This window comes from Brienomyrus brachyistius, chromosome 11 (genome assembly GCF_023856365.1).
Source record: "Brienomyrus brachyistius isolate T26 chromosome 11, BBRACH_0.4, whole genome shotgun sequence".
Lineage (NCBI taxonomy): Eukaryota > Metazoa > Chordata > Actinopteri > Osteoglossiformes > Mormyridae > Brienomyrus > Brienomyrus brachyistius.
This window is the reverse complement of record NC_064543.1, coordinates 1,226,499-1,287,194: the sequence shown is the minus strand read 5'-3', so window position 1 is coordinate 1,287,194 and position 60,696 is coordinate 1,226,499. Positions and strand designations below refer to the sequence as shown.

The 60,696-nt window shown below is 46.4% G+C and overlaps 1 protein-coding gene across 2 annotated transcripts; it reads left to right on the top strand.

The window, feature by feature from the left end:
* Positions 1 to 1,519: 1,519 nt before the first annotated feature.
* On the top strand, positions 1,520 to 57,547 carry LOC125751859 (A disintegrin and metalloproteinase with thrombospondin motifs 7). Of its 2 annotated transcripts, none has more exons than XM_049031246.1 (24): positions 1,520 to 1,917; positions 4,255 to 4,622; positions 6,253 to 6,430; positions 8,179 to 8,372; positions 10,758 to 10,841; positions 11,781 to 11,905; positions 12,894 to 13,043; positions 15,613 to 15,756; positions 19,490 to 19,634; positions 23,110 to 23,202; positions 23,390 to 23,535; positions 26,145 to 26,314; positions 26,437 to 26,570; positions 27,399 to 27,519; positions 27,774 to 28,018; positions 31,606 to 31,750; positions 41,053 to 41,179; positions 41,473 to 41,686; positions 42,192 to 44,012; positions 44,543 to 44,695; positions 44,951 to 45,124; positions 45,215 to 45,361; positions 45,881 to 46,070; positions 55,136 to 57,547. In XM_049031246.1, the coding sequence occupies exons 1-24, from the start codon at positions 1,788 to 1,790 to the stop codon at positions 55,282 to 55,284; spliced, it is 5,547 nt and encodes a 1,848-aa protein (XP_048887203.1). In that variant the 5' UTR covers positions 1,520 to 1,787; the 3' UTR covers positions 55,285 to 57,547. The 2 variants fall into 2 exon arrangements, with proteins under 2 accessions (XP_048887203.1, XP_048887204.1); XM_049031247.1 differs by having other exon boundaries at positions 55,141 to 55,286.
* Positions 57,548 to 60,696: the final 3,149 nt, after the last annotated feature.

The following is a 60,696-nucleotide window of genomic DNA, read 5'->3' as shown; positions in this document are numbered from 1 at the left end:
ACGTGAAGGTCACTGCTGTCGGAGAAACGACAATATATTTAAACATCTTTAATATGATACCTTGACTTGTTACAGTTAATACACTGTATATACAGCTGGTTATCCAGCGAGTTTGTAGATATTTATTGCTGTTGCTGGTGCTGAAATGAGAGCTCTCGTAAACGGTGAATCGAGCAACACCTGCCCTTTGTGTATTAAAAATATGGCAAAACATTCGACTGATCTTTACTGAGTGTTTCCTTTTTTAAACATATTTATTCTCTTGCCAAAGTAGCCGATAATGATTAACCATTTCCGCCAGCAGTGCCTGCAGAGGTACACAGAGACTCCTTGGTTTTCGCATTTCCCTCCCCGCTCTCCATGACACACATACAGATGAGAGCCAAGTCTGCGCTCCGCCGCTCATCTAGCGCTCCTGGATCGTTTTGGGTGGGGTCATGGTTCTGCTCAGGTGCCCAGCAATTATATAATCAGCCCCCCCAAAAGCGTGTTACTCTATTATCTCAAAGGCAGTAGCAACATTCACTGAATTCTTTGCTGAAACAGTCATGTTTTTGATTTTAGAGCATTAGAGTTTTTATTCATATAAGTCTTCACGATCCTGCGCCTCAGCGCCCTGCTGCGTGCCGCCGTATTAAGCGTGGAGTGCAGCGGTTGCATTATTAGATTGCACCAGTCCTGCATTTCACTGATATTCCGCGAGAGGGCGCTGACGCCAAACAAATGGCTTTTGATTGCTAAAAATCAATCGTGTATTAAGCATGCTTTTCCTCCTAGGGGCTAAATTGCAATTAATAGCATATAAAATCATTTAAAACTTACTGACATTTAATAAAGTTTAACACTGTAATACTTAACTCATGATCAGAAAACAAGAGATGAAATGTTCGTTGGTGATAAACGCTGCCACAGTTGTTTTCTAGCTGCACAGCTAGCGATAGAGAACAATGTTTTCTGGGCATCACTTTTAGCTGCAAACAGTGATACTATGTAGCACACCGGCTTCAAACAGTCTTATTTATTTATTTCTGTACATGTGGTTTCGACAGCAGAAGAGGCGGTTCCGTAAGAATTCATAAGTATTTCTACGGCTGGTCATTGGTAACCCAACTTGCGGATTTGCTGCAGAGCAGCGGCAATGTCCAGGTAACTAAAGGTATAATGAAAGGACACTAGACGTCCTAGGACTATCAGCGTCTAGTAAAGTCTAAGTTTGTCCCCGCATACAGCTTCATGAATCTTGCAGAGTGTTTATATGATCATATCCGGCATTGTTTGCTATACAATCCATGTAGTTCGGCGGCATCCAGGATATACATATAATTTAACATTAATTTAAGCTAATATACTTCGCAGCTAATGTTCGTGTCTTTCGCTTTATTAGCTGTAGAGTTTAATTAGAGGAATCTTTGCGTTGAAATCCTCCCACATCAGCTAACAAAGTAAGAGAGGAGGGTGTGTCTCTGAAGTTTTGCATCGAAAGAAAAACTTGAGAACTAGCCGGATTGCGTAGGGGGTGTAGGACGGACTGGGAGGGGGGGCCTTCAGCAAACATCAATACAAACAAGTGGAGAAACCCGGCAAGGGAGCCCCTCTTCCCTACTGCAGAACGGGGGGGTTCTACCATTAGCTAAGCTTTGTCAAGAAGATTTTTTTATTAGAATGTTGTAGCGTTGTGGGACGTTTGTAAAAACATTTTAAGTTAATAAGGATTTCTTTGAAGAACCTTCCGTATGCATGAAATGTCATTCAGTTCTTCCAAGAGAAGGATTTAGTGCGTCAGGAACATGTTGATTCACGGAACATGCAGATGGCACGTTTGCAGTAAAACTTTGTCTCTTACTCGTTTACTAGTAGCGGCAGGGATTTTCGCTATGCTGGAAAACGACAAAACCTTTGGACTTGCACATACACAAGGTGAGTTTAATCACGATGTGGGTGATGAAAATACTTCGTTGACTAAGCAGTGAATGAAGTGCTTAGCATGAAGCTGCTAAGCTGGAGCCTGAGGTCCGATGTCGGTCCCCCTGCTTACAGCCGGTTTCTTTCAAAACTACTTTGCTTAGCGGCAACAGATTTCTTTTAGTAAGTGGAGCGGACTGAAAATCGGGTCTAATTCACAATTTAATGATGAAAAATACTTCTTCGATCTCGTTGCCGATTCTCTGAGATAAAGGTGCTTAGTGTACGTTATCTCTAATCACTGCATTTGTTTAGATTTCCTTTGACATTTTGTATAGCTTGTGGAAACGTGCTGCAGGTTAGCGATGCAGCGTCTTTTTCTTTGCAGCCAGGTTTAAGGAAACGGTACCCTGTTCACATAACTGGAAATCGGGCAACGAAATAATGACAAATGGGGTTTCCTCAGCTTTTCCTGTCACCGACCACAGATGGCTTCCAGTTCACTAACTTAGCAACAAAAACAACGTACATTATGACATTATTGAGTGTTTCATTGCTAACCTTTTCCCCAGATTCCCAACACTTTGCCTTGTAAAATTTCTCTTAATCAGTTTTGATAGTTAAGGTCTCCTTTCAGCCCATTGCTTTCTGGCCGCGTGTCTCGTTGCTTTTAGTGGTGTTGTCTTTGCTCCTTTTGTATATTTTTGCAGTTGTGCAAGTGCTGTTGCTCTCCAAATTTAGGCCACTATCTTTCCAATCCCCTTTTAACCTGATTTTGTCGTCTTGGAAGGCTTCTGCTGGTCCTGTACAGCGGGAAATAGCAATGAAATAATGTCAAGTGGACTTCCCTGACTTTTTCCTGTCACTGGCCACTGATGGCTTCCAGTTCACTAGGCTTAGCAACACTGCACACCACTTATTCACATTTGGAGCTCAAGTTGGAGTGTGTGTGTAAATAGTGTTTCTAAAAGCAAATGATGGCATGCTGCATAGCTGACTTCATCCCCAGATTGTCAGTGCTGCAGCTTGTCACATTCACTTAGTATCATAGAAATTGTCACTGGATTTCCTTAAAAACAGAACAATCTCCTTGACACAATAATTAGAGTAATAAAAAATGGCACTAATTACATGTATAATAATTAGTAATTGGTAGTAGTAAGTAATTGTTATTAATTAGCAATTAGAAGATTAATTTTCTGTGGGTGGCGTAGTCGGTAGTCCCCTTGCCTTGCTCCTCCAGAGCTGGAAATTCAAATCCTTCCAATCTTCCTACAGTTCAAAGACGCGGGCTTACAGTAGGCTGACTGGCATCTCTGAATTGGCAATAGTGTGTGTGTGTGTGTGGTCCAGGTATACCTTACCTTGTGGAGATGTCCCCACAACGCGATATTTTTACCTTATGGGGACCAAGCGGAAAAGACACATGACAAGCTAAAATGAATTAACACAAGACAGCCATTTGTATATTAGCGGGTAGGTTTGCAGAGTAACTTGGAGATACATCATCCTTAGCATTATCAATTAGCATTAACATTGGGAGCGTGGAAATGCTGGTCCACCTGCAAGTATGTTTATTTGCAAATCGCTCAATGTCTGTAGCTCTGAGGGGTGTATGAGCTCTTGTGGTTTTGGGTATCAAAGAGGTTCATGGGCCTTCCTTCGTGTATGTGCAGTATCGTGTCCAGGTCAATTTTGACTTAATAAAGGGTTGAATCTTCAGCTTTGAAGAGGGTGGATAACAGCATATTAAGAGAGGAAGGTAAACCCAGAGCGACTGCTAAGTGTAGCTACCTGGGACAGTCTGTGCCAAGTTTAGCACGTCCATAGCTAATGGGCCTTGCAGGTGATCGACGGTCGGTGGGGGAGACTTACGACGCAGCCGCAGCTCGGGCTTGATCATCAGCGTTAATCGTTTGCCAGCACCCCCTGTCCCTTCGCTCGGGGTCATGGTTCACTGCCGTGGGGATGCGGTGGCCTGGCCGCAAACAGACACACTCCCCAAGGTGGTAAATTACATCTTTTGAGCGTGAATCTGGCTAAACACAGCGGTAGCAGCAGCGATAGTGGCTGGTCAGTCACTGTTAGATATGGACACTGGGTTACTTGCATTGATCACAGATAATATTTCCAGCTCCTATTAGCTGGTATGACTTGCATTCTTGTGATTTCTGTTGTGGCAACTTCAGATACACTCATCACCTCATAATATCCCTGTGTGTTTATACTGTGTGGCCCTTAGAATGAGGCGTGAGACCTTTTTGTCTCCTTCCTGGCATCTTGCTGGTGTTTTGTCTGCAGTAAATCTTAGTAAGAGGTGTAATGACGACTGGCCTTTTGTCTCTTTTTCAGAGGATATTCTCCAAGGGTTGCTCGAATATGAGGTTGTTCACCCCACAAGAGTGGATCTTGCAGGTCGCTTTGTGTCGAATTTTGTGTCTCACCGCGTGGCCCGGGTTCAGCGGCGGGACACCTCCAGGACCACTGGGGCTCCCGAGCAGGTCTTCTACCATCTGCAGTATGGGGACCAAGACCTAAATCTCAACTTAACCCTTAACCCTCACCTGCTGGCTCCTGGCTTCCTCACAGAGAGGCGGTACGGTGGCCTGCAAGGGACCAAAATCCACACTCACAGCCACTCCCTCTGCTACTTCATTGGGGAGGTGTGGGGTGCCTCCTCTGGGAGGGGCCATGCGGCCATCAGCACGTGTGATGGGCTGGTGAGTGCTCCGCGTCTACAGCCGGCCAGACAGCGCGTGGCACAGAGTCGCATGCATACAAAGTATGTGTGTATATGTGTGTGTATATGTGTGTGTATATGTGTGTGTATATATGTGTGTGTGTGATTTTCTCATGTGTGTGGTAAGGATGTCAAAGAAAAACTAAATTAAACGAATGAAACAGAAATTAAGATTCTTTCAAATGTGTTGCATATATTTGGAGGAATCTTAATTTCTGTTAAATTCTTTTCATCTTTTTGTTTCAGCATACCGGTTAAGTACTGATGAATGTGACTCTTTAACTCTTTATCTTTAACTGTTTGGTTGAATTAATATGTTGGTCTGGATTTGTACTGTCTGAACCTGAACTTTGCACCTTTGTGCAAACCTGTCCTCTTAAGCACAAGTACCATTCATTGATGACCTTAAAATGCACTTTATAATGCATCTTATTGTGCATGTATGCGCTATATAGATCAGCTTCTCTCTGCAAGAATATTATGTCTTGTTGTTTTTTTTTCCAACAGTTCCCATAAAAAATGTTGTAGTTTCCTTTTGGCAGATGTGGGACAGTGTTCTGAACTGAACCCTTCAGACAGTCTTACAGTGCAGAGACTCTCCCCAGGCAGCTTGCTACTGGAAGCCTCCTGGTCACAGCTCCTCTCTTGGATTCCTGGAGAATAGAAGTCGACCTGTGAAACAGTTCCGCGGCGGTGGTGCGCGTCGTGGCTTTAGTGTGCATATCCCACAATCCTTTGCATTTGTCAGCATGCTGCTTCCGCCGTTGTGTTCTAACTGGATGGCAGGAGCAGTTAGGCTAAACAGTGCCGATCATTAATGAATTTAAAGATGGATAAAACAGGAGTCAGTCATTCATTAATGATTATCCTCAAAGACAGCAGACTAGATGACAGTGCGGAGCAGCAGCATGTAGAATTGGCAGCATTGGGCGTGTAGAAACCGGCAAGTAATTCCTGAAAAATGTAACTTGAAATTATATGTTTTTCCACTTTAGAATTTATGAAACTCTTTGCAATGAAATTAAGATTTTGCTCCAGAATTGTGCCAGAAACCCGGAGTTGCCACGGGCAACCTCATTGTCACAGTTCCAATAATGAAGGAAAGTTAATTCATTATTGTTGCAGACTCTTTCGCAAAATTGCCTCTGTGTTGGGTGTGTTCATATCGGCCAAAATAAGCACAGCCTCTGGCCGGGTGGTATGTTCCCAAGACCTGGAGTCACACGCTCCATTTGCGGGGTGGTGCGATCATTGTGATGCAGACCCCAGTTTGACAGCAGGCAGGGAGGTCTGGCATGAGCCCGCCTGCTAACGGCAGGGTGTGAAGTGTCAGGGCCACTGTGAAGATGAACTTGCATGATCTTGGAGTTCTGACAACAATTAGCACTCGTGTGAGGATCTGGAGGGAAGGGGGGGGCTCTTTGTAAAACTCATAAGATTTATTCAGTTTTAGGTATGTGTTTTTTCTGGGGTGAAATATGCGTATTTGGAATTTTGGATAGAACACACCTTACATTTTGCTGGAACAAAACCTTTTGCAAGCTGCGTTTGGAGGAGATGGACTGGTTTTCCTTTGCTGTGGAGTTACTGGCCTCTTGCCCTCTCTACAGACGGGTCTGTTCAAGTTGTCTGAGGAGGAGTTTTTCATCAGGCCTCTGGAGCAGACGCACAAGGAGGGGCTTCCCCAGGCTCATGTGGTTTACAGACGACATGCTGCCCAGCCGTGGAAGGTGTCAGCCCACCCTCTGCCCTCAGGAGGCCTGCTCAATGGAACATGTGGCCTAAAAGGTACGTGTGCAAGCCTGTGATGGCAGTCAGGCAGCATCGCAGGCAGCCATTGGCGGAACACAAAGCTGTAAACCCTTCTGATTGGTTCTATAACCAGTGGAAACAGAGCTGACTGGTTGGCAAATATGTTGCAAAACATGAGTTTCTCAACTGGTATAGAGTTTAACTGAAATGCTACTAAACTTTAGAATTTTAGAAACATGCAGTTTTAAGTTCTGATAAATATACTAGCTTCCCCACTTTTCAACAAAACAATGCAATGTCAGCGATTATAATGAATATATATAGGAGCAGTGCGGCACGGTGGTACAGTGGTTAGCAGTGCGACGCGGTGGTGCAGTGGTTAGCACTGTCGCCTCACATTTTTGGGACGAGGGTTTAAGTCTCTGCCGGGATTCCATGTGTGTGGACTTTGCATGTTCAACCCGTGTCATCTTTAGGTTTCCTCTGGGTTCTCCGGTTTCCCCCCACAGGCCAAAAACATGCTGAGGCAACCAAAATAGCCAGTGTGCGTGTGCGTGTGCTTGAGTGTGAGTGTGAGTGTGCGTGTGCGTGTGCTTGAGTGTGTGTGTGTGTGTGTGTGTGTGTGTGTGTGCGTGTGCGCCCTGCGATGGGTTGGTGCCCCTTGCTGGGTTGTGCCCTGGCTGGTGCCTACAGGCTCCGGACCCCCACAACCCTGCACAAGCTATTTCAGAAAATGGATGGATAGACGTTTAGGGCCCAGCAAGCCAAGTGACAGCTTTTCTGCTAAGATGACAACTGATTTCAACTACAACTGATACTGTATATATTTAAAACCCTATTTAGTTATTTATTCCATATGCATATAGCACTACAGAACTTTTGCACTGTTTGTTTGTCCTGTGGACATGTTTACACTGAAGGTGCTGCTCTTAATCTCATTATACACGTGTATAGTAACAATAAAAGGCACCCATTCATTCATTGTTATTCAGCTCTGTAATCCTGGTTATTTTCCTGTTGAAGAGAAAAAGCTTTTTTAGATGAATACAGAGGTACTTTGGAACACAGACTTAATTTGTTCCAGAAGGCTGGTTGAGTTGCAATTTCCCCATAAGAAATAATGTAAATAAATTTAATCCGTTTCTGTTTGCCTGTTTAAACTTGTATACCTACCTAATTAGTGATAAAAAGCATTATGGGGATCGGTGTTCTGGTGGGTCCCCTTGTCTTTGCATCAGCCCATCAGTGACGCCTCTTGATCTGTGCGAGTTTCAGCAGGTCTTTGTTTTATTTTCCCATGTTTTTCTCGACCTGACCCGTTCGAGGTCCGAATTGGTCGAGGTGAACCTGTCTCAACCCCTAAAAGTTTTCGCAGGAATGGTCAAGTTCCCTAGATTTCGGAAGAGGTACAGGTCGAAAAAAATTCGAGAGATGCCTTCGATGTCCGAGTTGGTCGGGTTTAGAGGCGTCCGAGTCCCAGGGTTCTACTGTAACAGGTTGAGAAACCCCTTTTCAACACAGACACAAATATTAACAATTCCTGTAGCAAGGAAGAAAATGCATATTTTGTTAAAATATTCATAAAATTCATGACACAATTTTCTGACAATTCATTTGACTGAAATCATTATTTGAACTCTGGTTATTCTTCCATCCCCCAGGGTGTCCTCTGCAGTGTTTATACCCTTCACAAACACACGTAAACATTGGGGCCTGTATGATATTTTGTTTAGTGTGTAAATGTCTCCGGTGCCTCGTGATTGGCTGATCCTGGCCGTCCACAGATGTTGCCAGGGCCACAGAGCGGGCGGAGCAGCAGCGCGAGCGGTGGGAGAGGCGTCAGCGGCGGCGCAAGATCCGGACACGCTCCGTCAGCAGGGAGAAATGGGTGGAGACGCTAGTGGTGGCCGACCCCAAGATGGTGGAGTACCACGGCAGCCAGAACGTAGAGAGCTACGTGCTGGCCGTCATGAATATCGTGAGTGCTCGGCCTTCTTTCCGTCGCGGTTGTAACATTTAGGAAACGCTGAGAGCTCTGCGATACAGACCTCCATCCCTGGTGGCACCTAGCACTCAAGTGATTTTTTAAATTTATTTTTTGGCACTACATTGTTGATGTTATCAGGAAACATCTGGAAAGGTGGAATGAAGACTCAGAGATGTGCATGTAAAAGAGAAGACAAAGGGTCTGTCCCCTAGTGTGTTCCCACACAGCCTTTGCCACGTAATCCTTTGTTTCTGCAATCACTTTTTCTTCTTGAGGACAGATATTTGTCTGTAACCTTTCTTACTCTCTTTTTCCTAACAACAGCAACTTCCTGTGAAGTTACTCTTGTAAGATTTAGTCCTGCTGGAGGAGATCCCAGGCAGGCAGACTGTCCCTCCTGAGAGTTATTTCCATTTCTGCTCCAGATGGCAATCAAAGGAAGTGGTTTCTTTGAAATCGGTTTGGGCACAGAGAGCTTTGGTCTGTCTGGGGGTTGTGAGATGTGACCTTACAGCAGAGGTGGTGGTTCTCAGTAACCTCTGGCTCTTGATCTGCTTGTTTGTTCTCTGTCATGGTTTACAGCTCATGAAAAGTAGAGTCTCCCTCTACCAGTACTATGGCTGACTGGAAGAACCTTATAGAGCTGGTCTTCCTGCAAGTAAATCTGTTGTCTCTGGAAGCTGGGAACGTGGATAAAACCTGTGATCACAATTCATGGCGTGCTTTTCTTCTAAGTTAAGTGAGAGTCATTGAGGGGCTTGGGAGATGTTACAGGCTGGGGTAAACAGCCTGGTGGACATTAGTTAACCGCGACGTCCATTTCTGGCCACTGTGTCGTAGTGTTGTTAAATTCTGCCCAAGATGATGGCAGATAATTCAGAGACCATCGGAGATCAACTTGTTTTCCTCTGAAGAACGATAATCCTGCACATGAAAAATTGCAGTGACTTCATCAGTTAACTCTTCACTCCTGTGCTGTGAAAGACTGTAGCCATCATAATTATTGGGCCCCAGCATGAGCATACAGGAGTGAAGCACGGAGACTGGGGGTGCGACAGATATACCGTCCCAAGGTTTGCTGAGCTGGGTGTGGTTTGAAATCTGAAAGGGGAGCACATCTGGTACAGCTTACAATCACAGTAGTAAATCCAGATGCTTTCTGTTATTGTAATAAGGCATATAAAGCTGTATTTGATCTCTGTGTCTCAAATCAAATCAGTACCACATTCCTAAATACACAGTAAGTCAGGACACAGAGGGGTCACCACAGCAGTTTTTTTTAGTTTTTTTTGATGATTTTATTTATTATTGAGGGTGGTGTTTCAATGTGACACACACATAGTATGCGAGTGGTGTATCTGGGTCAGGGTTTGATGCTGCCATCTGCCCCCGTGATGGAGCTGAGCTCCCTGAAGCCCCAGATTATGGGACAGTTGACCCTGTTACTGTGGGGTAAAAGTGCCCAGGGGCTCCTGGACAGTTGGGAGGGGAGACAAATATGAGCGTCGGCAGACCATTTAGGGTCTGATGGCAGACTGGCATGTGGTCAATAACCGCACATCCAGCAACTAGCTACAGACGTGTGTCCGGCCTGGATGGTGCCCCCCCCCCGAGGAGAGAAGCTGCTGAGCTTGAGATTCATTTCCAATAGAAGCCAGCTGTTCCATGCAGATTACTGATAATGATTTCCTTGCTGGACTTTAGCGGCCTGCTGTGTCAAGTTGGCTCTCTGTTTCTGCTGTTCTGTGGAAAACCTCTCAGTCCCATCAAGCAGCTTTATTCTGCTTTCCTGGGTTTTTGTTCTAAAATGTGTTTTGGTAACACTTTGCTTTAGGGGGACAAATAATGTAGCAAGACACTGTTGCTTAATGCATTAATTAACCAGAAACTGTTCCCATGTCCATCATTAATCAATCATCTATCTCCTAAAACACATATCGCCCCCTTTGTCTCGTCTTGTCTAGTCCCCCCCCCCCCGTGTGTCCCCCCCCCTGTGTGTCCCCCCCCCCCTGTGTCCCCCCCCCCCGTGTCCCCCCCCCCGTGTCCCCCCCCCCCGTGTCCCCCCCCCCCGTGTCCCCCCCCCTGTGTGTCCCCCCCCCGTGTGTCCCCCCCCCCCTTGAGTGTCCCCCCCCGTGTGTCTCCCTCCTGTGTGCCCCCCCTCCCCCCCCCCCGTGTGTCTCCCCTCCCGTGTGTCCCCCCCCCCCGTGTGTCTCCCCCCTCGTGTGTCTCCCCCCCCTCTGAGTGTCCCCCCCCCCCCCGTGTGTCCCCCCCCCCCCGTGTGTCTCCCCTGAAGCGGGATCTCCTGGCCCTGCTGTGTCACATCTACCGTCTAGCACAGTGACGGAGGTGATGGCCGGATCACTGTCTGTCTCTCAGGTGGCAGGACTGTACAGAGATGCCAGCATTGGGAACTCGATCAACATTGTGGTGGTTCGGCTCATCCTGCTGGAGAAGGACGAGGTAAAAACGGTGTGATGCCGACACGCTCCTGCCACCCTGCGAAACAACGTTCACACCTCAGCAGGGAATGGGCTTCAAACATGAGGCAGTAAACCTTTCTCTTATGCTGACGTGACATATATCCTCCCAATCCTACGCTCATATTCATCCAGAATTTCAGGCCTCTGTGGGGTTTAACGCAATTTCTTTTTGAGAATGAGACAGGGATTATTTTCTTGCCAAAGTATTTTATTCAAGGAAAGGTATCTAGAATAAAACAGAAAAGTGTCAGCATTCAGAATGTAAACCCTAACCCTGACTTCAGAGCTTGTACACAAGTAGAAAAGTTGTAGCTTGTAACCTGAGAGAGTCATGAGTTTGAATCTAGAGCTGGTTTGTGGGCACGGCAGTTAGACCTCTGTGTCTGTCTTCAGAAGGTTGCCACTTCAAATCCCACGCTCAGCTGGTAATTACAAAAGAATAATTTTATTAAATCTAACGCTAACTTAGATTCTGAATCTAATCATTCGCTTGTATTGGCTGTAAGATGAAAAATCCATGTCCTGATGGAGACGCTCGGCTTCCTGTTCAAATGAGTAATACAGTCATTTAAATACGGAACTTCCCAGTACTGTTATACCCAACCCTGTCAATACTGATGCCTCTGTAACATCGACTCTTTACATGGTAATATTTAGAATAGTAAAAAACTATATTTTTCCGCTCACTGCCAATAGAGCCTTGATTTTTTTTGAGTATTTGTATTGGAAGTATTTGTTGCTGAGGTACCGCAGATGCTTAACATGCAGCTGATTTTGTTCACAGTTTGTCTTAATCTGCGGAACTGTGTTTTTATGAGGCAAATTCAGAGGCCAGAATACATCCAAAGCATTTCCGTTTTTTATGAGGCAGATGAGCGAGACTCTCTGAGACTCTAACCCCCCTGTCTCTGGTTGCTAGGAGGACCTGAAGATCTCTCACCACGCAGACAACAGTCTAAGTAGCTTCTGCAAGTGGCAGAAACGTCTCAACACGAGGGGGGACCAGCACCCAGCTCACCACGATGTGGCCGTCCTCCTTACTAGGTGCCCTTGTCCGCTTCGCTGTCCTGCTAACGCCCACGGCGCCTGTTTACCAGCCACACAGCCTGCTTCAGTTGTGCCTCATTTCATCTGGATTGAAGTGAACTGAAGAGTTTGTTTGTGAGCGGTTTGTGTTTTGGGATAAATGGCCTGGAAAGAGGATACAGAAGAGTACAGTATAGCCGGGGTGATTTACTTACCAGTGTTATTGTTAAATCATCTTCACTGTTACCATAATTTTGAGCAGCGCCTGGTCCGACTGTTCGTCAGGTGGTTGTTCGTTTGTTATTGCGAAGTACTTTGGTCACTATCTGACCTTCTGAGCAGCCCTGTGGTGATGTGGTGATGTAAGAGGCCTTACTCTGGTATCCTCAGCCGTCGTCTATCTGGACCTTCTCAGATAAAATATCTGGTTGTCGGGTGAAAGAACCGGCAGATAAATGCGAGAGAATAACATATGGACGTCCAGCATATTACTGGAGGATGGGATTGTCAGTCACACGTGAAGAGCGTCCCGTTTATTATGCAGTATATACATATAAAATATGTCCATCATGAACTATCAGCTTTTTATGAAAATCTGCAGGGAGCCCAGAAAGGCTGCATGACTGAAGGGAATTACTGAGACAGGGATGTGAGCAGGGATGGAACTGGCAGATTCTCAGCTGTATCCTAACACCCCCCCCCCCCCCCCGCCAAACCCAGCACTGAAGCACGAGTGAAATTGAAATGTGATCTGAAAGACACCGTACACACAGGAAGGGGGGAGAGGACAGGAGCCGTCTTGCGAAGGCCTCTTGGAGGAGTGGAGGAGTGGATGTCATGGGTGACTGGCTGCCAGCGGGAGCATTTGGCATTATTTCTTCAGGCGTGGGAAAGGAGCAGCCCCGCATGCTTATCTGTGGGGGGGTCTTCTCGGACGGCTGGGTGGGGGGTGGAGGAGCGGCAGGCTGCTCGGAGCGTGACGCCTCCCTGTCTGTGCGTCCCTCAGGAAGGACATCTGCGCGGCCATCAACAAGCCGTGCGAGACGCTGGGCCTGTCCCACATATCGGGCATGTGCCAGGCCCAGCGCAGCTGCAGCATCAGCGAGGACACAGGGCTGCCGCTCGCCTTCACCGTGGCTCATGAGCTCGGCCACAAGTGAGTCTGCCTGCTGTCCCTTCACACCGCTGCCCCGCAGCAGGGCGCACCACCCCAACCCACCAGTAGGCGGGGTAGCCGTTGGAGATACGGACCTACAGCCCAAAAGCTGCTGGTTCAAGTCCCAGGCGAGATAAATGTTGCTTTGGATTAAAGTTTCAGTGAAACGTGGGAAAAAAATATCTTTACTTACATTTAACATTTACCTGCCTTTTCTATTGACAGTGTATCTCTGTATATTTTGAATAATTGAGGCATTCAGTCAATAGTATAATATATATATCGCCAACCAGTTTAATATATGTACAAGGCCCTCTACTGACTTGAAAGATTTCCTAGAATATTAAAATGATGAGACTGACACAGTTTGTACTTGTAGCGAATCAGTTTAACATGAAGCATGGTTATTATTCGTGTTTGTCCATAAGCTTTGCATTCTCTTCGGAAAAATGTGCATGTCTGTCCCGTCTATGTGTACTGTGTATGTTATGTGTGTCCTCTGCATATACATGTATGAATGTTCACATGTGAGCGTGAGAGTGCTTGATCCCCAGCTATACATCCTTAAAATCATCTCATTCTCATTTGTTCTGTCTTTATAAATCAGGCAGAACCCCTAGGCGGTGGGAGTAGGGCAGAATTTCCTTTATTCAGGGATTTAGACCGTTTCATTTGAGGATCAGTGGTCACTTCTGTGTCATTGCATATATCATGTTTCTGGGTCTGATGCACGGTTCTGGGTTCTGGGTCTGATGCACGGTTCTGGGTTCTGGGTCTGATGCACACTCCGGCCTCCCGGCTGAGTTTTCTGCCAGAGCAAAGTACTTAAATTACTATGGGACCAAAAATAAAGGCTTAATTACCTTTTGTTTCAGTGAGGCAGGGCTTGAGGTGCTGATAGAGCGTTTAAGCACCTCTTCTGTTGAAACTCAAAACACCCCCCCCCCCCACAATTTAGCTGACACGTACCCCCCCCCCCCCCCCACAATCCTCTCAGGAGCTCCCATGTCCGTCTTTATTCTTACAGCGCCCTGGCTTGTATTCCAGCTTATTTGCTTAAATGCTGTGTATTTGCTCAGCTCTCCATCCCCACAATGCCTGTGCAGGAAGTTAAAACCAACAAGGGACTGAATTTGTCCTGTTTTGTTCCCCAGCCACCTGCACTAACTTATTTGGAAAATATGCTCTCCGAGGGGGTGGCTGATTTAAAAAAAACAAAATGATAAAAAAAGGTAATATTTCAGAGAGAGAGAGGCCAGCAAAAGGCAGGAGTAGAGTGCCGGCTTATGGGGCTGTAGCCCAGTCAGACAGTGTGTGTGTGGGGGGGGGGGGGGGCACCTGGCAGGTGAAAATGGAGAGTGTTTCCTCACTCAAACCCAGCACCACATTTAGTGACAAATTTACAGGTCAGTTTTTATTTTTTTTTTAAACAAGTTGTGAAACGCCAGACATACGGAAAAGCATGAAAGTGCTCAGCAGAGGCTTATTCACAAAGCATATTTAGGGCAGGAATGCTGGGGTGACTAACACTTACAATCCGCAAAACATCATCCCGGCTGCGGGGTCAGCGACTGCAGCAGAATGGAGCTCATTTATCGTTCATTACGTGAGCCTGTCACAAGGAGAGCGTGTTCTGCGTGTGAGACTGGACAGTCCGTGCAGCCCCTCCGTGTAATGAGTGCTTCCGCCTGAGGAATGTCCCTTCTGCTAGTGTCCTGTCAGCACTGCTCCCGGTTGGGTTAAGTTACCAAGCAACTGGGAATTTCCAGGCTGGAGGAAAATCTCCAGGCCAACAGCTGACTTACAGCGAGAGCGTTTCTGTGGTGCAGGAGGAGCTTATTCCGGCAGCAACTGCAAGTGTGTGGCTGCTGAGTTTAATTAAAGTCAAATGACAAGCCATCACTCATCTGTTGCTGTAGATGAACAATTTTGAGGGATGAGTCCTTTGAGATGTGAATCACTGGTTTGCAGCTGGGGCTTTGTAAGCAGTTTCCAGAATGGCACCAAATGGCAGACAGCCAAGCTGCTGAACTGGAGGGGGTGTTAAGGAGAAGTGAGCAGATAGCCAGAAAATATGGGGAGTGTGTCTGTGTCTGTCTCTGTGTGTCTGTGTGTCTCTGTGTGTGTGTCTGTCTGTGTGCGCGTGCGTGTATCTGTCTGAGACTCTGTGTCTCTGTGTGTCTCTGTGAGCCTGTTTGCGTGCTGCTGTGCATCCTGTGCTGTCAGATGTGCAGACTCCCTGCCGGCCCCCTCTCACTCAGCCTGCTCTCTGGGATGTGCTCTTATGTTACAGCTTTGGGATTCAGCATGATGGCAACGGCAATGACTGTGTTACGCGTGCGTGTGTCTGTGTGTCTCTGTACATGTCAGTGTGCATGTGTCTGTGTCTCTGTGTGTCTCTGTGTGTGTTGGTGTGTCTCTGTGTGTCTCTGTGTGTGTTGGTGTGTCTCTGTGTGTCTCTGTGAGCCTGTTTGTGTGCTGCTGTGCATCCTGTGCTGTCAGATGTGCAGACTCCCTGCCGGCCCCCTCTCACTCAGCCTTCTCTCTGGGATGTGCTCTTACGTCACAGCTTTGGGATTCAGCATGATGGCAACGGCAATGACTGTGAGCCAATCGGGAAAAGACCTTTCATCATGTCTCCACAGCTCCTGTACGGCTCCTCGCCGCCAAACTGGTCTCGCTGCAGCCGCCAGTACATCACCCGCTTCCTCGAGTGAGTCTCCGCTCCCTCCTCCCTCCTTCCTCTCCTCCCTCCTCTGGGGTATTTTTACTTGGGCATTAAGAGCAGAGCCTCATTCCTGACATAAGGGTTAGGCTCACCATGCAGATTTTTGTAATTCCACTGCAGCACTTTGTGTTAATCTTTTCATTGTCATTGCAGTTTCTTTACATTAATATAATAGTCAATGCAATGAATTGTGCTTGTGTGTTGTCATGTTATTAGATTGTCTGGTATAAGCATTGAGCTGCTTTGCTTTCTGGTTAATGCGCCTTAGAAAGCACCATTGCTGGGCCCTGATCCTGGGCCCTGATCCTGGGCCCTGAGTGAACCCCACCCCCATGGGTCTCCAACTGCACCTCGTTATGTCACAGTTGTCCTAGTTTGACTTTGCCATATGGTGGACATTAAGCATGACTCCCACCAGGCATCCCGCCCCCCAGTCCTGTGGGGATTTCTCCATCCAGGGATACCGTGCGTGGGATTCGGTGGGACTGTGTAACTTGATCTGGGCCAGGTTGATGCTTTATGAGCCTGGAAATTGGATTTATTTTCCCGCCTGTCGAATGGCTGCACCAGCCCCCGCACCTCTGGCAGGGTTAGGGTCCCCCCCCCCACCCCTTGTCACCTCCACCAGTCATGTCAGGGCACGTGTTAAGATGTTTTGTGACGTCATTGTTTGGATGGCCCCACTGGCACAGCGGAGCACGTAGGCAGAAAACGATGCAACAGACGAGCTGAAAATTGCAGATTTTAGCGTGGCCCTGCAAAGCAGCCCTTCCCGCTGTCTGACAGACAAGGCAGTTCTGCTCTGCATCCCTTCCCGCTGTCTGACAGACAGGGCAGTTCTGCTCTGCATCCCTTCCCGCTGTCTGACAGACAGGGCAGTTCTGCTCTGCATCCCTTCCCGCTGTCTGACAGACAGGGCAGTTCTGCTCTGCATCCCTTCCCGCTGTCTGACAGACAGGGCAGTTCTGCTCTTCATCCCTTCTCGCTGTCTGACAGACAGGGCAGTTCTGTTCTGCATCCCATCCCGCTGTCTGACAGACAGACAGGGCAGTTCTGCTCTGCATCCCATCCCTGCAGTGAAGCTCATGCATTTGTTATTTGTTTTTGTTTTGTTTTATTCCGGATCTGTTTATCTCTCTCCTACGCATTTCTGGAAATGCTGCCAGATCCCCAGTTTTGTCTTCTCCTTCGAGTCAGGAAGTGCATTCTGTGCAAATGTGGGTGTCTCTTGGTTCACGAAATTGATAAATCAGTCTTGGTCCTCTCGACCCCGTGGGTTTAGGCCTGATCTGCTGGCCGGATGTGGGGGGTGGGGGGGTGATGTCTAGCTTTCTTCTCTACCCCTGCATATGTGAGGATCCCCCTTCAGCTGACTGGATGAGTTCTCTGATGCTCCCTGCCACCCACAACAAGGGCGCCCTGCCTCGCCAGTTCTGCCTGGCATTCCGTCTCCTCAGCTACGCTGCATCTGCCCCCTGGGGGTTGATTCATGGGAGCAGTTGACACATCAGTTTTGATTAATCGGACGTTTGGCCTCTGGTGCGGGTAAATCTGCGATGTGCCCTGGTGGCCAGAGCGAGAAGCTACACGTGCGTATCAGCCCCCGCGGCCGAGCTCCCTTAGCTCACCTGTCCTCTGTAACAGCCACTTGGCCTATTTTTCCCTTTTCATGAGCGAAATGACAGTCTTGGATCTGCAGAGCATCGTGTTTCTGTTCTTTCTTTAATAGATGTGTTAGATGTGGCCGAGATATTTGGCTGCAATTAAGTCTGAGCAGATCAGTGATTGACAGAGTAGCAGGTAGGAAATTTGAACTGAAATATTAGTTATTATGTCTGTTATTTATGAAATGTTGAAATGAAGGGCTGTTTGCCTTGTGCTGCTTGGGACGGGATGCGCCCCCCCCCCCCCCAAACCCTGACTAAAATCAGCCATTAGATGTTGGGTGGATGGATGTGTTTTTTGGCATGGGGTGGGGTGATTGTTTATATAAGAATAATGTGAAGTGATGTAATTTCCGTTCTTTTGGCTGCACGAGACACTTGACGCTGTGCAGACACGTGCTGCAGGGTTTACAGCTCAGCAGACAGATGGGTTTATCAATGACGGTAGAACTGGCCAACAGACAAGCATAAGTCAGTCATTATGAAGTCCCACGCTAACGGCTCCGCATGTCGGTATGTGGCCGTCATCACCCTGCTTGTGAACCTTTACTTCTGGGATGCTGGGACACCCCATGTCTCCTGGGAGGCCCAGCCGGACACCAGGATCACTGGCTGTCCTTCAGCAGTCCTGTTTATTATGCTGCCGGCGTGAGTCCCGGTCGGGGGTCAAACCTGCAGCTCTGTTCCCTATAGAAACGTCTTACTTCTGTCTAGGGCTGTCACTATTGATTATATCAATTACTGAGTAATCCATCGATTAATCTGATGATTCATTGAGTAATCATATATTATATAATATAATATACAGTATATTGCAATTGGTTCAAGACAGGTCTGGTTAGGGTTAGGGCTGCCTCTGCTGCCCCCTGGAGGGTATGACATCATGGTGTGGGGAGCCATAGGGTATGACATCATGGTGTGGGGAGCCATAGGGTATGACATCATGGTGTGGGGAGCCATAGGGTATGACATCATGGTGTGGGGAGCCATAGGGTATGACATCATGGTGTGGGGAGCCATAGGGTATGACATCATGGTGTGGGGAGCCATAGGGTATGGCTTCAGGTCATCTCTGGTAGTGATTCGGGGCACCCTGACGGCACAGTGCTACGTCATGTTGAGGTCCTCCTGTGGCCAGCCAGGTCCCCCAATCTTTCCCCAATCGAACATGTGTGGGATCAGCAACTCAACCTGCCACACCTGACATGGGACCAGCACTGTGCCCATACTGCCAACTCTGTCTGTTTGATCTTGTATTATAATACAGTCACATGGCCTTTCACCACATGCAGATTCATTTCATTCTCACCACTCTCTCTGGGTTCATTAACTTTTTTATCCCTGAGTATACAGTTATCTGGGTAGTTAGATGTTGGATATATATTCAGAAATCTGATGTTTTATCTCAATTGATGTTTGTCTTATATCATACCATCTCTGGCTGTATCTCCCAGTCGGCCTGGCGGTGGAGGCCTCCCAGTAGCACAAAAAAAGCCTCTTATTCTGTGGCTACAGAGTTCGGCTGGTCAACTCCGCCACTCCGGCAGACTCAAGCTGGGGTGGGGGGGCTGAAAAGTGTCAGCTGGAACACAACATCTGGATTTCTGTTCTATGCAGTGTGTGTGTGTGTGTGTGTGTGTGTGTGTGTGTGTGTGTGTGTGTGTGTGTGTGTGTGTGTGTCTGTGTCTGTGTCTGTGTGTGTGTGTTAGGGGGGGGGGTTTGCATGGATCACATTTGGGGACCAAAATGTCCCCAAAGTGCAGGAAACCTGAAACCTCCTTACTTGTGGGGACACTTCTTCAGGTCCCATGTGGATAAACCTCAGTTTTATAAAAATCTGTGAATGCAATCAAAAAACTAAAAGTGCCAAAAGGTTGGTTACTTATGGTTAAGGTTAGGGCTGGGTGGAGTTTAAGGGTGTCGTGATTGGGATTAGGGTTTTTCCCATAGAAATAAATGGATGGTCCCCATTTAGATAGGTACACCAGTGTGTGTCTGTGTGTGTCTGTGTGTGTGTGTCTGTGTGTTTCTGATGCATCTGCTGTGCTTTGCAGCCGGGGCTGGGGCTGGTGCCTGGACGATGTCCCTGGGCTCAACAACTACACCCTGACGTCTGTCCCCCCTGGCATGCTGTACAGTGCCTCACACCAGTGCCGACTGCAGTACGGGTCTGGGTCCCTGCTGTGTGACGACGTGGACGTAAGCCCCCCCCCCCCAGCACATACACATACACACCATCCTGCTGTTTGTACAGGTTCAGCAATTCAGCATCCATTTTCACTGCCAGCTGTTTCAGAAAACGCTACACATAAACCGTTCCTGAAGACCTACACCCTCCTAGCTGCCTGTTTAGATTTCTCTGGTCACTGTTAATGGTGAACTGTGACGGGATTGCAGCCAGCTCTGCATTCGGCCATGGGTATGAATGAGCACAGTTTGATTAGGCTCCGCCCACACTGGAGAGCAGAGTGATGGAACTCTGCAGCAGGGTTTGTTCATGTATCATTTATCCAGCAATCCATCCAAAATTAACTCATCAGTCTGTTCCATTCCAAACACCTGAAATTTGGTATCTGTTGTTGGTTAAGCGTCATCATCCTGCAGCAAGGGTGAGCCGTGTGTAATCCACCTCCGCACCGTTTAGCCTCACTGTGAAGCTGTCCCGTAGAGTATAATCCACCTCCGCACCGTTTACCCTCACTGTGAAGCTGTCCCGTAGAGTATAATCCACCTCCGCACCGTTTACCCTCACTGTGAAGCTGTCCCGTAGAGTATAATCCACCTCCGCACCGTTTACCCTCACTGTGAAGCTGTCCCGTAGAGTATAATCCACCTCCGCACCGTTTAGCCTCACTGTGAAGCTGTCCCGTAGAGTATAATCCACCTCCGCACCGTTTACCCTCACTGTGAAGCTGTCCCGTAGAGTATAATCCACCTCCGCACCGTTTACCCTCACTGTGAAGCTGTCCCGTAGAGTATAATCCACCTCCGCACCGTTTACCCTCACTGTGAAGCTGTCCCGTAGAGTATAATCCACCTCCGCACCGTTTAGCCTCACTGTGAAGCTGTCCCGTAGAGTATAATCCACCTCCGTACCGTTTAGCCTCACTGTGAAGCTGTCCCGTAGAGTATAATCCACCTCCTCACCGTTTACCCTCACTGTGAAGCTGTCCCGTAGAGTATAATCCACCTCCTCACCGTTTACCCTCACTGTGAAGCTGTCCCGTAGAGTATAATCCACCTCCGCACCGTTTACCCTCACTGTGAAGCTGTCCCGTAGAGTATAATCCACCTCCGCACCGTTTACCCTCACTGTGAAGCTGTCCCGTAGAGTATAATCCACCTCCGCACCGTTTACCCTCACTGTGAAGCTGTCCCGTAGAGTATAATCCACCTCCGCACCGTTTAGCCTCACTGTGAAGCTGTCCCGTAGAGTATAATCCACCTCCGCACCGTTTACCCTCACTGTGGAGCTGTCCTGTAGAGTATATAATCCACCTCCGCACCGTTTACCCTCACTGTGAAGCTGTCCCGTAGAGTAGGCGGGGCCTGTATGCTGTATGATACACTGTATTACTTATCCATTCTGTGCTGGTGCCTGCTGGGTTGCTGTGGATGGCATGCAGACACACGTGGGCTCATTCTGAAATTCCCTTTTACGCATGATATCAGAGGGTCAAGGTGGCTCATTTGATCTTAATACACAGGAAAATGACGTCTTAAAATGACCATAGAACCCGGAGGAGACTCACAGGATGTGGGGGGGGGGGGGGGGGGAGGGCATGGGGGAGGGATTCAAAGTTCTCATCCTGAGGGTGGGAGGCAGCCCCCATGTTTCCCTCTTTCTAAACCTAAGCAGAGATATAGTACGTTCTGTTAGCCTATTGCCTAAAGATACGCTCTCATGTAACAGCGTTTGTGCTTTTTGCCCAGTAAAACTAAGTGACATGGCACTCGATGTGGCGTCTTCTGCCTTCCATCCCCATTCCCTTCAGCGTCTTGCTCTCTGCACGCTGCTGCTCCCTTTGCCTGGGTTCTCGCTGCATTGTTCACTCTCACTCCTGTCAGCCTCATGATTAAATGAATCTCAGGTGAGACATCGGACTTGACCTGGTTGATGGGTCTGACAAGGTAAGCCTGGGCTTGTCATTGAAAAAGAAGGGCATCAGTATGTTGTGGATACGAAACAAGCATGTCACCTCTTATCTTAATCAGTAGGTTTGCGTGAAACAGAGTCAGCTTGTAACAATGTTCAGATGGACCTTTCAGGAAGCAGTAATATTTAGGTCCAAATGTCACAGAGGAATGATTGCTTGGCTGATCAGTCTCCGCAAACCTGATAAGCTCCGAATTTCGACCTTTTCTGTTTATCTGTGCAGCCAGGGCCAGAAGCCATTTATCTACATGGAACTTGAAGATGATCAAATCCCTAAATAACCAAATGTCCTTCTCGGTTTGCTGTTAACCTCTCTGGGCTGCAAAATGTCAGCAGCTGTATGACAGAGTCAGAGGAGAGTATTGCATAATGGAGGAGGAAGCCGGGCATGGTGACTCTTACCCGTGCCAAGTAAGGGAGAGGAAGCCGGGCATGGTGACTCTTACCAGTGCCAAGTAAGGGAGAGGAAGCCGGGCATGGTGACTCTTACCCGTGCCAAGTAGGGGAGAGGAAGCCGGGCATGGTGACTCTTACCAGTGCCAAGTAGGGGAGAGGAAGCCGGGCATGGTGACTCTTACCAGTGCCAAGTAGGGGAGAGGAAGCCGGGCATGGTGACTCTTACCAGTGCCAAGTAGGGGAGAGGAAGCCGGGCATGGTGACTCTTACCTGTGCCAAGTAGGGGAGAGGAAGCCGGGCATGGTGACTCTTACCAGCGCAAGGTCTGATATCAGAAGGGCCGTCGTCCTGCATGAATGAATATCGTAATCTTTTAGATCCATCACACTCAGCTCAGATCTCTTTTACAGCAAGCGGCATAAGAAAATATGAAATTTACAAGCAAGAGGAGGCCATTCAGCCCATCAAGCTCATTTGGGGAGAACTTAACTAATAGCTCAGAGTTGTTAGAATCTTATCTAGCTCTGATTTAAAGGAACCCAGGGATTTAGCTTGCACAACAGGAAGACTATTCCATACTCTAACTACACACTGTGTGTCACACCCCGATCGTGCCGATCCTCCTGTGCCACGCCCCCCTCGTTAACCTCATGTGGATTCCCAGTGTTTATCAGCTGTTTCGAGTTGTCTTCGTTAGTTCGGTATATTTAAGTCCACGTCAGAGTTTGTTACCCTAGTTCTGTCATTGTAGTGTTTTGACGCCTGTAAAGTCCGTATGTCATCTATGCGCCTTTGTTTATTAAAACCCTTTCGTTTACCCCAGTGCTGTTCCCCTTACCTGCTTCTCTGCTCCGCACCGTGGCAGACATGACCCTGCGTAAAGAAGTACTTCCTCAAATTCATTTTAAAATGCTAATTTCTACGTATGGCCACAAGTTATAGTATTTAAACTAATAATGAAGTAGCCATTTGGCTGAACAGCATCCAGACCTTTATGTCTGGTCTTTGCTGTATTTGATAGTGACTATTCATGACTGACTGCTCAGTAATATGTGAGTATTTTAGCTTGCTTTGCATGACGGTGTGTGTGTGTGTGTGTGTCTTGTCCCCCACACTTTGCAGAATGTCTGCAGCACGCTGTGGTGCACTGTGGGGGACACCTGCCATTCCAGGCTGGACGGGGCCGTGGACGGCACCAAGTGCAGGGAGGATAAGGTGAGGCGTCCCGGCAAGGTTCCGGGGGGCACCGCAGGAAATCTCCACTAAGTGTTTGATTTCAATGTGTGCAAATAAATACATGAGATGGGCCAGTCTTTCAGTTTTTTTTTGTTTTGCATTTTCACCCCTGAGTGTCTGGAAGGTGTAATATCCCGGGTATCTGTGTGCCTGTCTCCTCTCCCAGTGGTGCCGCGGCGGGGAATGCGTGTCAGCAGGGTACTGGCCCGAGGGGGTGGACGGAGGATGGGGCCCGTGGAGCGAGTGGTCGGCCTGCTCGCGGACCTGCAGCACCGGGGTGCAGGACGCGCACAGGGACTGCGACAGCCCTGCGTGAGTGAGCACTCTGCCCTGCTCTTGGGCTGCGCATGCGGAGCACACAGCGACTCCGTGCCGCTTTCCTGCATCCGGGTTTACAGGAAAATCAACTGGGATCGTGAGAATTTCCAGCCTCACTCACTTATCAGTGTATCGTGAAAGTGTCCACTGCGGCGCTGCTGGAGGATTTGGGCCTCCAACCCAAACCAATCCGGTCGTGTTCCAGACGTTTTCATCCTAACCTCCCTTCTGTTCTTTGTCTGATTACATGCATAAGAAGAAATTCTTACCCCTGTACTGATTTTTTTGTGGTTTTTGTTCTCTGTGTTACATTAAGATCAAGATGGAATTTAACAAAAAAAATGTATGGCATTAAATGTGCAGTGTAATAGGGGTTAAAATCTTTAAATGATTCCCAGTGTTATCTGTTAATATCGTGACATTTAAATCACGTTCGTTAAAAAGACACTCTGTAGGTTGTTCAGCCTTGGAGTAAAATGTGGACTAAATTAAGCCAATTTATCTGAAAATCAAGATCAGAAGTTGGTGAGAAACGCCGACTTAAATTCAGGCATTTTATGGTATTCAGAGTTTATCACTGAAACTGCGAAGTACAGCAAAGCAGCCAAAGCCGAACGTGCTTTCGCCTTCCTTCTCTCTCTCTGTAATATTACCATGCGGTTGTGCTCTGCCGCATTGCTCTGTTGGGGACCGATGATGAGAGAGACCCTTTCCGCTGGAGTCCTGCTGTTCCTCTGCTCCCGCCTCCCTCCCCTGGGAATTCTGCACTCCTGACATTCGCCGCAGCATGTTGCATTATGTACCCTGTCGCATGCGTGGCGTCCCTAATGGCCTTTTATTGCGTGGGGAGTGTCTGGAACCCAGCGGATCAAATCCCGATATTTATACCATCACACTTTGGGGGGGTAAACGACCTCAGAGAAATGCAGGGCCCCGAATGCTAAGCGGGTCGGAGACGCGTAAACCCGAGCCTCTGCGCGTTCTCTTAACATACCGCTGTTAACAAAGCAGGTCTGTGCTTCGCTGCTGTCCTCCATGTTCCAGTTCTCACTCTGCACCAGCTAACGCTCTGAGCTGCTAATAACTGGAGCTGGTCCTGTTGCTCCTGGCCAGGTTCTGACAGGTTAGTTTGGTGTTGAGACGCTGCCCGGAGGTCACTTAAGTGGGCTCCACTTTAACGCCTCGCCACGTCGGAAGATTGAGATTCCTGAGTAGCAGAGCTGCTGAAATACCCTGGGCTATTTTTGGGTGTGCAGGATTTGCCTGGAGACTGGACTGTATTTTAACCGTGTGTCCGTCCTTATAAGGGAAATATTCATTTCTATTCATCTTATAATCTCAGGTACGTCCTTTCAGAAAGATGGACTTTTCAGGAGCTTGTTTGGATTCATTTTAGTTAATGGCACTTGACCTGGGGGATTTTTTTATATTTTGTGCACATTTCCGGATTCTAGTGCAATTAATGATTCAAACACATGCAAGGTTTATAGTAAGACTGTAACCTGTAGTGAGATGAAAGTTGACCAGCTTTGCCATAAAATGAAAGATCATATGAAGAAGAGGATAATAAGAGGAAAGCAACATAGTAAACAAATATGGTAGGAAAAGTGCTGCTGGAAAAAGGAAAAACCAGAGGAGGAAGGGAAGATGAAAGGGAAGGAAAGACAAAGAAAAGGGAAGGGAAGATGAAGGGAAGGGAAGATAAAAGAAAGGGAAGGAAAGACAAAGAAAAGGGAAGGGAAGATGAAAGAAAGGGAAGACGAAGGGAAGGAAAGGCATGTGTTGTCTAAAATAATTGAAATGTACAGCCTCAGTAAAATAATTATTTTTTTGAATAAAGTAATTATTACTTCACTGAGTAATACTTTTCTTGGCAGGAGTGGAAGGTGAAAAACCTTGTAAGGGATGTGAGCTGGGTATTAATATCTCAAAGGAGTCCGAGTCTCCCCTGCTGATACTTGACAGATGAACGCACAGCTGTAGGTTTATAATGTAATTCTGAATAACTTGTGTAGAAATACTGAAGAATGTTCAGCAACAACAACGACAGTAATAATAATAATGCACATCCCTTTATGTACGTGCTAGACCCACATATACACGGTCTACTGAGAAATATCCACCATTTTTCCACTTCATGGAAATATGAAAAGACAATTGGTTAGATGGACATCTTGTGAATGTCAGTGCTGATGGCGTCGGCTTTCCTTTCGGCTCTTACACACATAGCATTCTGTGTGCTGGGACCAGCTCTCTGCCTTTCAGTCCAGCCGGGCCTGTCTGCCTTATGAATTCATGCACATTCAAAGCAGTTGGCCCAAGACCAGCAGCTTTCAGGTTCAGGTGTATCAATGGGTTCTGCTGTTCTTCTGAAAAGTCTCACACCTGACCTTTGAGTGAACTTGCTGCATAATGATCTGAGTCCTCTGAGCTGTTATTCTAATGCTAGTGAGCCTCTTATCCCACCTCTACTGCTAGGGCAACCCCAGCCAGGGGCAAAGACCGAACCCAACCCAGCGGGGGTGCAGGCGGCAGCGATACATTTACCCGAAATGCACACCTACATGTGCACTGCTGTGTTTCCCCTTTCTGCTGTTGCTCAGCCCCAAGCATGGAGGAAGGTATTGCCTGGGGGAGCGTCGGCGGTACCGGACCTGCAAAGGCAGCCCCTGCCCTGCTGATGAGCCTCCATTCAGGCTCGTCCAGTGCAGCCACTTCAACAACGTGCCTTACAAGGGTAAATTCTACTCCTGGGTGCATGTGAACAACAGAGGTGAGCGTTCCATTTGGAAACAACTGCATTTTTTTTCCATATTTATTCTGCATCTTATTTTTTCAGAATGAATATTTTTCATGGTGACCCCCCCCCCCACCCCAACGCCGTGTCTTTGCCAGTGAATCCATGCGAGCTGCACTGCCGACCTCTGAATGAATACTTCTCAGAGAAGATGCTGGACGCGGTGATCGACGGCACCCAGTGCTACGAGGACAGCTCCAGCCGCGACATCTGCATCAACGGCATCTGTAAGGTCAGGCTCCCCGCAGGCTGAGCTTGGCGTCCTCTGAAAGACGAGCAGACCTTCACAGCTGTAATTCACTGGGAATTTGTTCACTTGTGATCTCAGTCACCTGTCGTTTGTTGACCTACTTTAGCAAGTTTATATGCTTAATAAGAACCTTTGTAACAGCACCAGACCCGGTTAAGCTCTGCTGCCACCCTTTATGGTGGACAACTTCAGCTTTGTACTCACACAGCAATGAGCACACGTGTGTCACAGATCCAGGTCATATTGAGAGCAGCCACGCAAAGTTTGGCTTTTAATGAAGATCTTTTTGGGTAGGTGAGGGGGTGGTAGAGGTAGGGATTGGATGAAGGCAGGGGGTGACAGGGCCATGCAGGGAATACATTGTTGTCATCTTGTAAGATGAATTCAAGTTACCAAACTGACTGGCGTGTGACTGACTGGCGTGTGACTGACTGGCGTGTGACTGACTGGCGTGTGACTGACTGGCGTGTGACTGACTGGCGTGTGACTGACTGGCGTGTGACTGACTGGCGTGTGGGTGACTGGCGTGTGGGTGACTGGCGTGTGAGTGTGCCCTACAATAGGTTGGCACCCAATCCTGGGTTGTTCCCTTCCCTTGCGTCCATTGTTTCCAGGATTGGCTCTGGACCCCCTGTAATGCTGCATAGGATAAGCGGTATAGAAGATGAGTGAGTGAACTATAGCAGAAAATTGTAGGAACATCCAGTATGAATTCTTTAGCTGTTGAGTATAATAAAGAAAGATAGACCTGCAGTTCAAATGCACATTTTTTCTGTGTTCTCATTTATAAATGGATATTATTTTTTTCAGAGCATGGGATGCGATTTCAAGATAGATTCGGAGGCGGTGGAAGATCGCTGTGGTGTCTGTCGTGGCAACGGCTCGACCTGCCAAACTGTGAAAAAGACCTTTGAGGAGAGCGAGGGACGAGGTATAAGCCCACGATGCCAGCCGGGCAAATGTGTATCCGGCAGGGTATCAGGTCAAAGCCAGGTCCTAAGAAGATATGCTTTTGGAAATGGGTTTGTTTTAACCACAGTGTCTGATCTTGAGAAATATGTAGTTTATCAGGTAAAACATTAATCAGCACAAAGTCTGACTCGGTACGGAATAAAAAAGAGGAGCTAATGTAGACTTTCATCCTGATCTGCAGTAATAATGATTTGTGTTGGTTCCTCTGGCCAGGCTATGTGGATGTTGGGGTGATTCCAGAGGGAGCCAGGGACATCCGCATAGAGGAGATGGCCGAGGCAGGAAACTTTCTGGCCTTACGAAGCAACGACCCTGACAAGTACTTCCTGAATGGTGGCTGGACCATCCAGTGGAACGGAGACTACAAGGCTGCAGGAACTGTGTTCACCTATGAGCGGACAGGCCACCTGGAGAACGTCACCGCTCCGGGGCCTACACTGGAACCAGTGTGGATCCAGGTACGGAAGCTTGGAAGAGTGACCCCAGGCACAGGCACCGCTGAGAGTCACTTGTGCTGGAGCTGAACTTTTCCCATTCAAAGTTATATTGTTTTTGCAAATATTTGAGCTTTTCACCAGTTTCAGGTGAATCGCTGGAGCTTTTAAAAGGGAAACTTGGATTATATTGATAATGCAGTGGAATAAACCAAAGACAAACGTGTTTTTGGATGGTAATATACCAGATTGATTAATTTGTGGCAGTGTGGACAGGAGAGATTCTGACGTCGCCTCCCAGCATTAATTATTAATTACTTTTAAGTCATGTCTTAGTTAATTTCTCTCTGGTGGTTAGAAGAGTATGAAAGCTGGACTGTTTAACCACCGAGATTTATCTGGGGGAAGTATGGCAGGGAGATGAAGGGCTGTCTGTCCACAGAACAGATTCACAGCTCCCTGGCAAGTGTCCCACAATGGGGGGGGGGGGGATTCCGGAGATACTGACCATGACGGTGTACAAAGAGCCGGCTCCTGCTGCTGTGGGAATGGCGCCGTATTTAGCAAAAGCTTGGTGGGGGGGCACTGCCTGTAACTGTGTATGTCACACTAACAGTGGTAACAGTGGCTCATAGTAGAAAGGAAGACTGACTGCTGAACAGTGATGACCCCAATTTTAATAAATATATGATGTTTTTTATAATCAAGGACTCGGAAGGACACAGAAAGTGGAGTGTTTTTAAATTGGAGCTAAAGTTTTAAGTATTTTCTAATCGTGTCGGGTCGTGTGGGTTATTTATTTAGGAGTCATGGAAAAATGTTAATAATTGTGTACCAGTCTGTCCTTTTCTCTGGCTATTCTCTGAAACATTAAAACATTAGACTAGTTGGATTAGATTATTAAAATGCTATGTTATCAAAAGCAAAACAAAAACACTAAACAGTAGCTCCAGAATGCTGATTTTTTCAGTGGTTTAAAAAGTGCTTTTGTTAAGGTGGAAACATCATTTGACATTAATGGTCTGATCGGTCACAGCGACTACTAAATCTGAATCTGTAGTGGAAAGGCTTCCTAGGGCACCATTGGGGTAACTTTCTTATGGTCAGCATATTTTATGGCTAAAATGTTTTTTATTTTTTTATTTGTTCGTTACATTTCAACAGCTGCTTCTAAATTGCTGTTGACCTCCAGATTTAGCTGGCGAAGTTTAGTGGCCTCGCAGTGTCAGTGACTGAGCGTAGATGACCTCGCTCCATCCGTGTTCTCCTGCTTCCTGTCCTCCTGGTTTTCTGCCCCCAGGAGGACCATGGACGCCTTCGTGGAAGTCGTTGCACAAGAACCAACAAGCTGCCGGAATTAGCACTGCCGGCCTTTGCAAGCTCACGGCTGCAAACTGAGCCAGCATGTGTTCTTAGTGCGATAAGAACATGAGCATCTTCTGTGGCCCTACATTCGTTAACTGTGTTAAAGGTGAAACTGGCTGTCATTGTTAATGTTATATAAATCCAGTGAGGAAATAATGTAAACAAAAAAAAAATTAAACCAAACAAACAACAACGAAACAAAACAATGGACATCCGCATGCTTCTTAACTGATTCAAATCAGTGTTTTTCTTTTTGCGAGGCATGTGTGCATCACATAGCGGTGAAGCTGAATCAGTTCTCCATGGTCCGGTTTTATTCCAGTGAATCGCGTTTCAGTATTTAATATGCATGAAGGGTGGCGTTATCCTTGGAAACCATGTTGTATGTAGTTATCAACATCCCATAATGTAAAATAAAACATCCTAAGAGTGATGTTTAATCCCTCTTGCCTTTCCATGCATTGCTCGTAATGTAAAAATGCCAAATGGTACAATCTGTGCAATAAATATTCAGTAGCCTTTTTTATAAGTTACTGCTAACTTAGTACTGAGTAACGCTTTAAGGATCGACGCGATGTGCATTCGGGGATGACATGCCGCTGTTAAGCCGAGCCACCATCCTCGCCCCTCTGGCCTTCCTGTTACCGTTAATGGATGTTCACACCTGAGCTCTCGTTAATCGTCTGTTTCTCCCTATAGATCTGCCATGTGTCTTGGTCATCAGACTTTTGCCTGTAACTTTTTTACAAACTGTAGTGTGGGGAAAATCCCACGAAGGTGCAGGATCCACCAAGCACCTCAACAATCGGGCCAGAATTCCCTTTATCGTGCATTTTATCCCTTCCAGTGCGTAGCCAGGCACTGACTGGACCTGTTGACCTTGTCTGTATGCTGCATGTATGTAGCTGGAAACACCTGCCTCAGCTGTATGTAAGAGGAGGCCGTTTATCTTTACAAGCAGGTTTGCCTAGTGAATTGGCCAGTGAGTGTCAGAGATAGGAAGGCCTCTCATTGCAGCTCATGGGGTCACTTTGCTGTACGATATTCCCAGAAATATTGCAGAATAGCTGCACTGCAGCAGTGAATTCTCATGATGTTCCTGTAGAAATAGCTGAAGGGCACCACTTTGAGCTTTGGGCACATTTGTAGCCAAAGAATATTGGCTATGATTGATTTATTTAATTTCAGTGTCTTTGAAGGATTTCTGAGCCACATAATTTGATTAAATCTAGCTAATTGAGTCAATGTGTTTAATGTGACAGCTGTAGCACTTAAGCTTGGAATCTGAGGGTGATCTTGCCATTTGTCCCATGTGTCTGACCCATTAAGAGTCAAGCCAATAAAGTAATCCAATTAAGTAAGCCGATAGTGTCACCATGGCGACGCAAAAAGTACGGTACCTGGCGCGGTGGAAAAGCAGCCCTGGTTCCTTTAGAAAACACAATTTTTTTCAGGAGGAGTTTAGTCCAAGTTAGAGAAAATTGTTATATCTGCAGATATAAGATCAGCTTGGGTGGTTTGGTCCTGGTCACGCTGTCGGGGGGGGGAATGTGCTGCTTGCCAGCCTTACAGTCCGTGCTGGACACCCAGCCGGGGACCTTTAAAGTGGCTGAGGACACGAGCTTCACACGAACGCCACGAGCCTCCTGTAGACAGTGACTCATTCAGTACATCTCACAGGTGCTGTTTTTACAGACAGACATAGCTCACAGAGAGACATTTCCCACAATGCTCCTGGCACCAACACTGGAATGGAATGTTAAATCAGAATGTTAGTTTTACCACATTAGTACTTTTTTCCAACTTTTCATTCATTCTGTATTCCTTTAGCCGTATAAAAAAAAACTGTTGAAAGAAATTACTTATATGTTATGAGAAACTGTTTAAATGCAATTTGCAGGTTACCATAAGACAAATGTTTCACTCATTAAAAAGATGCCAGAAATTATACTTCTCTCATTTTGTAGCATTTTAAATAGTCCCTTATTCCTCAGTATCAGCAGCACAGTCCATTTTAATAAGAGTCTCAGTCTCTCAGTGTTTGCCCACCCCAGCTCTGCAACATCTCTGTTCTCCCCTGTGCAGTCTGAGAACCGTCTGAACACACCGCCTGCGCATGTCCATGAGCTGTGCATGTGCCGCATGTCGCTCGGCACTAAACTCTTGCTCGTAATGGTTGCTTGGCACACTCTTGTTTAGTCTATCTAACATATCTTGTATCACTGTTTTTCTGTTGCACCATGTAGCTGCTCTTCCAAGAAACAAACCCCGGAGTGAGCTATGAGTACACCATCAGCCGAGAGGCCCTCGCAGGCTCCGACAACAACATTGTTCCGGAATTTCAGTGGAAGTATGGCCCCTGGACCGAGTGCAGCGCCACCTGTGGGACAGGTAATGTAATGCTTAGCATTTTAACCATTGGTTAGAAGTGGGACAACAGTTAATCTTCTACCAATTCATTCATCATCTGTCTTAAGTATATATGTTGCATCTTCACACAACAAATACCTATCATGGGATCATTCTTGACTTATTAAAGGCATTTTCCATCAATCTTTGTAAAATGTATAAATGTTTAGATGGCGCAGCACAGACATGCAGTGGTTAGCACTGGGGTCTCACACCTCTGGGACCAGGGTCTGAGTTTCTGCCACGGCTCCACGGGTGTGGAGTTTGCATGTTCTCCCCATGTCGTCGTGGGGCGTCTTCTGCGTGCTTTGGTCCCCCCCCCCCCCCCCCCCCCCCCCGCCCCCCCATAGTCCAGAAATATGCTGAGGGTAATTGGGTGTATGAGTGTACCCTGCGATGAGTTGGTGGCCCCTTCAGCTGTTCCCTGTCTTTTTGCCCATGGGCTCTGGACCCCCCATGACCCTGAATAGGATAAGCAGTTGATGGATGGATGGATGGATGGATGGGTGGATGGATGGATGGAATTATTCAATTCTAGGGAGAATTTGTTTTGGTGACCAACAGACCTGGGCAATGTATTTTTATTTTTATGTGATAAGGGATTTATGCATTTCAAATATTTTACTAAAAAGTTATAGATTGTAGTGTCTAGTTGTAAAGGCTTTTTTCCATTTATTTCACTTACTGATATGAAAACCAAATATTAATTTCAAAGCACACCTTTCACTGGGTGAGGGGGTGGTTTTAAATGGCTGTAACCTTCAAAAATCCTTTAATAATATTTGAAATGATGTGTGAAGGTTTGAGCCTTTTTTGAATATTGTTTTTCACGCAATCATGCTTTTTAAATTACTTATTTATTGTAGAGAAGACGTTCTCTCACACTGGGGAAAAAATGGAGAATGTATCAGTTTGTGTGAAGCATTTATGTAGCTTATTGTTACAACCGACGGAATGAAGGATTCGGGGGCAGGTGTGGGGGAGAAACAAAAGGGATTATTCAAAGTAAAGGAACAAAAGCAGGAAATAAACAGGATGACCAGGGATCAAAACAGGGGAACTGGATCGAGGTAGTGACACAGGTGACAAGAAGGTATGACATCAATGACTGGACAGGGGAACACAGAACTGGGAAGCACATATATACAAGACTAACAAGGGAGCTAAGGAGAAGCAGCTGGGAGTGATTAACACGAGGGTTAGGAATGAGTGGTAAGACTAACAAGTAACAGGCACGGCTTGTTAAGGTCATGTTAGAGAAAAGACAGGATGGTCAGGTGGACATAGCATGCAGGATTTGACACTTGTGTCTTAAGCCAGCCAGATTGATCCTTATTAAACTATGGTGTGTAGTAGTTGCCTTTAGCGTGTATTAGATAAAGAGCTGTCCAGAATTCATTTTGCGGTATTCAAAATGAAATATCCATAACAAGAAAAAACAAAGTTAGTGATCGTGGTGTGGTGTTCATCATGTTGTTTGATGCTTCATAATTATCGAGATTCTACATTGAGACGATCAGAGGGTCACGTGACTGACAGGCAGGAGGAGACTCAGAGCGAAGGAGCCTTTGCAGCTCTTTGCCGCAGCATCTGAACTGAGGAAACATCTGTGTGTAACAACATCCCCTGTCCGGTATCATTTTACATTGTTTCTTTTCACCATGACTATAAGAGTCTTATGAAGTGTTTTTGTATTGATTCTCTACAGTTCGAGGCTGGCAAGAAATGTTTGGTATTTTTGGCGGCTCAGGAAGAAGTGCTGTGATGACGTACAGGTCACTGTATTTAAGTATTCTAACGGTGTCTGTAAAAATAATGTTTTTCAGTCTGTTTTCTAGATGAAAATGATTCGGCTGTTAGAGAAAAATGAATTATTATTTATTATTAAAAATTCCAGTTTAAACATTCAGTGTCCATCCATCCATTTTCTGTAGCAGCTTCTATTCAAGGTCACGGGGGGTCTGGAGCCTATCCCAGAGGCTATGGGGGCAAGGAAGAAACAGCCCTGGCTGGGGCACTAACCCATCACTGGGCAAGCATGGACCCAAGCACAGACCAGAATAAAAGTTCTTGTACTGAATGCTGATACAAGTAACCTTTACATGAGCAGATTTTTTTCTAAAATGAGTCAAATGAGGTTTCAGTGTAGTTAAATGCAGACAAACAACAGGACAATTGTCTGCTGAGTTCAAAGATTGGCTGTTTGGGTTTTAAGTGCACCTGGATATGAGGTAATGCATGCACACTTATGGAAGGTGGGACAAAGGCATAGGGGGAGGGGGGAGCGGAATTGTCTAGCAAAATACTATGGAGCAGAAAACAAAGCGTCAAGGACAGAATGAGCTGTGCGTGAAAGTTTATGGCCCGGATTGCTGTTGGGTAGAGCGCAGAGCAGAGCGCAGTGCCCGCAGAGCAGAGCAGAGCGCAGTGCCCGCAGAGCAGAGCAGAGCGCAGTGCCCGCAGAGCAGAGCAGAGCGCAGTGCCCGCAGAGCAGAGCAGAGCGCAGTGCCCGCAGAGCAGAGCCCACCCTCCTGGTGGTTGAATCTGCACAGATGTCATTTTAAGCTGCACAGCATTTGCAGGGCTGAGCAGACTGGGAGGCTGAAATCTGCCAGTGTGCGCATGATCGCTTTTTGGAAGCAGGCATGTAGCGATCCCGAAACTGTCCGGAATTGAGTCAGGAAGCAGGACGGGAAGCTGGTTGCTCTTTGGGAGCACGGCCGCCTCTGCTTAGCCTCGCTCGCGTTCAGTCACTAAACCTGCTTCTAATGAGGACACACTGGATCATTTTTTTCGCTTTCAGGGTCCTTGCATATTTAGGCGGTGCTTTGCTTGGTGGGTTAGCAGTCTGTATCTGTGTCTGTATGGTCACTGGTTCAAACGGCATGGGTGGCATTTTGGCCCTTGCTCAAGACCCCTAACTGCTCCAGGGGTGCAGGGTAAACAGCTGACCTTGCCCTCTGTCTCCACGCATCACTCTCCTGCAGCTCACCTGAGTGTGTGCGTCTCACGGAAGGTGGGACCGGATACGTGAAAACCAAATGACTGTTACAGTTACAACCTCTGATTGTACTTTTATCTTCAAACTTAAATGTGTTTCAGAGATGTTTCAGACATTTCAACATAGTAAAATTGCCCAAGGAAAGAGTATACTTGCTTCATTTCTCATAGTGTGTCTTATGTCAGTGGTTAAAAGCCTCTGAAGATCATATGTACTGTTTTGAGAGGGGGTGTGTGGGGGGAACATGCCTACGAGTTCTCGCACAGTGATGTCAGCCAGCATGTTTCCTTATCTTCCTTCATTTGACTTCAAACACAGATTCAGCTGTCAGTGCAACGCATAATTAGATTAAAATAGCTTGAATTGTACATTTATTTAATGTTGTAGGAACCACAGCACAGCTTCACAGGTTCTGCGTGAACTTCTGTTCTTCATATCCGAATATTTTGTTGTAGTTGACGTATTTTTTTTCTGTTGTTTATAAGCCTAAGCCTCACTCACATTTGTATTCCCAAAAATGTCCTTGGCATGTCCTGTGGTGGCAACCTGAGCTTCTCACCAGCTGGATGTTGGTGAAGCAGCCGGCCGTGAAGTGGTGCTCCGTCAGAGTCACATGCTTTGCTGTTAGAGAGTGTTGTCATCACTGGATGGGGGGGGGGTGGTGGAACTAGGGGGGCAAGAGCCAGACCCTCCCTGATGTAGATTCTCGGTTAGTACTTTTGTTTTGAGTGTTGAGTGTTTTATAATACAGTTCATATATGGAGCATAAATCTACTGCATTTGTTTGCAGGGGTCTTTGGTTTGTGTTTGTTCGATATTTGGCAGCAATTTTCAAATGCAAGTGTATCCATAGTGATAGATTTTTCTGCACAGCACGTGAAATGGCCTGTAAGATAATAGGCTGGGACCCCTCATGGTATTTAATAGGGTGTTATGTGGTTAAAATGAATGACAACAACAACAGCTGAGGTCATGGGCCAGCATAAGGCAACAAAATAGCAAAACATGGATTCCTCAAAGGCAGAGAACGCGAGTGGGGGGTTGGAGACGCCCAGCGTGAAGCCCTGTCTTCATGAAGGCCTGGTGATTGCTGTCAGCGTGTGTTTTTGTTGACCAGCTTAGAGAGCACAGCCCCCCGAGGCTCTTCTCCCAGCCACCTTTGCAGATATCTTTGTTGGTTCAGCTGGATAACTAACAGCCCCCCTCCCCCCCCTCACACACACTCCTTATTTAACACCTGGATCTTGCCCAGGGTCATTAATTGACTCAGTCGTCAGGATGAGAGTGGCTTTTGATCAGGATGAGGTGAGGAAGGCAGTGTCTCTTAGACTGTTGGTGGTCCAGCTGTTGTAGACATTCAGAGGATTTCCTCCTTATAATTCACTCTTTTGACTTTTTGGGCTACATCTAATTGTCCATCTGTCTATTGTCCCACAAAGTTGAAGAGCAAAGGTGGTAACATTCTCTGGCCATCTGCCTTGCCGTACTGTAATTGTACAAAATTGACGTTTCACAGACCACTATGTTTATTATATTGATTGATAAATGTTTGTATGATTGGGGAATTTATGCAGAAGACCTGAGGGGAAATTTCTCGTTTAGATATAGAAGGAATTAAAGTATGTTGTCAAGGATTATATATGAAATTTTAGATTTAATGGAGTAAGATAATATCTTGCATGCTCAGTGCTCAGAAAAGACTAATTAAATTTGTGTCGCCTAAGGGGGTGCTCAGAGGCACGCACATTGGTGGCATCACTTGAAAACAATTTTGGAAAAGTAGCTGAACATGGTTAACATCACTTAAAAGGCTCCTTTTTAATGCAGATAATGAGACTCTGGAGCAAAGGCAGGCAAGTCTGATCCTGGAGCTCTGGTGAACCACACCTGATCTCAGGCAGAGAGAAACTCAGTCCAGGCTTAATGTAGAAATTAAACATTTTGATTATGGATAATAAATATCAAATTCTAGTAACCCTGATTTTTAAACCCAGTGTCGCTGCATACCACCAAACAGCAGCAAAGGTAATAAATGGCAGCATGCAGTAACACACAGGGCTGCTGCTCTTCCTGCTCACCATACTGTGGTATAATTAGCATGCAGGATTGCTGTCTTTCCGGGATTGTAATGCAGTTGGATTTATTGAGAAAATGCAAACTGTTAAGTATCCAGAAGAAAGTCCCATATCATGTGTTCAGTGTTTACAGCCGAGAGATGTATTCTGATGTGTTTTGCAGATGTTTTACGCCATTGTATTCAGTGTGCTGTAACTTTAATATCAGCCTTCTCTTTGCAAGACTGATTGCTGAACTGCATATGGAATTAATAGCAAAATAAGATCACTGTCCTGCAGTAGGTGTGGGCCTGCTGCCTGGGAGAGGGTCTGACTCTCCTGCAGCAGGTGTGGGCTGGATGCCCTATGAGAGGGTCTCACTCTCCTGCAGCGGGTGTGGGCCTGCTGCCTGGGAGAGGGTCTGACTCTCCTGCAGCGGGTGTGGGCTGGATGCCCTATGAGAGGGTCTGACTCTCCTGCAGCGGGTGTGGGCTGGATGCCCTATGAGAGGGTCTCACTCTCCTGCAGCGGGTGTGGGCTGAATGCCCTATGAGAGGGTCTCACTCTCCTGCAGCGGGTGTGGGCTGAATGCCCTATGAGAGGGTCTCACTGTCCTGCAGCGGGTGTGGGCTGAATGCCCTATGAGAGGGTCTCACTGTCCCGCAACAGCTTTATATGCTTTATATCATATGTATTGATGTAAAATAAAAATACATTCTTCCGAATACCATTGGTTCCCCAATTTCTGTAGAGAATTTATTCTTACTGAAGTGGTAAAAGTTATTTTCTGTATTTTCTGCTATTTACTTGGTCATTGTCACAAACACATTACTGTAACATATATCAGATTTCTCTAAGTTTTTAAATTAGTTTGGAGACAGACTGAAATTATACAACTTAATTGTTAAACTGTCACTATTGTTTAAACTGTCATTTTTGCCTAAGAGCTGTGGAGATGAGAAAATGACAAATTTTTCAAAGAAATTTTGCAAAAAACTATGTACATACTATGATGCAAATTCATTTTATTGTGGGTTACATGCAATGAAGTTGATTTATTATTAATCTAGCTTTATGTTATTTACCTTAAAACTGTTACAGTAATGAGATTTTTTTTGACTACCTAATTAGGGAAAAGGTCAAAGAATCATTAAATCAGAGCAATAAAAAGCTTATTCTTAATAAACATACAAAGATATGTTAGTCAACTGCTCTGCACGAAAACACTGCATTTCATTGTTTTTTAAAAAAATTCTCGGGTTTGTGGGAGTGACCGAATCGCTTTCAGATCTAGTCAGAGCAAATGAATGGAGGGAAGCACAGGCTGCTTTTGTGTCGCTGCATTGATTGAATAAATAAATGTGTTAATAGTGTCATGCATAATGTTGATGACCAGTTATGGAATGCAGTTAGATCTGACTTGATTAACTATTAAAATTAAGGCATTTTTGTGAACAAGAATCATTTACCATTTTCTTAATAAAAATATACATGCTGAATTTAAAATGTGATTTTTTTGAGCTGCTGGGAGCGTCTGGTCAGCTGCCTCTGTGACATGTTTACATCTCGTACTTCATTGCTTTAAACACGGATGATAAGCCCAAATACTGGAAGATAATGGCACTGCACATGAGAACTGCACATGAGAACTGCACATGAGAACTGCACATGAGAACTGCACATGAGAACTGCACATGAGAACTGCACATGAGTACTGTTTCAAGTATCATTGCGTGTCTTTTCAGGATGCTGTCTAACAGTTTTGACATCCCTTGAAAAATAAGGAAAGACCCCCCCTCCCTGCTGTCTCACTTCATGATACACATCTACTGCTTTGTGCTGCCAGTCAGAAAGACGAGTTCTGATATAAGAACCTTGTAATTGTCTGTTGCAGTTGATTCTGCTCGGAATCAGAACAGTGACTCAGACAGTCTCAGAACAGTGCTTTCACATACTTTAAAGGAATCTTATTTAAATTTATGTACGCCGCCTCACAGTCTGCAGGGAGAGCATTTGCAGTTGTCTGCATTTGAATGGTGCCCCCCGGATACGCGCAGCTTGGGGGTGGTCTGCAGAGGCGTGCTGGAAAACAAGCAGGTGAAATTAGGTGCTTGTTAAACCTCTCAGCCTGAGGAGAACGGAGGGGTTTTCGGCAATCAGGTCCAGGCATGTTCCCCTCCAGCTCCACGGCCCCCCCCCCACCCCCCTGCCGTCTGATGGGTGACCTGAGTTTGTACTCGGCTGCTGCAAAGGAGCCTTATCACAGTGCTTCACAAGGGGCTTTCATGAACACAACCCGTTCCTGTGACCCCACTCATTAAACAAAAAAAAATTACAAAAAAAATTAAATGATCAAGCTGCAATTAAATATCACAGCATCAGATTCTTAGAAAATCTGATTTCATGACATTGCGTCAGAGACTGCAAGTCTAATGTTTTTGCTGAAAATGTCCCTGAATGTATTTGTGATAGTAGCGAATTCCTAGGATTTCTCTGTAGGAAGCAGTGGCTCCTCCCACGGCAGAGGGGTCTGAGGTCCAGTGGTCAGCATGGGGTCTTGCTCTCATCAACTGCTGTAATCAGGGCTTCCCTGCTGTTGGTCTGAATGATGCCGTTCATCAGGCGTTTCTAAGACATACTGAGGTCAAGTTAGAGTTGTCACTTCAAAAAGCTTTTTGTGTTATTTTCCTGGGTTCATCCAAACTAAAGTTCTTTAAGAAGAAAAATACCAATGAATTATACAGAAAATCTTCCAGTGCTTTTGACGAACACTATGCATTTTATCTCCATTGTAAGAGAGTTTGGTTTTGCAAATGTACACTTTCTAACATAATTTCACTGGGGCACATCATGGCGCCTTGAAGAGAGAGGAAGGGGAGCTGTTAGTTTTGACCAGAACTCAGTCCTCCAGAACATGTGGCCCTGCGAAATATGTGAAGGATCATTTTATAACAGGACACAGTAACATCTGGAAGCGACTGTGACTTTTTATGTGCTAGCAGATAGGATGTTTGCTATGAACCGATTTTCCTTACTTTGGGTAGAATCTGTGAGGTTATTAGTTCAGTTTGATAAAAACCCATATATTCAGCACATACCATTATTATATATATTACAGTTTTAGATGACGGTTTTCTTCCATCCGTGGTTTTCCCATAAAACCTGGGAGTGCAGGGCTGCCATGGACCTGGCAACCAACCCAGGAAGCCTTGGGGTGGGGGTGGGGTGGGGGGGGGGCTGCCCAGATGGGAAGCCAGTCGAACCCAATACCTCACACACCCATATAATAAGGGACAAATGAATTGCACATCTGTGGACTGTGGGAGGAAATCGCAGTGCCCTGAGGAAAGGTGTGCAAACACCGGGCCAGTGCGCACTGCACACACAGGGCCGCGGGGCGTGAGGGGGACCCGATGCTGAATGTGTGAGGCCACTGCTTCACTGCAACTCCTTATTTGTAAGATTCTCTTTTGCTTTAAGTCATTTATTTTTTTTGCTAGCCAGAGAACTAACATCTTCCCCGGCAGCAAAGGGCCATTTTCCCACCCTTCCGAAGGCTGGTTGCAATCCCAGTGGCGGCTCCTCCACTGCCATCTGCGACGTACACAGCAGCCCCCCCACAGTCTGGCTGGGCAGAATGTATGCCCAAAGGGGACAGGAGAAACAGGTGGCAGGCGTCAGCGGAAGACATAAATGCGCAGGAGTCGCTGCCCGTCGAGGTTGTGGTGCCTGGAGCACTGTGGTGAACGTCTCCCAGAAGTGGAGCCTGGAAATCGGTTCCCAGGAAAAACGAATTGGCATCGGCTTAGATCAGACATTTCTTGTGCAAGTTGTATTATTTCAGCTCATGTGTTTGGCTTAGAAATTCTATTATACTTACTTCATAGATACTGTTTGTCTTTAATCTATAAAGAAAGTGTGGGCAGTTCTGTGCAGTTAGTCAGTCTCTCGTTTCTCAGCTGATTAAGTGGCCGTTTCTCCTATCAGAGCTGTTGCTGTTGCATGCTATTTGTCAGGAGGCCTCAGGCTCTTGCTTTGAGAGCAAAAAGGTCAAGTAATAGGATTCCAACGCCTGTGAGTGATTGGCTGAGGGCTGCCTGCTAGCGGGGGTGAGGTGGGGGGGCTCCCTGTTTCTGCACAGCCCAGCCTTGCTGCCTTGCTGTGTATCTCTCCCGTCCCCCTCTCTCCTGTCTGCACCTGAGCCGTTGACCTTCAGCCTGCCTCTTCAGGTGTGCGGAGACAGCCGGTTCTCTGCGTGGAGCAGACCTCTGGGACGGTGGAGGAGCATTTCTGCGATCTGACGACCCGCCCCGACGACAAGCAGGCTACCTGTAACGAGGGGATCTGCCCGGCGATGTGAGCTCCGCCGAGAAGACCTTCTGAGTAACCTCTGAGCCGTGCCAAGGAGGGTGCTGCTGTAGGATGATAAAATACATTTGAAGTATCTGAAATGCATCAGGAAACCCTTAATTCTTCAAGAAGGCCGGATGGTTCTCATTGAGGCTTTTTGTTTTGTGAATCTGCCCCCTATAGTTTCCCTGAAATGCTGCTGTTCCTGTCTCCCTCTCCTCTTCAGGAAGGCAGTTATTGTGAGAGCTGCCACTTATCTGGGCATCACGTCGCTGAGAATTCCTCTCATTTTTGTTTAGATGGTGGGTAGGAGAGTGGCACACGTGCTCCGCCAGCTGCGGCCCTTCAGGCCTGGCCAGGAGAGCGGTGCTCTGCATTCAGAGCGTGGGTCTGGAGGAGCAGAAGGCCCTGCAGCCCTCTGAGTGTCAGCACCTGCCCAGGCCTGAGTCCGTCGCCTCCTGCAACACTCACATCCCTTGCCCTGCAGACTGGACCACAGGCAGCTGGACGGAGGTGAGGAAAGGCCTTGGACATGTGAAGGTGTGCGGGAGGCAAAGGTAGATCTGAGCCTGAGTGGCCGTACGGCTGAGTCCCAGTAACCTGGCAATGCTGGGACCAGGTTCTTACATTTTTATTTTTCCTCAGCGAAATCCAATCAAAACAAACAACAAATAGTTTTAGGGTTATGGCAGTGTCATTACTGAACAAAAATAGTTACTCCCTTTTTATTGGAGTGCTGTTTCTGATTAGATGTGTTATGTGTAATATATGTAACGAGCGTCCCACCAAATTCCATATAAGGAGCTTTTTCGCATTGGGCCGCTCTTATTGGTCTGTGCTGAAAGTGTTCTGGTTCAGGACTGTCCATCTCACACTCTCCCTCACACTCTCCATGTCTTCCTTCATACTATAGTGGGGCACTTGGTTCTGTTAGCGTGAGAAGCTGAAAAAGCTGCAGTTGATGGTGTCATGTGTTTTTTTGAATTTGTTTTAATTGCTGCCTGCCGTTCGTCTGCAGTGCTCCGCGACATGTGGCGGGGGGGTGCAAAGCCGCACCGTCGCCTGCTCCAGCAACACGGGCATGACCTGCGATCCCGGGAAGAAGCCGAAGGCAGAGATGCCCTGTGAAATGCTGGACTGCCCGCCAGTGCTGGACGGTTTCGGAAGTGAGTGGTCTGGCAGTGGGTCTTCCAGCAAGGAGGTGTTCAGTGACACCAACTCCATTCCCAATGACGACCACATGCCTGGTTCTGAACAGGGAACCCCCAGGGCCCACCCCGCTAGGCCCGCTGGTGAGATGAACAACATAATTGACGAAGGCTTCTCCCAATACAACCATATAGATAATGCTGCTGCTAATTACGTTAAGAACAACGTACATATCGACGACTTTTATTATGATTACAACTTCATTGGCTTTCACGAAGACTTGTCAGATGTCTTTGGTGAAGGAGAAGGTCTCGAAATGGACCGTAACACAGGACCTGCTGGTCCCGGGACTGTCACGACTGTCCACCTGGGGTCTAGCACAAAACCGCCCACTTCAACCTCACGCAAGCCAGCGGCCACCTCTGAAGACGCTCCCTACATCGTTACCACACCTCACAGCATCGACAACAAGCGACCCAGGACTACTGCTGTTCGGGATCTGGAAAATACTGAGGACCGCGACAGTGTGGATGGAGAGGATTCCGATAACGAAGAGGGAATCTTGTATGCAGAAGAGCGTTTTCTGCCTGTGTCTGTCACACCCCCGGTACACATTTCAAACATTAGGGTTACAGAGAAATGGAAGGAATATCATAACAGCCCTGGAAGTGACACAGAGGCCCCAACAGAGGGAGGTCTCACCTCTGCTGATGTATTGGGGTCTACAACTGAAATAGGTGGAGCCAGCAAAGTGAAAGCAGAAGTGGAGGGCAGTGAGGGTGATGCAGACACTATAAATCATTGGGATTTTGCTGGTGATGTTTCCAAGGTTCTTACTGAGGGAGAAAGGAATGTTGCTGACCATTTTGACAGTGGGTCTCCGGAGTCCAATCGGGGGTGGAATGACGTGGACAACTGGAAAGGAACAGATCCTGGAGGCCAGGAGGGTTGGGAAAGTACCTCACCATCACAAGAAGCTCCACCCTCTTCTGCTCCCACTGTGATTCACATTGAGACCAACCAGGATAATATACTTTCCAGCAGCAGGCCCACTGCACCGAGCCAAACTCCACCTGCGACTACACCGAATTACGATGCTCGAGGCGCAGACTTCACAGTAACACATTCTCCGGGGATTTCCGTAGGCGAGGATGAATCAGATCAATACTACCTAACAGAGTCTGCTGTCGAGTATGATGTCGCTGATGCATGGCCTCTGGAAGAAGAGCAGCCTGGAAGTTCGCAGCCCATCCCACGAGATCTGCTCTACGTGCCGACTGGTTATTCTGATCTAGCCGCAGAAAGTGGAGGGAATCTCCATCACGCTTCCCCCACAGGAACTGAAAGCGTATCTCACAAAGATCTGGAGGATGTTTCAGAGTCCCCTGTGACTGAGAGCGTGACGACATCCACTGTCCCCGAGACTGGCGACATTTTCAGTACCACAACGCCAGACACGACTGTCGTGACTGAACCGACCACTGGCACCAGTACGGAAGCGGATAGTCAGTCCCACCCAGACCCAGTGGCAGGGGTCTTTCCCACAGCGATTGGGCCCCCGGGGGGAGCCACAAGCCCGCTTCCCCATCAATCCCGCGACGTCACTGGGCCCACTTGGCTGACCCCATTGCCTTCGCCCCCCCCGCAGGCAGACACCACAGCTTACTGGGCGGCGGGAAATTGGAGCACTGTGAGTTACACACCAGACGTGTCCTTTTCATGGTGTAAAATTAGTTTATAGGCAAAATATGAAAAGATTACCGTGCATCGTGCAGTTAACGACGGGACGATTTTGTTACAGTTTTCACTGTTTGGCTGTGAAAATGGGTCACAAAACTCCGGCTGCTGGGCGTGTGTCACATTATTTGTTTACATAAAATAATATTTTTTCTAACATTTTGCAAGAAATCAAATGCTTGAATGTCTATGTAGGGAAAATTCCAGCAATCATTTTCTAACGAGGGGGTTTTATAAGTACAAGTCATAAATGTATAAACACTCCTCCTTCTAATGTGAAAAGCCTTTGACTTAATGAACTGTAAAATGTCTAAATCAAAGAATGAGCTCAGGTAGGCAGAGGTACATTAATACCTGTCAGTGGAATGATGACTTGGAATGGGGGCCCTGCATAGAGTCACTGTTTTGGATGTTCCCATGGAGCATCTCCACGGTAACACTGCACCCTGAGCCCCGCGCTGCGCTGCCGCCCTTCTGCTCCAGTGCTCCACCACTTGTGGTCTCGGCGCCATCTGGAGGTCCGTGTGGTGTAGCACAGGACGGAGCTCCGACTGCCTGCCCTCCCTGCGCCCTGTCCCAGCCCGCCGCTGCTATCTGCGGCCCTGTTCCTCCTGGAGAGTCACCGAATGGAGCCGGGTGAGGCTCGGTGTCCATGCAGCCCGAACTTTCGCAACCGTCTATTTCCAGCGTTATTTATGCTTTCTGAGTGTCTGCCCCTTTATGTTGCCTGCAGAATCACCCCACCCTCTGACTCATACAATAGGTGGTTTTTTTCTTTATAACCATTTTAGTCCATTACAGCATAGGTCATAATAAAAAGCAGGCTTCTGTGCAAGCGGCCGTTGCGGCTGTTCCTTGGAGCTATTGGAAATGCTCTCTCCATACTGACAGTGCTCCAGGAACTGCAGCCAGGGAGTGAGGCAGCGAGAGGTGCAGTGCTTCAACACGCGCGATCGCAGACCACTGCGGCCCTTCCACTGCCAGGCTGTTGGGCCCAGGCCACATTCCCGCGAGGCCTGTAACCCCCACGACTGCGTGGAGTGGTTCACCACCTCTTGGGGTCAGGTGAGCTGCAGCAACCCTAAGCGTGCTCTGGCATGGTTCTGGGCGTACTGTGGGCATCTGATTATTGGTCTTTGCCCCCCCCCTCCACAGTGCTCAGAGCTGTGCGGCGGGGGCGAGCAGCAGCGCCTGGTCACCTGCCCGGAGCCTGGAAATTGTGACGAGGCCGTTCAGCCCAACATCATCCAAGCGTGCAACAGTCAGCCATGCGCTCAGTGGGTCACGGGCTCCTGGGGCCAGGTGAGGCGTGGCACCGCGTGGCCCCCCTGTGCATGGTGGGGCCCGAGCTCAGTCCTCTTATACAGCCATGCAGTGTCTTGTGTCTTCAGACTTGGAGGAACTTAATGGGTTTACTGGCCTGAAATGACTGCAGCGTGGGTGGTAGGTGAGAGACTGTCACTCGGACATGAGAGAGAGCTGAGCATTGTGGGAATAATCATCTCACCTGTTGTGGAAATTTCTAAGAGAAGTGAGATAGGGGGGGTGCATTGTTGGTTGTGTTTTTATAATAGCAGTGTACTCTTAGTGGGTCCCATCTCAGCAGGGCATCCAGAATAAAGAGCAGACAGATGTCTGGTCTGTGTGAGCAGCTTTTCCAGATTTGCGTGTCTGTGTGTGCGTGGGTGTTTGCATGAATGTTTGTGGGTGCACGCGTGCATGTGTGTGTCTGTCTTTGTGTGTGCGTGTGTGTGTGTGTGTGTGTGTGTGGTGGGGGGAGAGGGGCACCTGCATACCTTAACTCCAGCTTTGCCCCAACAGTGTTCAGCACCTTGCGGGGGTGGGGTGCAGCGGCGTCTTGTAAAGTGTGTCGACATCCGGAAGGAACAGCGGCAGGGCAGTGTGGAGGAGGAGGAGGAGGAGGAGGAGGAAGAGCCCCCACAGTGCGAACACTCAGCCTGGCCAGAGGACACCCAGAAATGCAATGTTCAGGAGTGCAGTGCCATGCAGCGTGAGTACAGCCCCGGACACTTAACACACTTACATGTGCTGAATTCACGATCTGTGCAAGTGCAGTACCAGAAGGTCTCAGAAGGTTCTGGGATACCTGCTCTTTGTTTATACCCAAATCTGTCAGCAGGGCAGCTGCTCTCCCCCCGTGAGAGAGATTTCTCCCTCTTGGTCTGTAATGTGCGTATTTTCCCAGATCTAAACGGGTGACAATTACAGGATATGGAACAGATCTTTGTCATAAATAAATATTTATGTTTGTAAAAACTAAACTCTGTTTGCCTAAAATGTATTTAATGCATACAGAGCTGCTAAACTAAAATTCAGCTTGCAAACCAAATGAAAAGTCTGTACCCAGCAGGTCATTATTATTTTGCATTCTGGGAAATGCTGTTTGTTAAAGCAGACTGTATATATGTATATATATGTATGTATATGTATATGTATATATATGTATGTATGTATGTATGTATGTATGTATATATGTATGTATGTATGTGTATATGTGTATATATGTATGTATATATGTATGTATAAAATCTTTATTGCCCATTGAAACGTCCATATAATATACAGTGTTACAGTAAGAAAGCAGCAGACTTCCTACCTGTGCTCATAGTGTAACACGGGGCGAGGTTCCCAAGGACCGAATGGAGGTTGAGGTGAATTACGCCTCATCCTCCAGCGCAGTGAGCAGGCACTGGGTGGCCCCCTGAGCTCTCCACCTGCTCCACAAGCAGTGACAGCTTCTTGCTGCTTGAAGGTTGCAGTTACATGTTCAGTGTTGGAAGCAGATGCTGCTTTATTCATCATTATAATTTACATCTTGGAGACTAAGTTATTAAACTAACATAAATTCTAACATAAATTTATGTTAGTTATTAAACTAACATAAATAACTCTTGCAGTGCAGAAATAAACCATCCGAGTTATTCCAATGGTTAAGCTTCCCTTGAAATAATTCAGAACAACAAAAAGCTAATTTAATTTTTAATGGTGTTTTCTTGTTGCCAAGGCTTCCTTTCATGACGTGTTTTCAGGCTCCTTGCTGATGATAAAGCTTGAAGGTCAGAGTTCACGTTTGTACAGCTAACACAATATGACCTGGTGACATGCTCTCACCTGACCTTTATGGCCCTATAGCCTTCCTGCTTCCCACGCCATTCACCCCCGCCCCCCAAGCCCCCTCCAATAGTTTATTCACATTCTCTTTGATGCACACTCATATATGACCAAGGACCCCTCTTTCTCAGGAGCAAATAATTACCTACTGCTTTGAAATTTCCCAAGTTGACTATCAGTAAATAATTCAGAAAAAACTGCAAAATACTTCTTTGTAAAATGAAATTCTGGTTTAGGATGTGCTGTGTACTTCACAGAAACTAATCTGTGGCACATGGTTTTGTAAATAGTTTTTTTTTAATGCATTTCTTGTTAAATAGACACATTTCTTGGGATTTGAATCTTGGCTTTTTGCACAGATAATTAAGAGTATTTATGGAAATAAGTTTCTTGAAATAGATGAAATGGGCGTAGCTTGGTCTCTTTATTGGACGGCTTCATTTTTAGCCCGTTTGCCATTTTCAAGACTAACTCAGCTATTATCCGGCTGGGATAACTGCTCTAACCTGGTTTTTACATGATCTGTGACCTCTGGCCTCCCAGGAACCTAACCTTCCCATTTGTAATGCAGCATTCTAGGCCTTTCTCTGTTTGGTGTTAATGAGTATTTGTTGTCGATTCATATTTGATATACCCGTACATGAAACAGTACAGTTTACTGTTGTAAGATTCTGATTGTAACGTCTGACCGTGCTCCTCTTTGTGTTCACCCTGAAGACGGATGAGGTCATTGAAGCTGTGTTATCGTTAGGTACCTCCACCCAGGGACGGATTATGGGTTGTGTGGGCCCCCCCCCCCCACCAGCACCACCACCACAACCACCACAATTCAAGGGCCCTTGGCAGCCAAACGCCCTTCCTATAGGGTCAGGGGCCCTTGTAGGCAGAGGATCAAAGAATGTAGACCCTCTAAAATAGACAAACGAAAATACATTGTTGATAAGCGTTGCAAATTGTTTTGGGCTAGGGGCCCCACGGGCCCCCTGCACCCCAAGGGCCCCTGGGCAGCGGCCCCACTGGCCTGGTCCGTAATCCGTCCCTGCCTCCACCCAAGTAACTTACTGGGAGTCAGAGCAAAGCGCGAGCAGCCTTGTGTATCTGCTGAGAAGGGGGCCTCTTTGGGAAGACGGTGCTCCCTCCTGTGATCGCTGGAAAGCCGTCCATCGTCTCGCATCTTGCAGATGGGTAGCGTGCCGTGGCAGTGACCGCTGACACTCGCATGCTAGAGTGCATCAGATTCGCAGTTGGAGCTAATTTGTGTTGAATGACGTGTGTCCTGGAGTTACTTCAGTAGCCTGATGCTTATTTATAAGGGAGCCACAAAACAGTGCACTCATGCATCCACTACTGATTAGATGTGTTTGATAGGGAGGGTTCAATGGGCCCAAAGAAAATGTATTCCATTCCAAAACTATTTCCCACAAATTGCAAAACGATGGCATGTTAATGGACATTAGAGGTTACATGCATGTTGGTTTGCATGATTGTTAAGACAATTATTTAAAAAGATTAAGAGCTTATTGTGAAATACTCTCTTCCCAGGAAAACTCGTTTTCAAAGTGGTTTGTAAATTGTGTGTTATAGAGACATTAAGTTGTGGAGACTTCGCTGTCCTCCTCCTGACCCAGAAGATCTGAATGCCTTTCACACTGACCCTTTCAGTGCAGTGCCCCAGGCAGGAGGGTGCTCCAAGAATCATTTTCTTCTGAGGGGTGGGAAGGGGAATTCCATGTCAAAGTCCATGTAAAAAGCCTAGAACAGCTTCTTTGTTCCAGTGTAATTTGACTGAAGCTCAACATTCTGCGTTTAGGTTAATATCTTCTTCTGGATCTCGGGCTCTTGGAAATGGGTCCTTAATATAGCCGACCTACTTTGAAAGCTCATGGTTCGAGTGTTTGTGGAAAGACACTGAGAGACCACTTTGTGTTGCTGGTGTTCAGCTGAGGTGCTCTGAGCATATTTGCCTGGTTTGGCTTTAAATTTCATAGTGGGCCACATTAAGGCACCGGACTAGGAATTCCTCTGTATCTGACATTGATTATCCTCTGCTGTATGTGTGCAGAAGAGTATTTGCTGAATTTCTTCTAAATACAGTTTAGAAAAGTTAGATTTTGAAATCAATTAATCTAAATGGCCATTACATTCAGTTTTTGGGTGAACCAATGTGAGTTTTCCACTTCATGGATGCTGTGTGTATGAGTATGTGTGAGATGTTGCTCCGCCTCTCTGTGTGTATGAGTATGTGTGACATGTTGCTCCTCCTCTGTGTATGAGTATGTGTGAGATGTCTGGCATGTAATGCTGACTGACGTCTCATGCTGAATCCTGCTGTGGAATTAATGAGCTTCAGAGGTGATACAGAACAGCAGCTCATCTGCCTAATCCTGTTTGTTCACACAAACTCAACCGAAGAAGAGGTGTTCGGTCTGGCTTCGCTTTTGTTTGGCCATTTATCCCTTTGCCGCCTGGGTGGCATTTTTGTACATGGCACAGATATATTCCTCAGGAATATCTAAAGTTTTATCTATCAGTTTGCTACCCTGTGTAGTTCAGTATTTCTCCGCCGTTCTTCATGGAAAGTTTTCCTGATTGCAGTGAACTCTCAGAAAGGATTTTAAACAGGCTTTTGCTTTGTTGTTTTGTAGGGGATGTAGTTTCATTTCAAGCCAACGGCACATATATTTCTATTCAGTTCTCGCTTGTTAAATGTCTGATCTTCTGTAGGTGTCCCTAAGATGGTGTTTTTTATATGCCGGTTTAATCCAAGCAGTTACTGTATTTGTTACTATATTTGTTAATTCTGTAAACCTTTGTGAACTACTGAAGGAACTAATGAATAACACGAGTGAAATGCTGATCTCATGTTTGTTCATCATAAATAAATCGTGATGCAACTTTTCTTCCAATTAGTTACTGTATTTGTTACTATATCTGTTAATTTTGTAAATCCATGTGTTAAAATGAATTATTAATAACTAGTGAAATACCGATGTCATGCTTGTTCATCATTAATGAATCGTGACGCATCTTTCATCTCAGGTAGCCACTACATTTGTTCATGATTTGTACTTCAGTAGTAACTCGGTTGTTATTTAGTCCCTTCAACTGACACTCAGTGGGGGCTGGTTTTGCGATGGAGGTGGGAGGGTCTCATGGGAACGAATGAGGCAGCAGGAAGCTTGGGAAAACATCTAGAACCCTACGGTGACATAAATGGTTAACTGCCCAATCTGGCACTGACCTTTAGCTCCTGAAACATGAGCATCCACTGCGGTTATGATGGAGATTCACCAACGCATAGCTAGTCCTGTTTTTATCAAATCTAATATGGCAGAACATATTTTGTATGGGGCGGCATGGTGGTGCAGTGGTTAGCACTGTTGCCTCACACCTCTGGGACCCGGGTTCGAGTCTCCGCCTGGGTCACATGTGTGTGGAGTTTGCATGTTCTCCCCATGTCATTGTGGGGTTTCCTCCAGGTTCTCCGGTTTCCCCCCACAGTCCAAAAACATGCTGAGGCTAATTGGAGTTGCTAAATTGCCCGTAGGTGTGCATGTGTGCGTGAATGATGTGTGAGTGTGCCCTGCGATGGGCTGCCCCCCATCCTGGGTTGTTCCCTGCCTCATGACCATTGCTTCCGGGATAGGCTCTGGACCCCCCGCGACCCAGTAGGATAAGTGGTGTGGAAAATGGATGGATGGATGGATGGATGGAATTAAGACATACGAGCTCCTACCCTTCACTGCTGATGTTTTTGACGATTGGCAGCAATAGAGAAAAGCTCTACACAGTCATACAGTGGTAGATATTATGTTCACATCGTCCCTTAGGGACACCCAAATAACAGCCAGCAAGCAAAGGGTGCAGGTCAGCATCATTCTCCATCAGCTGGGGGACTTTACAGGGCTGGGTGGCAGCATTGCATCATGCTGGACAGACATAACGCAGCACGCATGCGAAGGCCAGGCTTCCGTGGCCCATTTGACGGATTGTGGAGGAAGCGCATGAATGTCTGCATCACTGGGGAGAAGCCAGGAAGCACAAGCCGCCGCATGGAAGCGCCAAGTAATAAGTGGCGGGAGCCGACACTCTGCATGCACTGCAGTAAGCTGCAGGCCGGGATCAGTGTCTGCATATTGTGTCACTGTCCTGGGCCCATAACATTTGCATTGAAATAGACGGCATTGCTGGCACAGTGAGCTAAATTCTAAGAATACACACAGAGAGGCTATTGTACCCATGATGCCAGGCTTTTCCATCAGGAAGTATCACGGGGTAGGAGGCATTCAGACGCCGTGCAACACGGCCCTCTTGCAGGCACGCCGGGAAAATGCCATGTGGTGCAGTCATGACTTTCCCTCCGCTGTCCTGTCGCACATTTTCCATATGAATATACAGTAGGAAGTGGTTATCATGGAGAAGGACAGGCTCTTATTTCATGAGAATGTGAAGACAATACGCGTCTTATTCAGTGGCCGGCGTGCTCCTGCTGCAAAGGGCCGCAGAGGCAGACGTTACGAAATAACCGCAGTGTGCATCTCCCTCGGTTTGCCTGCATGGCACCTTCCACAAAGTGTCTTTGATCCGTTCTGGGTGTGTTGTAGTTGATAGCGGCAGGATTTATTTTCATGTTGTTTTTCTCATTCCTTATCCCCTCTTTCAATACGTCTTCTCTTTGCGGATATGAGGCACGGAATGATTTCTGATGTTCTGCACAGTCGTGGACTCCCCCGCCTTTACAGCAGTAACGGAGCTGTGAAAAATTAGCCGGCGGGTAAATAGCGAGGCTGCTTGAACTGTTAGGAGACGACGGGTCTCTGGGGGCCTCCAGTGGCCGCAGTCAGTGGGGGGGCAGCACGCAGTTATGAGCACCACCTGCAACCGGTTTTTCACTTTTGAGGCGAGATTATATTTTGCTTAGTTGATGTCTTGTGTTAATGATGAACTTTTTTTGTGGTTCTATTGCACAACTTTCTGTAGAGGAAAAAAGAAAAAGAAGCTTCTAAATGGTACCTAATGATCATGTGTGAACTGGCTTTTGACGCTCAGGTAATGACCTAATGGTCTGGGGCTTTACTGACCCCGATGGTCCGCGCTCTAACACTACAGCTTTGATCTCGTCTGCTGTGATGACATGGGAGAGCACGGCTGTGTTCTCGAGACCTTTGGCCTTGGAAAACACGCTTCGCATACAAGCATTGTGGTGGAAAAGTTGATACACGTATGTCAAGCACATACTGCTTGCATCTGCGTTTGTGATCCGGTTGTCTTTGGAAAAATTAGGTCGTCTGAGTACAGAATCTCATCTTTATATCTTTTAAATGTTGTACCTTGTGCGGGGGTCTGTTGAAAATAGGGGCAGTGTGGATTAAATGAAGCACAGTGGGATTCACCCTACAGCTGTGAACTTTGACCTGTCTCGTGTTCTGTGACCTGCCTGTATGGGAAAAGACTGGCTGCATTGACTGTTCTGGGAGGCAGCCAGACTGACAAAGTGAACTAAGTTCATGTTTGGTTCCAGTTGACTGTCAGCCATTCACAGCCAGTGGGGCTGTGAGGCTCCAGTTCAAGTGAACTGAAAAAAGTTACTAGCAGAATGGAAATTCAGTTTTTTTTTAATCATGGAACTGCAGCTTCAGGCTTTGTTTACTATGCCAGAGGGAAGCAGTTAGGGACAGGTTTGCAGTGGCTGCCGTATCTCCTGCAGGATGGAGTTTTATCACAGGACATTTTTCTTCCATCTCAGAAATGTGTTACAGCCATAGACTGTCTAGTTGAACATGGCAGCATTAACACATAGAAGATTGCAAGGGAATTACAGGGAATCGAGGAGGAGACTGTTGTATTTGGAAAGCATCTTATGAGTGAATCTTGTGTTGCAGGTTGAATTTATAATATTGCAGGAAATCACAAAGCAAGTACGTTATTTAGCAAGGCAGCACATTTTTAAATAATTGTGAAAATTATGAAAAACATTTGGACGTTCAAATGTAGTACTGAGCATACAGGAACAGGTGTAACACATTCAATAAAGGAGAAATTTACGAAAAGCAGCCGTAATGCGAGTATAAATGGCATATGTATGTCCAAAACAAACTGAGAGTGAAGATCCAGCTCTCAGGGCTGCTGGAGCGCTTCATCTAAGCTTCACACCAGACGGTTTTGTAAACGCCTTGGTTCAGCTGGCTGACTCATCCCAAGGGTCCCGGTGAGAATCCCTCCTTCCAACCTCTAATCTCTGTCTTGTGCATCTGGTCTCCAGCAGAAGGTCCAGGTTTTTCTTAGAGGGTTTGAGTCTCAGTCCTGCATGTCAGACCAGGATTATCACATTACCTTCCCCTTCCTGGTGTCCGTTTCGGAAGCGTGGGGATCTGTCTTCCGCGCCAGCATTGTGGAAAACCAGTCAGGCCACTGGTAAGACAATAGCGTTGGAGGATGGAGAAGCAGTGTGAGAGTGTGGGATTCAGCGTGGCGTGACCTGGACGGCCGTCAGACTTCAGCCACTTCACTTCCTGTGAATTCTCCAGATGGGAGAAACTCGCCTTCCTACAGGAAGTAGTGGGTGGACAAGTCCCCCCCCCCCCCCCCCCCGCTCCATCCGTGATTGACGCACAACACCTGGTGCAGGACTAAAGTGCTCCCCTGCCAACTTCCCACAACTGGAGTCCCTCCTCAGTGTGGAATCATTTTGTTTGTTTGTCCTTTTCTTCAGGCTGGCATTTGCAAAGGCACTTTGTCCATTTCAGGTAGAAGAGAGATCAAAAGGGTTTGTTAATGAGTGCGGGTTAGGGTTAGGGTTAGTTAGGGTTAGTTAATTTAGGGTTTGTTACTGAGTGAGGTGTCGGGGCTGATTCTTAGCACATTTTCTTTTGGTGACTTGAAGTGAAAATCGACAGTTATGTGTTTACTTTTCAGTTGCGCCCTGGAAGATTTTATATAATTAGTTTTTTTCTGCTCATTTTTATTCTCTTTAACTGTGTATTTTATTTATTTATTTTTCCTTGACTGCATGGTTATGAACATTTTTCAATTATAGAAATTTTGATTGCCACCCTCTGGCCATTAAAACATGATGATGTATAGAGACACAGAAAGCCAGCCAGCCAGCCCTCCTGCCCATTTTCCATTTGCATTTTCAAAGTAGAAGATGAGTTTGTGCAAGATTGGCTTATCATCGTATGAAAGTTGTTGGAGCTCTTTGGCTTGTAGCCCTCGGAGAGCTCAGCTTCGGAATTGGGGCCTTCATGAGCGTCCTGGTTTCTCCATGCTGGTTTCTACGTGCTGGTTTCTCCGGATCTCACGGCCCCTCTCGTATCTCCATGGTCACTCTTTAAACATGATCAGAATGGATTCTGTTGGGTCCTGTTCTCATGGTTTCACTGGTTCTGAAGAATGTGCCCTGGGTATACTGGTCCATTTTCGTGCTGGATCATATGCTCTGTGGGATGGTCTCTCTCACCTTTGCCAGACAGATGTGTCACTTTAGACCTGTCCACAGCCCATTTTCTGCCATCTCTTTGTAAGAATCCCTTTACTTTACATCAGAAATATAGTTGTTATATATATTAGTTATTTGGCAGAATATTCCTGTTAGTGGTGCGAATGCATTTGTCTCTGGGAAGTGGGCTTGATGGACAATTTGAAGGAATGTTTCCACCTATTTCCCATAAGTCTTCCTGAGAGGTCAGGTAACGTGATGGAAGCAGAAGACGAGGTGAAACGAGTCAGCGGAAAGCAGATCTCTTCCATTCCTTGTCTTTGCTGTTATTTTATGTTGATTTTTGCCTTTACCGAGTTGATTACGGTTTATTTGTCAGAATGACTTTTAGATTATGACGATATTTCTGCCGTTTACATGGTTCAGCATGCAGTCATTTCTCAGAGAAGCGTGCATTTGTGCCCATTCTTAAGCGTCCTCCTTGCCTCTCCCTCCCTCTCTCTTAGAGCAGACATGTTTTCGTGACCACTTGACGTTCCGCTTCTGTCAGACGCTAAGCTGGCTGGGTCGCTGCCACCTGCCTACTGTCCGCACACAGTGCTGCAAGACCTGCGGCCAGCTGTCCCGCGGCAACGAGCGCACGTCCCGCCGCTGATTCGGAGCCGCTGGAGCCACCGCGCTGGCCTTTGTGGACCCAAACCGCATACATGCACTCATGCACACATACTCATGCCCTCTCTCTCTCTCTCTCTCTCTCTCTCTCTTTCTCTATCTCGCTCTCTCTCACTGCCCAGCAGCTGTAGTTTACCCACAATTCCCTCGGTTACCTGCTGCCCGCGGAGAGTTCTGGCCTGACCCGTTGTTTCTTTCAGTGGTAGAGCACGGTGCGCAGATCTCCTGCTCAGTGTCATTCTGTGTTTTTCTCCTATTCAGAATCACACAGCGTAGAACTTTTGCCGTATCGATCGCTAGTTCACTGCTAATTCAGCATCAGCACAGAAGCCCAGCAGTAAGCGACATGAGTTGTGTATGCAATTAAAATGCAAGCAGGGTAATTCCAACTGCTATTTTTAAAAAAATGTTTAAAGTAGCTGTTGATTATAATCTCTGGAACGATTCATGTAAATTTGCAACTAATCAAAATATCCATAAATATGTAGCAGTGCACAAACAGAGAGTATTTGGTTGTTTGTGCCGTTTGTTTCTGTTTACGGCAGCCAATTCTATGAATTATTGGATGTAACTGGGCTTTGGAACCTACAGTGGGTGGGATTTCCTTGCCGTGTCAGTTATTGCCGGCATTAATCCAGTGGGAACCAGTAAAGCAAGTAGTGTGGGGCAACCTTAACAGGTCATCACTGCCAGTGCGTGATACCTGTGCCCACTGGTCTCAAAGTCATCTTTACCCTCATTGTGAGGAAAACAATCCAAAAATATAACAACTTCCGATGGTGCTGCAGATGGTGCTAAGGACCCCGAGACGCCTCACAGCTCAGGTGTTGAGGGCCAGTGCATTTCCTACTTGAATTGCTGTTTTTATTTTTGTTTGATGTGTTTATTGTTTTGTTTTTCTTTCTGTTTTATTTTCCCATACCACTGGCGCTGGTGTCCCAGCAGGTGGCGCTCTCTTCAGGGACACCTAGGTATTCAGCGACTTCTCCCCATGTCTGCCATGGCAGCAGTGAATGGTTTTACAAAACCGCGGGTTCTGCTGTTGTTAAATGCTCTCAGAGGCTGATATGTAAAATGGCCTTGTCATATTGTATCTCATTTTAGTATCGTCTGATTTCCAAAACCAGTATAAAATTCATCAGTACCTCAACTTTAATGTATATAACTCAGACATATCTATGCAGTAATTGTTGCTTAGAAATATTTTAGATTGTTAGACTATCAGAGTGTGACTTTTCAGAGCAAAAGGTCACGTATTGGTTAAAGAAATTACTATTTTTCAAGTAGCTTAAAATGTATCTGGTTCAAATCCCAGGATAAACCCACCTGAAGTATTCTGGACAGAGAACTAAACCTGAATTTCTCTAGTAACACCTCAATGATATTATTATTATTATTATTATTATTATTATTATTATTATTATTAATGCACTCCTTTTTAGGAAAGTATCCATATATTTTGAACTAAAATCACACTTTGTAAAATAATTACCGAAGAGTAATTATGCTCAATCTAGGCCCTGATTTTCAGTGTTAAACCACTTAACATTTCTTATGAATAGTTTAGTCAGTCGGTGATTTTTAAAGTCACTGGTATTAATTTGCATGTGCAGTTAGTGATCGGCTCTGTTTTTATTAAAGTCCTTTTAACGAATCGACACGGAATGCCAGTGTTAATACTCTGGCCGACGGGAATTCCTCCTGACCCCGATTTTAACACGGTCATGGAATATGGACAGCAGACCCCAGCGGCCTTAATACGACCGAAAGGTGGATTCTGCTCAGCACTAAATAGCGGTTAACTGTGGGCAGGATCATCTGTCAGCCAGAAGACAGACGGTCAGCTTGACCAAAGCTGAGCAGGTTGGACACCTTCCCCAGGTGATCTATCTTCTCTCCTGAAGGTGCTGCGCTCACACAACCCGCTTAGGTACTTTTCCGGCTAAGGGAAATGCTCTAATGCACCGTGGATCTGCATGAATGGTCCCTACACAGTCTGTGAAATAATTGTTATATTAGTTTGTCTCTTTGGGCATCGCCTTCATCTTTGATTTGCATATTCAGTGTCATTTCGTGGTGTCATTTTTATAATTCCCAGGTTCTGATTACATGTATAAATTTAACCATAAACTGCCTAAAAATACGACTCAGTATTTCAATTATTGTCATCTTTTTCTGTTTGATTTTCTAACTTAATTTGTTTTCTGTATTTATATCATTATAAATAAAAATGCTTAAAAAGTAAATGATTTGTGGTTTGTATGTATTCTAATTACATTTCACTGTATGTCATTACTGTTTATAACAGCCACATATTCCTGGTTCTTCTCTGAATCTCACCGCAGCTTTGAAGTAAATGATTTGTGGCCCATTTGAAATGACTTATCAAATACCCAGGACTTCAGAGCTGAACAAAGCTGATGTTTGTCTGAGAAATAAGAGCCTTTTCTGCTCCGTCCTTGTAGGGATGCAGTTTCCTGAGGTGTAGCTAGTATGAGGTTTACAGTCCACATGGCCAACAATCTCTCTCCTCTGACCAGCTTCACCTCTATCTTAAGCGAGTCACTCTCCGTACTTCCTGACAAGCTCCAGGTGTGATTCAGAAGCTTCTTTTTGACGATTGGCTTCTTTCTTGCCACCCTCCAGTGCAGGTCAGTCACATGTAGAGCTTTCAGTATCTTTGCCCTGTGTAGATGGTCTTCTTGGCTTTCCTTAGAAGTCCTGTTCTCTTTATTTGGGCGATGAATCCTCAGAAAAGGCATTTCCTAGCTCCTGCTGGGGAGAGCTGGCTTCTGCTTTCTGATCGTGTGTCTGACGCTCCCTGTGACACATCGAGACTCCTGTGGAATGTCCTGGAGTCTTCATTTTAAGAGTTGTCCTCCTGACTCATTGGCAGTCTGTCATCACATTCTCTGGATATAAAATTCACTTCTGAAGTGCAGTTAGACTCGAAAAATAAGGAAATTTTGTCCTCCGTCTTTCCTCCGTTGTAAATTTTGAGCTACCAAGGAACAGGAGTCAAATACTTAAGCATAATGTCATGTTGATTGCATATTTAATTTTAGTAATCTAGTTTTCCAATGTGTTGCATTCATAACAAATATCACATTCAGATTTTATGGAATAATGGTCAGAAATGGCAAAACATAAATCGTGTGACGATACAGACAGTTTTGCAATCAGATATGTGTTTTGGTGTGTAATTTGTATTTTAAATCATGAGAAGCAAACGGATTAGCTGTTTCTGTGATGCCAGGTTCATACATTCTTAGGGGAACAGCCACTGGCCATAACAGTCTTAGTGTTGGCAATGTTAATTCACCAGGAAAATGCCTAGATGAGAAATAACTGTTGGTTATTCTTCTTTCCCAGACTCAGACCAAGCAGCAGCTGCCTGCCAATCTTGCATGAAATAAATGCTGCTTTCAGAGCTATTTCTCGGTGTCTGACAGTGCTTAGTGACAGTGCGAAGGCTCGCCCGTAGGTGTGTGCAATGAAGGAGCCGCTCATCAGATTCATATTTAATTTGTTACCTTTCTGGAAAAACCAGGAGCACTATGGATTCTGCTCCATGAACTGGCATCAGGTCTAGTCCAGCTTCATTCGAGCTGCTCTTCACACATAATGAAAAGCGTGCTGCCTGATCGCAGTGGTCCATTGGCAGTGCTGGTGCAGTGCTGCATGCTCGCAGTGGTCCGTTGGCAGTGCTGGTGCAGTGCTGCCTTTTCGACATCCCCAAATGCACAATTTGCTCCACTTCCAGTCAGGCCTGACTTTGCATCCCTTGTGATGAATTTGGCTGGAGAACGAATGAGTTGGCCACTGGGAAAATGCCAGTCCAGTCCAGGCCCAATTCCAGCTCTGGATGATCTCACATTCCAGGGCTGCCATCTAGCTAATAAAGCAGGTTCCAGTGTTGGAGTGCTTGGTGTGGCACAGCACCCAGACGGTGTCCACAGCACCCAGACGGTGTCCACAGCTTCCAGACGGTGTCCACAGCTTCCAGACGGTGTCCACAGCTTCCAGACGGTGTCCACAGCTTCCAGACGGTGTCCACAGCACCCAGACGGTGTCCACAGCTTCCAGATGGTGTCCACAGCACCCAGACGGTGTCCACAGCACCCAGACGGTGTCCACAGCACGCAGACGGTGTCCACAGCACGCAGACGGTGTCCACAGCACGCAGACGGTGTCCACAGCACCCAGACGGTGACCACAGCACGCAGACGGTGCACACAGCACAGATTTTCTGTTTTTCTCTTTTAAGATGGTGTGTTTCTCTTCTGCATTGACCCTCAGTCCTCTCTAATTATAAATCAGGACACCGAGAGCGTTTTCACTGACTTGATAAGCATTCCTCCACTTGACCTCAGGATATCCAGACTCCCAAGAGACTTCTTCAGTTGAATTAGCAACAGGAGATTACAGGCCCATTGGCGGCTGCCCTCAGCTACCATGGTACTTATCATTATCTAGTCAAACTGAAACAGACTTTTGTAAACAAACTTATTTGGGCTGAAGCTAATTTACAATAACACTCATTTTTGTTGCTGTTGAATTAAAATGTATACTAAAGGGAAAAGCTTTGCTTTATCTCTCTTTGTGGAGCTTCTTACCTACACATTAATTAGAAAAATATCCTGAAATGGTGAAATCCTGGTACACATTTTGTAAGGTGTAAAAAGGGCTAACAGTGCCCCCTAATGGCTGTATTTGTGTACTAGAAGCAGCATTCACTGTGGTCAATATTCTGCTACATTCGGCGAATAATGTTAACTTGAACTAACCCCTTTCACAGTGTCTGGCCTTTCATTTCATTGTATATTATAGTACGTATGAGTGGCTGTACTTATTTTTGCTTCTTACAAATTATTTTAAAAGGTAACTGCAGTTAGCAAGTCTGTCAAGAAAATTCCTTGAAAAAAAGCACAATTCTGCCAAAATAGTTGTGATTACAGTAAATAACAAATCAGCTACAGTTGCTTCATAAATGAAACGTAAATGACCTCGAATAATGCTTCTTTTCTCATTGATTTTTCAAAGTTAGCGGCTCCCGTTTTCTCAGAGCAATCAAACGGAGCACATTGTTTAACACGGAGCACATTGTTTAACGCGCAGCAGTGGGCAGCCAGTAAACCACAGCCAATTTAGCTCCACCAAACGGCTGCTGAGTTGTTCTTTCGCACGAAGTGGAACGGACCTTAATCTGCGACACTTAAGAAATTATAGATAGTATAGATAGTATGATTACCTTTGTATGAACGATGGCATGAGATACTGAACTGTCACAGCTGTACTTTTGTTACTGTTCTTAAAATGCATTTTTAATTATGTTTTTTAGTCTGTGTCCGTGTCTCAAGATGTCATGTTTAAATCATAAGCGTACCATAACTGG

Bases quoted from the DNA above. Each gene is read 5' to 3' on its own strand.
- LOC125751859 (XM_049031246.1), top strand. From the start codon at position 1,788: ATGTTGATTCACGGAACATGCAGATGGCACGTTTGCAGTAAAACTTTG. The intron at 15,757-19,489 runs GTGAGTCTCCGC...TGTGCTTTGCAG, and splicing joins TACATCACCCGCTTCCTCGA to CCGGGGCTGGGGCTGGTGCC. The intron at 41,687-42,191 runs GTGAGGAAAGGC...GTTCGTCTGCAG, and splicing joins CCACAGGCAGCTGGACGGAG to TGCTCCGCGACATGTGGCGG.